Source organism: Dendrobium catenatum, unplaced genomic scaffold (genome assembly GCF_001605985.2).
Source record: "Dendrobium catenatum unplaced genomic scaffold, ASM160598v2 fragScaff_scaffold_594, whole genome shotgun sequence".
Classification (NCBI taxonomy): Eukaryota; Viridiplantae; Streptophyta; class Magnoliopsida; order Asparagales; family Orchidaceae; genus Dendrobium; species Dendrobium catenatum.
The window spans coordinates 743,771-815,859 of record NW_021319056.1 but is presented as its reverse complement, the minus strand read 5'-3'; the positions used below and the strand labels follow the sequence as shown (position 1 = coordinate 815,859).

Below are 72,089 nucleotides of genomic sequence, written 5' to 3'. Positions count from 1 at the left end.
ATTAAATTTCAATTAAAATATAAATTTAAATTAAAATATAAAATTAAATATATAAAATGTAAATTTAAATTAAAATATAAATTTAATTAAAATTTAAGTTAAATATTTAAAATATAAAAGTTAATTAAAAATTTTATTAAATATTTAAAATATAAATTAAAATTATTTAACTTTAAATAAATTTCACTCTCGTATCTCTCTCTAGCTCTCTCTCTTGAGTTTCTCTTTGTCCGTCTGTATCAATCTCTCTCTCTTATCTGCTTCTTATATTTTTATTTATTTATCTCTCTCTAACTAGGGAACAATTATTACCTCCTCTGACAGCAAAAAAATTAAGTTATAAAGAAAAACAAGAAATTGCTTTGCATTTTCTTATTTTTACCATGAACGCAAAGAAGATTTGCCCAAAATTTGCCCACGAAAGTCCTACTAGTTAGGTAAGGCAATTGGAATGTCGTCGTCCACCTCCAGCTAATTTTCTGCTCTTTAATACCGCATAAAAAGTATTAATATTAAGTTTTTTTTTTTGTTAGCCTTTATCCGGCCTGTGCCCGCCTGCCTTCTTTCACGTATGCACAGAGCACCGTGCACACGAGTAGGGAGCAGAGGCAAAGCGGCCAGAGGCTTCGCGGCGTACAATCCCATTTTTCCTTCTCCTTTCTCGTTTGATCGTCCAGCGTCAGACGACGGGCCGACGGCAGTAGGCAGGTATTTCTGATTTTTTTTTTTTCAGTGATTCAGTAAGGAGTTGATGATTTTCCTAGTCTCTCTTACACTTTTCTCTAATCGAGTTCAAGCATCATTTATTTTCTAATTTCTAGGGTTAGGGAGTTCGCTGCTTCCCTTTGTTTATTGCTTCTTCTTCCACCTTTCTTCCTGATATAAACAAAATAATTATTAAATAAAACGAAAGAGATATTACTCCTTTCCGATTATTTAGTTTGCCACCAGGACCATATGGATTGGCAACAGATTGGACTTTCCATGCTTTAATAGAATTCTGAGGAGATAAGGACAAAGCTGTAAAAATGACATCTTTGGTGTCAAAGAACTTGTTGTATCAATCTAATGGATTGATAGTAAGAGAATAATTTTGCAAATTTTAATATAAATTAAATGAGTTATAACGAAAAGGTCAACTAGAGCTGGAATAAAACTATCATTATAACTCAAATAAAATCATGTAAACTGAATATAAAATCATTATTATAAGTCAAATAACAAGAATGGTGAAATTCGCATCTCAATATTTCAATTCAATGATTAGATTAACATCAGGTAAATCTCAATTTTTCTTCATGATCATTTCAGGGAACCTTACAATCAAGAAATGTATAACACAGATCTTTTAGCCACCAACCAAGCAAACCTAAACAAAGTAATAAAAGTTTCACCAATTCCCTCATATGATCACGATTATGCCAAAACATTGCCAAAGGAATCTCATGAGCCTACACGTACAATATTAAACAATTGAATAGAATAACAGAAGACCAACTAGCCAAATTCCAATAACATCAAAAATAATGCCAGAAGGAAGAACCTAGCTAACAGTTGAAGTAATAAACAACTAAAGAAGCGAAAAAAAAAATAAAGCTGAAGAAGGGAGGGGAGGCCTCCTTGATATTGGGCACGAGTAAGACAGGACATGGTAATGCAATGCAGGTGTATTGATTCTTAATAATAGAAAGAATAGCATTTGTTAAAAAATAAGATGATAAAAAAATCAACTTGGGTGATCTGAATCAGTAAAATGGAGGGTAGAAGACAATGAGATGGAATAAATATCGTAGTAACTTGGAAGAAAAAGTAATGACAATCTAAAAGTTTGTATTTGTTGGGAAAGCAATGCAGGTGTATTGATTCTTAATTTTTATTTCATAGTTCATTTCAAATATAAAGTATGCATATGATGTTGATCCAATTGAGAATAAGTTATGTTCTCCCATATTTAGTGTTCCTCCATAAATTTGATTAACTATTAAATGGGCTCAATTCAATCAGCATTATAGCCAATGCAAGTGTTGACCTGTAATGACTCACCCATGACCCTAACCACCCATGGTTTACAGTTAAAGATGTTGTGCAAATAGTTGTAGGAGAGCACAAAATATGAGCTAATATAATTCAAAGTTGGTAGGCCAGAAAATTCCAAGACCTAAAACTTGAAGTTAGAGAGTTTAAAAGTAGTGGGAAATCTCTTTTAATTTTTTTTTTTATTAACTAGGTAACAATAGGGCTACCGAAATTTTTGTAACTCTAGTCAATCAATTTCTCCCATAAGAATGAACATTATTTCTTGCAATATTAGAAATTTTAAAAGGCTATATTATTGTTCGATTGATTTTGTGCTAATACAAATATGCCTATATAAAGGCAAGAGAATAAAATAATAATGGAAATACAATAAAATAGAATATCCTCAATAAAGAGGATATATTACATGAATAAATATGATAAATTTTTACTATAAATATTAAGTAAATATTTATTGCACTCGTGTGTAAAATTTTCTCTTGATCAAATATAAATGAGAATATTTTAACATAATCGAATTTACTTGAAAAAATATTTTCTCAAGATCATAAGCAACGATGCTGTCAAAAGCTTTACAAAGACAAATAAATATTGAATCATTAATTATAGATAGAAAAGATCGAAATATAATTTAATTAACTTTATTAAGCAGATGATCAACAACTCTAAGCTCAAGATCCAACTCTCCAACATATATAGGACTTAGACCTATTACCTCATACTCAAATTGTCGTAATTCTAATTCTCCACTCATATTAAACGACTTAACAAAACAGCTGCTTTGTTTCATGAAACAATTTTGTCTCACAACTCAACATTTTATCAAAGAATGAACTTCCTAAATGTTATGCATGAGAGAAATAAATTCAACTAAACAAACTTTCTTAGCTTTTAGCTTGATTGTGTTGTAATTCGGAAATCTTAACTTATGTTTTGATGATAACAAATATTATTGGACTTTGTATAGTTTCTCCTACTTGTTATTATTACATATGTTTTTTCTGTGTATTAATTAATATTTCAAATATAACATACACCAAGCAATGCTAAAGGATCAAGGCTCAAGGTTGATTAGTATATGATTGATTTTTGTAAGAGTTCGTATTTTTATTTTTCTCGAGTCAATATATTGTAAAAGGTGTATGTTAGCTTAACAACCGGGCACAGACATGTGGAGCAAGTGAAACACAAGGTTTTAATTTTTCCTGAAGCTCGTATTGGACGGTCTTTATCATACTGTATAATATGTTCTTTCAAAATTTAATTAAAATATTTAAATTAAGAAAATGAAAATTGAAATTAAGATGAACTAATCGTACTATATGATTTGTATCGTATAGGACTATCAGTTTATAATTAGAAATTATGCATTTATGCTGCCATTTAATATTAGGCAATATTTTGAAAGAGAAGTCAAGGCATCAGAACATGACTTATAAGTTATAAGCATAAGAACATGCCTTAAAAGCATCAAAATATTCCCTGGCACATAGAATTTAAAAAGATTTTAGTCCCTTATCTCTCCAAGCAGATATAATTTTATCATACATGCTCATTTTTCCTTATATAATATCAGTTAAATTGTAATTGAGCATGTGTTAAAATTACTTAAATTTCTATAATAGTAGGCAACAAAAATTTCTACTAAGCAAAAATATACATTTCTAAGAAATAAATAAATTACCAGAGATCATGTAGAACATTATTTAAAGACTTTAATGGAACTCTAATATAATTTTTTGGAATCCATTTAATTTTTTGTTCAATAATAACCTTACAAATTTCAAAATCCCCATTGTAAAAATTTCAAAAAAAATATTTAAAATGCTCATAATCTTAATCTCTATAATATATAAAAAATTATGGGGTGAAAGTTTTACCAGTGCAAAGTTATACCTATTTCTTAGTAATGAAAATAAAATTTTTAAAAAAAATTTTGATAAAAATTGCGAATTTTTTAAAATTGAGATAAGTATATACATATCTTTAGACGAACAAATTTCTCAAATTTCGGAGTTGTCAAATATAAAGATTGTTTACCTTTCCTGAACTCTTCAGATATAAATCTACTCTTCTTTTCAAAAAAGAAACCACTAGAAGTCTCGCTACTGAATTTCTTCCTACTAACATTCCACCGCTGCTATGTAGCCGTCAGATCATTCTCTATCAAGCGAGCTATCTCCACAAGCTCAGAGAAATAAAAAAAATGAAATGACACCTGAGGCTGTCTCAAACTATCTCGAAGTTTGACCAGCCAGTTTTTTATCCGACCCGATTTTGAATTTAGGTCACTTTTTCCAACCCGAACCTGACCTGGTTCGAGTAAGTTAAGCCGATTCAACTCGAAATATAATACATTAATTAAATTGCAAAAAAAAAATACATATATGATACATTAATATTGCATCGACATATATTGGCATTTGGCAAGTGGCAATAAGTAAATTTCATTATAAACTTTACAATTTTTACATGTTTACATAATACATTATAATTAAACTCAAATTACATAATAACTTACGAGCACAAATTATAACTTACAAGCTTATATTACAAACTAAATAATCTAAAACTACAAACTCAAATATAAAAATTATAACTTATAACTTACAAACTCATATTACAACTTACAAGCTCAAACTCTTACTCCTCAAGTTGAATTCATTGCAAAAGGAAGATTGTTAAACACTTAAAAAGTATTAAACATATAATTCTAAATTATGATTTATGAGATAGTACAACTAGAAAGCTTTAATGAATAACTCCTCCAACTCATTCAACAATTAATGAAAAGTGAGTAAGCAATGAATATTTGATATTTCTAATTCTCTATTACCATCCGGGGCGGCAATTTGCATTAAGCTTAATTTAGTATATGTTAGATAATACAGTATATGCTCTTGATCTAAGCTAACATGTATTTTTACATTTTTCATGTTTAGTATTTATCCCCACCATTGACCACAAATACAGAGACACAAAGAGGTAATAAAGCGGTAAGCCCTAAAAATCCGTGATGACTGATGTCAGCTAAATGCACTGGCACCGGCACTGTGTACCCAAGTGGTTTGCACTTGAATTTTTTTTCGTACAATTCATCGGCACTATGTACCCAAGTGCCCAACCGCTATGTTCCCAAGTGTTACAATGATGATCAATAGAGAGTGGACCATCAAAGTGCTCTATATTCTACACCACAACACTATGTGATGCCACAACACTGTGTGTTTGAGCACCACGACATCATTAGACTGAGGCTTGGGCTCCGCATTACTTAAAACTAGCTTCATAATGCTTTGATCCGTACCATACAATTTTTTTTCTCATTTTTCTCAAGGATTGCATCCCTTGGAGTTATTAACTTGACGTTCTCGTGTATTGTGAGTGGTTATAATAGTAGAGAGTGATAACGGTGCATGTAAGAAGAGAAACAAGGAAAGAAAGAGAGAGAAGAGATATATGTACTTATTTCTTTAAACTTTTATTGTAAATTTCTTCGTGTGGTGTGACCCTGTTGTTTTTTCCTTGTTTGAATTTTTTCACATTAAATACTGGTGTCATTTACTTTCTATTGCTTTTAATTTATTTTTTGTTTCATCGAGGTGTTTTGCTTTCATCCCCAACATATATAAATATTAATGAAATTAAAATAATGCAAAAAACCCTTGAATAGATGAAATTAACATATTTCTTAAATCAATTGAACCCATTAGGCCAAGTTATTATAATGTTGAATTAAATGTTGGCCTGGTGGTGTCACAAGAGCAGCCTAAATTATCAACTTTATAATAACAAGAAAAAAAATGTTATAACCAACAGTCATTAACAAGAGCTCTATCTAGTTTAATATTAAAGGGATTGCTACTTTGTTGATTAAACAAAATATAAAAATGACCAGTAGAGATAAGATCATGAACGCTAATATTGAAAGATGAGATTACTAAAATCACAAAGCTTGCTATTATGAATAATATGTATCCTAACATTCTTATTACTAATTTGCATCAATTGAAATCTCCAAAAAGGACTGAGGGTAAGTTAACATTAGCAAACAACAAAAAATGTCATTCCAAAGAAATAACCTGTTAGAATGAGAATTAGATGCATAACCATAGAAACTTAGCAAATATGGCAGCCAAATAATAAAAAAAGCATCATGGAAAAGTTGACTAGAATTGAAATAAATATAAAATGAGATAATAGAAGAGTTTTATTTAAGTTAGAATCTACATGGACTAGAAACATCAAAGTTGTTAAAGGAACCTTCATTATCAAATACCTTATGGTAAGTTATAAAATACAAGTCTGCAGTTGAGTTAGGATAAATTTTAGCTTCTAGAATGCACAACATATTTAAGTTATGGCAATTAATAATATTTTTTGCAACTCATACTATTTTCAAGACGATTAAACCCTCTCACATTCCAAGATGCAATATTGGAGAATTGCATTAAGATTTACTGTTTGAAGGAATAGCCTTTTTGATATTTTTGGACTTGGCAGGTTTAAGAGTTTGTTAAGTAGTGGAATCTCCAATAACTTTAACATCTTTATTCATATGATCTATTTCCGACTGCAAAGCTAAGAACTTGTTGTTAGTAGCCACCCCACTAATTGCTAAAGAGAAATTGATAGGTGAAAGTATCTGAGATAGAAGGATATCATCAGATGGATAATTAAGATTAGTAAGATGTAGTTTATCTAATCCAATCAGAGCCTTAGAGGTCTAAATATGATCATAATATAGGGTAGCAGGTCTAGGTGAATGAGCAACCGGGGGGGGTGGTCTACAGGTGGGTTAGAAATCATAGGTTGTGGCTTTTGATGGAGAGAGGTTGGGGAGGGGAGGTTGTTTTGGGATTATAATTTGAGGGAGCTGTTTACAAGGTTTTCTATTAGTGCTCTTCCTTTAGGCCTATAAATAGAAAATTCTTTCACATGATGAATATAACAAAGATTTTGGGGATGAGCCAAAGAACCACAACTAGAGCACAATATATGTTTCTAGTCATATTGAACCCTCAAGATAATATTTTTCTCCCTAATGAAGATGTGAATCTTATCAGGCAAGGTAGCATTATTTTGAACCTGAATGCACTCTGGCAAATGTTAAACGAGTTTTCATGGTAGTTAAAGCGTCGACAACAAGGGGAGTACATATAACACTAGCAAATTTTGAGATACCTTCGGGGATCCAACAGGGGATGGGAATGTCGTGGATCTTAATCCAGAAAGGTACGAGTTTTAATACCTCACGCCTAGGTCTATATGGGGGGCCATTTTTACAAAATAAACAACTTGGCAAGAAAAAAAAATCAAGGACTACCAGTTTAAACCTTTTCATAATCATCATGAACAAAAAATTTAAGCAAAAAAAAAAAATCCTCGCTCAAAGAGATCAAAGTTAACATACCTTTAAAGATCGAAGTTTTTTTTATTGAAGCTAAAAGAGACTCATAATAGAGCCTTTTTCTAATTATGTAGCCTACAAGTAAAAGTTCCCACTCCTTAGATCCATCCGTGATTTCATCATTAGAGAATTGAACTATATTATCTTGAGACGGGATATATGAAAGGTGAAAGTTCTTAATAGAGAGATTGCGTTCAGTGAGAAGTCCTTTCCAGTTCAATGAAAGAGGATCAACAGAGGAAGAAGAAGATGAAGGATTTGCTTGAGAGCTAAAGTTAAGAGATATGAGAGGAGAAAAATCAACCAATGAAATTATAGCCATCTCAAAAAAAAAAAGTAAGAGACAAACAGGAGAATCTCTTGAGTAAGGAGGGTAGAGAGGGAATAAGGCGGTTATAGTTTGCAAAAAATCCTAGCATAGGGCTCTCACCAAAGGATAAACTGAAGAAACTAACATGGAAGATAGCCTAAGGAGTTGCTTTTCGCATGTGGCATGTTACTATTACTCTCAAAATCTCGACGAAAATTTTGAAAGCATGTTCTCAAACTTTTATTTTTAAGATTTTAAAGATAATGGAGAAGCGAGACCCACCATAGATGACTAGAGACTTCTCGGATCAAAATAACCTCGCAAAATGCAATATAAATTTGTCAACCAAAACCCCTAAGGGGCTGTTTGGCAACAAGTGGGATTTACTAAATCCTATAAATCCAAATTTAGTAAATCTTGAGGGTCCTAAATCCTGAAAATTGTTTGGTATGACAAATATTAAATCATGAGAAACTATTTAGTAACATATTTTAGGATTTATGATAGTTATAGATTTAAATGTGAAAAAGTTAATTAAAAATTAAAAATAAAATTTATAATTAAAATTTTAAATTGATCCGCTATGAATTTAATAACATGTTAAATACAAGTTAATTATTAATTTTAATTTTAATTATATTCAAAAATTTATAATGATAAATAATTTAATTTGAAATTAGCTTTGTTGCTGGCTAGAATATATGTGGCGACAAAGTTAGAATTTTTCATCTCACTATTGTACGGATATCCAGCACACAAACAAAAGAGAAATAAAATACAAGATTTTTTACGTGGAAATGCCTTAAAAGGGAAAAACCATAGGGCCACGCTTAGCTGGAAGAATTACACTAGTATTTGTTTAAATTACAAGAAGCTGCATCGTCCTTAAAATTTAGGACGATCATATTACAATAATTAACTTCCGAATTGAAATTCAGTTGCAAACTGATATCAGAATGTTGGTGTCAGAAAATTGGTGTATGTTGTTTATCGGACAGAGTTCTAACGTTACTTGGAAGTCGGGAGGAACTCTGGCGCACTTGGAGGTCCGACGGAACTTAGACATCACTTTGAAGTCGGACGGAACTCCCGCGTTACTTGAAAGTCAGGAGGAACTTTAGCGTCACTTGGTGGTCAGACGGAATTCCGGGTCACTTGAAAGTCGGGTGGAACTCCGGCGTCACTTGAAATTAAGTCGGGCGAAACTCTGGAACTCCAGCGTCACTTAAAAGTCAGGAGGAACTCCGATGGTGGTCGAGAAGGAGCTTCTTCCTTCTCTTCCCTCCCTACTTCTCTTTTTTTCTTCTCCTCTCTTCTTCTCTTCTCCTCTTCTCCTCTCTTCTTGCTTGGGTCCCCTTTTAAGAGAAATGAGGGGCTATTTATAGTTTTCTGAGAATGGTATGACTAGTAAATAGGAGGAAGATCGGGGGTAAATTTGGAGTTGTTTGAATGGACGGCCAATGTTGAATCCCTTGATCATGAATCGTTTATCAGGCACTTGAAGGCTCCAAAGATATCAGAATTTGACGATCTTAGGCTCGTTGGATTCGTCTCGTTTATCCGCTCGATTCGATTATAAACATGCCATATTTGAAAACTGTTTGGTAATCCAAATTATAAATTGAACATTCTAAATGTGCTTCGGGTCTTTGATTTGAACTATTTTGGGCTCGGATTGACTTGAATCTGGTGTAGTTGGGTTCGTGTTTTCGAGACACTCAGTTAGATTGTAAGTTTGCTAAAATCAAAGTTCAGATGGTCCCATATTTAATTTTTGAAGCTTCCAACCTGATTTTGCCTTGAGATTCGTGCTTGATCAAGATATTTTTTTTAAGATGTATCAAGCATAATTATTAAATTATTAATTACTGATTATAATATTATTTATTAAATTACTTGTTTATGTTACACTATCAATTATATATTTTAAGATTTATTAACTAAACTAATTATATTAATATTTATTAATTAATTATTCAATTAAGTTAAATAAGATAATTAATTTATACACTAATTATACTAAAAATTATTTAATTAATTTACTTAATTATTAATATTTTAAATTATATTAATTAAGTTAATCAATAATAACTTAGAGGCTTTTAAAGTTTGCCTCTTTTCGTCGTTGCAGTTCGGCTTCATTGCTTCGCAGGAGGTGTAGAGATAGCGCGCGTAGCTTCTTCGGCTCTTTCGTGGCTGTTCGACTACGCTCCTTCGACGACTTTCCCTTTTTGTCGGATCAGAAGTTACGAAATTTTGATTGGAAGCAACAACTGGAGCTCGCTGGCTGTGAAGGTAAAACTTTCTCCCTTTCACGCGCTTCTTCGGCCAAATCCCGTAAATCCGCCGAACCGAGGGATTTAGGGGCTGTTTGGTTGTCTGAATTAGGAGTGTAAAGTAAAACAAATACATGTATTTACTAAATTAGGTTGTTTGCTTAACTTTGAGCGCAACAAAAGAAAACTGCCCGATGTATTAGGCGTGTATTAGAGTGGCTGTTTTGCGGGAATTCGAAACCCGCTCATATTGAGTGGGTTATAAATACACTCGACGAAAATGCCTCGTCGTTGCTGTTCGGCTTCATTGCTTCGCAGGTGGTGTAAGATTTCACGAGAGGCTTCTTCGGCTCCTTCCTTCTTCTTAGACTTCGCGCGACGACGATGTTCCCTTTGCCTGCCTGTACGATCGGAAGTTGCGCCATTTTCATCGGAAGTAAGGACGGGAGCTCGCAAGTTCGCATCGTCGTTGTTGTTCGGCTTCATTGCTTCGCAGGAGGTGTAAGATTGCACGAGAGGCTTCTACGGCTCCTTCGTTCTTGTTCTACTTCGCCCCTTCGACGACGTTACGTTTGCCTGATCGGAAGTTGCAACATTTCCATCAGAAGTAAGGGCGGAAGCTCGGACTTTCTGAAGGTAAATTTATCCCTTTCGCGGTATATTTCGCTCCTTCGACGACGTTCCCTTTCATATCCTAAAAGAGAGAAACTAGCCTCTCTATTTCTCTCACTCTCTCTCTCTCTGGTTTCCTTCCTGCTCTGCTTCTTCTGAAAACGCTGAGATATACAAAGAGAAAGAGAGAGATGGAGAGCAGAAGCTTCCCAGTGATTAACATGGAGCTTCTTGGGGGTTCTAAGCGCTCGGTCGCCATGGCTGTTCTTCGAGATGCCTGTGAGAACTGGGGATTCTTCGAGGTGAAGCCCTGCTCTTACTTTTTGTCTCCCCTGATTTTTTTTTTCTGAAGATAAAATGATAGTAATTGGGAGGGCTTTTTTTCTTTTAGTTCCAGTGCTCTATATGAAGCAAATTTTATTAATATTTATATCATTTCACAAAAAAAAAAAAGCTCTAATTTTATTTTTCTTGAAATGATTTTTTAACGATGATAGAAAATTGTCAACAAGCCCATTATGGCATCTCCATGTGATTTAAAAGTTTCTACATAAGAAAGATCTTATATTATTTCTACATGTTTAAAATTACTCAATAATGTGAGCTTCCAAGAAACATGGCGCTTTTATAGACTAGTACACTAGTTATAATGACAAAAAAATATTATAAATACACTACTTTTACTTTATTTTGGATATATCTAACCAAACAAAGGAAACCGTTCTCCTGCGTTTACTTTGCAGACAACCAAACAGCCTCAAAGTATTTAGAATGCACTATATTTATTTTACACTGTATTTTTTTACACTGTTTTTACTTTACAGGCAACCAAACAGCCCCTTAGTAAATCCCGGATTTATGCCGTAAATCCTGAATTTTTTTTGGCTGAAATCCGGGATTTATCCATCGCCGGGATTTAACGCGCGCACAAAAACCTACCAGAACCCCTAACATTATCCCCTTCGCGCGCAGCATGGCAGAATCCGAGCATGGCATCCTCAAATCCGTCGAGCTACGCCTTCTTCGTTGCACCATCTCTGGCGATCTCCCTCTTCCTTCATGTTCTCCACATCCCAATCAGGAAAGCACTCTCCATCCTCTAACATATGACGTACTCGGCGCCATCGAACGTGGGGATTACGCGGCGGCACTCTCATCAGATGCTGCCCGTCTTGTTTTCAGCTTTGCGAATTCCTGGGAGTTCGACGACTCAACCACTTCCGCCGCGCTTTTCTACAGCCAAGTAGAAAGGAGCATCGACGCTTTTCTTTGCGATGGTGCCTACGAGGAGCCCTGGCTTCGAGTTCTCGACGCGAGGGTTGATGCCAACACGGAGTATAGGGTTGCGGTGGTGCTTTGTCTTGGAGTTGCAGCCCTTCTGGCTTTCCTGCAACAGAATGTGACCGGGTGAGTATCATTGGCCGGTTCCATGCCCTTCTATGGTTGCTTGATTTTAGAAAACATGTTTTGTAGAACGGTGGGTTTACTAAGTTCCGTCATTTGGCTTGAAGCATTCAGAAGTTAATATGGATTTTTATTGAGTGCTATGATATTGTATAGGGTGATTTTATTATGTAGAGTTACATGAATATTCAACAAACATGCATATCATTAAACTGAAGCTTAGAAAGTGACATTTTGTATAAAGTGCATTACATGGAAGTAGTTCTTAAGAGAGTGTTGGCATATTTATTTGATAAGTAGGGCCGTAGTCGGTGGGCGACGGTGTTTAGAAGGATCGTAGTCGGCAGGCGGCAATAGTCGGAAGGACCGTAGTCGGTTGGCGACAATGATTGGAAGGATTGTAGTCAACGGGCGATGATGATCGAAAGAACTGTAGTTGACGGGCGACGAAGATCGGTGGGATTGTAGTTAGAGGTCGACGGTGGTCGGAAGGACAGTAGTCAACGAGTGACAGCGGTTAAAAAGACTGCAGTCGGCGGGTGACATGTGATGCCCCAGAATCTAATTTGGAAGAATTATTCTTTTATATTTTAATCAACAACCATAGCTACCTATTTTTTTATCAATATCAATAGCAGTTAAAATAAAAAAAATAAATCATAACATCAATATATACATTTGTATTCAATTCTCAAAAATTATATACACTACTCAGAATCTATACAATCATGTCATAATTATTCTATAATGAGTATAAAAGAATAACTAAAACAAAAATAAGTAAAATCTGAAGAATCCTGACCTATCATGAGTATAAAAGAATAACTAAAACAAAAATAAGTAAAATCTGAAGAATCCTGACCAGTTTCACACTTCTGATCCTCTATCTTGACTTAAAATCATTTAACCATATATAATAAGCTAAAAAGTCCATCAGGTCACCAAAACTTACAACTGAATTCAAACACGGTAAATGAGCAATATGCATGTCAGGGATTCAAATCATAACAATAATATTCATATGATCATTGAATTAGTACAGAAATAGTAAAATTTACATGTAGTAGTAGTAAAATCTATAAACTGTAAGACACTGCGATACATAATCCAGTAAAGTAGTAAATCAATACGAGTGTCAAATTTATAAAATAATCGTCGTATTTATAATACCAATTAGTACATAAATCAGATAAAACATCAAATCAAAATATTAGTAAATATTGTTTAAATCAAATTAATGTAGTAAAATCATATAGGAATATACATATATTATCAAGTTATTCTATATCAATATTAAATAAATATCTTAATCACATGTTAAATATATGATCCATATCACTTGCTTAATGAATATATCATATTTTTTGTATTAATAAATCAAGAACAATGTTAATAATAAATCTGTATAATAATATAAATAATGCCTCAATAACATTCATTTCAGTAGTAATACTAAACAAGTAAGAATTCTAGCTATCACAGTATTTTTCAGTATTATATTAATGTTAGTAAACCTTTGACTTAGTAAGCTGAGTCGTCACTCTTTGCCCGTCGACATAGTAATCATCTCCTTATAACTCTCAATCAGTGTATCACATGAATTAGTAGCGGATAGCACCAAATCAAAATATTTACAAGAAAGTCCGCCGGTCCGCTATCATGTACAGGTCAATCAATATCCAACGAACGGGTCAACCAAACTTTACTTGTCTTTTACACACATTATTATCACATTATAATAGTAATAACGACCAACTATTACTTAATCACATATGCACATTCATTTTCAATGCATTGTAATAAATAAAACATAATTGAGCTTAATTCAGAAAATGTTAAAATGTTCTAACGGCAGACAAAAAAAATCATACTAAAAAAAATTCATATTTTCATAATTTAACCAAATTGCCAAATATTGCATAAAATAACATTATGAAGCTTCAGTTGAACTAAATAGCTATTTTTCTAAATTATTGAGTGAAAAATATCAAATAAATATTCAAAACATTTATAATATCATTTTTTATAACATATAAAAAGTTACACTATAAAAGTTTTACAAATACAAAATTATCGTTATTTTTCAGCAATGGGAATATAAATTTGATTAGAAAATATCAAAAACACAAAATATTTGAAATAAAAAAATAGGGTAAATGTTCCTTAAAACAAGATGAGGAAATCTCCAAATCGACAAAATTACTCCGCAATCTCCAAATCCAAGCTTTTCTTCTCTCTTTTGTTTTCTTTCTTAAAATCTCAAACCATTTCTTTGTTCGGGCCGAATGAAGAAAAACAAATGGTTTTAATAAATGTTAACAGTGGATTAGGATATTTAAATTAAAATAATATTTAATACTATATAATTAATTAAATCAATTTCTTTTAGAATAAATTATTGAAAAATATTCATAAAATAAATCATTTTATTTAAAAAATATTAGTGAAATCAGTTTGCAAAATAAACACTTGATGGTCCAAAAATCACCAATTGACTGACATGTGTCAATTTCTTAAAGATTTTCACTAATGGCCACAAATTACGAAAAAAATAGTGTAAGTAAAATACTACAATAACAATGTTATGACGAAGACGATATGTGATTTGGACTTATATTTACTCCAAAAAAATATTTGGCAGAGTTAACATACGAGTTATTACATGACATTGGTCGGAAAGACTATAGTCGATAGATGATCGGTAGATGACGGTGGTCGGAAGGACTGTAGTCAATGAGCGACATTGGTCGGAAGGATCGTAGTCGGCGGGCAAAAATGGTTGGAAGGGCAGTAGTAGGTGGGCGATGGTGGCCGGAATGATTGTAGTTGAAGTGCGACAATGGTCGAAAGGACGTAGTCGGTAAGCGATTTTGGTCTTAAGGATCGTAGTCTGCAGGCGACAGTGATCAGAATTGTTGTAGTCAACGAGTGATGTTGGTCAAAAAGACCTTTGTCGGCAGGCGACGGTGGTCAGAAGGACCTTAATCAGCTAACGACATTGGTCGGAAGGAGTGTAGTCAGCGGGTGACGGTGCTTGGAAGGACCGTAGTCAACGAGTGATAATGGTAAGAAGAATTGTAGTTGAATGCGACCGTGGTCGAAAGAACAGCAGTCGGCTGGTGATGATGGTCGGAAGAAATGTAGTCAAGGAGCGACGTTGGTTGGAAGGACAATAATCATGCCACTCCCAAGAGTTCGGTGATGGTCGGGAAGAGATTCAGCTGGTGGTGCAAGCTTGAGAGAGATCATTCATTTTTCTTCTCTTACCCCTCCTTTTTGTGAAGAATGAGGCTTTTATTTATAATTTTTTGAGAGTGACATGGTTAGTAAATATGGGGAAGATAAATGACACGTTGGGAGTGTTTCAATGGACGACAAATCATTTATCGAGCATTTGAATGTCTAATGATGTTAGAATTCGGCGATCTTGGGCTCGTTGGATTCTTCTAGACGAGCCGCTTGATTCAGTTATAAGCATGTCACATTTGAATATCATTTGATCATCCAATTAATGTTATGAAACTTCCAAATAAGCTTTGAGCTTTCGATTTGGACCCATTTTGGTTCAGATTGGGCCGATTTTGGTGTCGTTGGGTTCATCTCTTCAAGACATGCAATTTAACTATAAGTTTGCTAAAATTGTAGTTCGGATGGTACCGGATTTAATTTTGGAAGTTTTCAATTCACATTTGCATCAAGATTTGTGCATGGTCAAGATAATTTTTTTATGTGATATATATATATATATATATATATAATTTGAAAATTTGAAAAGGCATCAGAAGAGAAAAAATCATGAGTTCTAGCTAAATTGAAATAATTTCACTATATTTGTTAAGAGTTATAGTAATCCACCTTTCTTTGTAACCAGAGAAGGCGAGATTGCAATGCAAGGTGACTTGTGTTGGACGCACATGGATCTTCAATGACATTGGGTGGATGTGAAAAGGTGATAGAAGTTTATTTGGTGTCAGTAGCATCAAAGGTTGAGTGGTTGAAGGAGGGTTTTGGCGATAGCAGATATTGAGCGATTGATGCTGGTGTTAGCAGTCAAGAATGGACATCGATAGTGGTTAGTGGTGGATGATGAATGACAACAGATAGGTCTATAGAATTATTTGAGTCTCATATTTCTGTTTTCTCCATTACTCTTAAATATATAAATTTATGTATTATGTATAAGTCTTTGGATGGGACACTTTGGTTATTTCAAAAAGAAATCAAGATGCTACATTATCTCTATCAAACAATACAAGTTGATCCCTTTTTATTAATTGGATATTTTAGACATTCATTTTTTAACATGGTTTTAAATTATGTAATTAGAGGCGTGCCTCAAAACTTGCCTCAATTCAATAAAAAAAGAGAGGCAATGAGAGGTCTGTCTCATGCTTGCCAGATGAGGTTTACGCCTTAGTTGGGGTGACACGCTCCTCGAGGCATGCCTTAACGCAATTTTAATACTTTTTTGAAGAGATTTAAGACTTGAAAATTAGGATTTAAGTCATTTTAAAATTTGAATTTATAAAGTTTTTACATATAACTTAACATATTTACAATACATAAATTAAAGAAAACTTGAGAAGAACTGTACAATCTCAAACTCCCAACAACACGTTGCAAAAACCTCATACCCGCACTTGTTCCTGTTATGTTGCCATTGCTGCTTCGCCACCGCTTCTTCTCCTTTTGTTACTGGAACTCATTTTCTTACTTTTAGTATGAGGTAGGCGAGAAAATTATTAAATTAAAATGATGATATAAAAAAAGATCTTCTAACTGATGAGAGTATGAGAATTTTAAGTTCATAAATTATGATATTAGACTATTTGTTTTTGTTGAACTGGGTGTGTGCTTCGAAGGAGGTAGAAATTTATCTTAAGCTTTTGTCCTTTATTTAGACGTGTTTAGTTGTACATCTTGTAGAAATATAATCTGATAAAAGTAGACAATGACAACAATCAATGTTATTTTGTTCTCCATTATTAGTGGTGTTTAGGCTGTACCTTGGTACAAAGTAATATTTTTTCAATGATCCAGGGTTTCTTTAAAAGGCTCTTTATCGATTGGAAATATGACTTTGGCTAGGTAAAGGATGATTTATTCTTCTTTGAAGTTGAACATTTATCAAACAATGCTATATTTTGAAAGAGGTGATGTGTTTCTCTTTAGCTTCTTAGGATGTCTGAGAAGCTTGTATTGAATATTGATTTGATTGTAATATTGAGAGGGATGACACTTGAGTCATGTGCTCATGTATAATAGTGACTAGTTTCTTTGGTGTTTTTCCGTTAGAGGAGACTAAGTCATGATATCTATGAGATTGATGTGAAACCTCTAGACTTTTGGGTAGTGTTAGAATTTTAGGCTGGTAGAGTGAGACCTTTAAATTAGTAACAAGAGGCATTGCTGCCAGCTGAAATGGCGTGGACTTGATCTCTCGAATGATTTTGGTAGCTCTTACCATCTCTCTACATTATGATATGGTAGTTTTTATATTGATGTGAAACCCCTCGACTTTGGGGTGGTGTTAAAATTTCGGGTTGTTAGAGTGAGACCATTAAATTAGTAGCAAGAGGCGCTACCAACAGCTGAAATGGCGTGAACTTGGTCTCTTGAATGATTGAGTTACGTAGTCTTTATTTCCTATCTTTATGTGTTCTGATATGATAGTTTCTATAGAGAATCTTTAATAAAGATCTTGTCTAACATTAGGTGCTCTTTAAGGCGTTTGAATTAACACGCTTTCTTGATATTCCTAAAGAAGTGGAAACTCTATATCTTTTGATGCTTATACTTTGAGGTTTAAGTTGAGTTGAGATTCTATATCTTATAAGGCATATACTTTTTGTTTTTTCAGTATTTAAAAATTGAGACATAAAAAGGGATTGTATCAAATCAATATGCAAATTCACTAATAATGAAATAGTTAATATAAAAAATTAGAAAGCTAAAAATGAAATGTTAATATTTACTTTGATAAGTAATATTCATTGTTAAACAAGCTGACAATAACTCCTTAAAATGGCTGCACATTTAATCTCATAAAAGTTATAAGATGATTTACTACAATTAAGAAATTCAAAAAATAATCAAATGCTTCAAACCCATTTAAGGATGAAAAACAACTCACTTAAAAAATGTCCCTATTCATTTATAGTTTGCAATAATTGCATTGTATATTTTTTACACCATTTTTGAATTTTATCATATTGAATTTTTCCAAACTTGTTGAAGCTGCTTAACTGCGGGTAGTAATTCAACCCGCTTACGCCAATTATTAACTCCACCTCTACTTTCCTCTGTTCCACTCAACCCTCGCCGATGATTTCACCTTTTCCTCTTCTCTCTCTCAGTCATAGCTCCTAGCGTTGACTAGTACCCATCGAAGAGCCATTTTAAATCCTTGCCCGCTCCTCAAAGTGCAAGGTCCTCTCATGAACTCCTCCCAACTGTAGTTGCCTCATCCCTCTCTACTTCATTAAAACCCAAGCCCAACCAACTACACCTTCACCAACCCATCTTTTCATCCAAATCCTGCGATGTCCAATTTCTTGACACTTGTCGCTGATCCGAACTCCCAACGCCACCACTTCAACTATTTTTTTTGCATACACTGTGGCTAGCCATTCCCTTTCCCAACAACTTAAGCCAACCATCACCTCTTCTCCTTCTCTCTGTCTCTCTCAATTCTCCCTTTATCTCTTTGTTATATATATATATATATATATATATATATATATGTGTGTGTGTGTGTGTGTGTGTGTAGCCTTGCCACAAATTTCATTGATTCACTATTTCATTATCGTCTTCACGTCTAATGCATAAAGGTATAATATTCAACCCCTTAAAAACTTTTAAAATTTTGATTGCAGCTTGTTTTGCGTGAAGAGTGTGACTTGTGTGAATTTTTCTTAGCACGACAAGGAAAACTTGTATGTGATGCTTGCGATGCAACAGTACATCTTATGCACATATTTCTTAGCATGACATGAAAATTTATTGTGTTGTAAATTTTCTCGTGCAGGAAACTTGGGCACACCTTTCTTGATGCGATGGGTGTTAAAGATTTTGGTCACAATATTTCAGAACAATAACTTTACATGCTTTTCTTGTCGTGGTGGGTAAATCCAAACCCATATAGATACCTCCTATATGGGATGGATGCCTTGAGGTTTTCGGAACTTGGACTGAACAAACTTGAAAGAAGAATATGCTGGGTATTTATGGAAATGAATGCGAATAAAAAGTTAGGATGGAAGAATATGAAAAAAAATTAAAAAATGAGGACAAAAAGAAAATTTTCAAAATGAGAAAAATATTGCGAATATTGAATACCAAATGGACTTAAAGGGGATTTATAGAAAATGCAACCTACAAGTATAAATAGAGCATCCCATACTCTTAGAACACTCGAAACTTTCGTAGAATTCTATGAACGTCAACTCAAATGGTGTAGATAAGCTATTTCAACCCTTCTTTTTATAGGGGAAGACAACTGGTGAAATTTGAAGTTTTGTAAGAAATTTTGCTCGCATTTCAATAGCAAACATTCGTATAAATACTAAATAATCAAAATTTGGATATTTTCAAGTCATGCACATATCGTTCTCAAACTCGAGCGTCATTTCTCATAAAGCGTACAAGTGTATCATGTACATATACCGAGAAGTGTGCAAGCTCACTAAATATCATGCAAGCGCATCACACATGTTTCTACAAAATGTGCAAGTTCGTCATGTAAGTGCACTGATAAATATGCAAGTGTATTATGCAAATTTATAGAAAAGTGTGTAACTATGTCACACAATGTACTGAAAAACACACAAGTGTCTATGCAAATACATAAAAAATCATGCAATTACACTGTGCAAATGCGCCAAAGGCATGTAAGTACATAAAGTAAACACATTGAAGAATGAGCAAGTATATTGTATAAATGCATTAAAAAATGTGCAAGTGTATTATGTAAATATATTGAAAAGTGTGCAAGCATAGTATGAAAATGCATCAAGTAGCGTGTAGATGTTCAAACCTTTGAAAATGAATTCACCCACATGTGCTTTTAGTAATGTGTTAGTGTCCAAATTTAGATTTCAGAATATCATGTGGGCTAAAGATAAAGATAAACTCAAGTTAACCTTACTCTGAAAATATGCAATAAATTTAAAAATTCTAAAACTATTTTCAATAAAAAGAAATCAAATCCACCAACTAACGTTTATGCCCTCTTTTTAACTCAAATGCAAAAGCCTTTAGCAGTATGCAACTACTTCAGAAGCGTACAATTGCTCGAGAAACGTATAATTACTTTAAGAAGTGTGCAATTTCTTCAATAAGCATGCTAATAATAAAGAGTCGCAATAATTTTTGAAAATATCATTTATATATCCTTTGAAAGCATGCCAAATCAGTAGAAGTAAGTTGTATGCTTGTGATAAAAAATGTGTTAAATGCTTGAACAGTTGAACGTAATGTTTGAGGATGTTGCACAGACTAAAAATAAGTTAGAAATCAAATTTACTCAACTTCGATAATCGTGCAACTATTCCAAAATGCAGACAATCATTTTGAAACTTCACAAAATCTCTTTTTTATAATTAAATTTATTATCATAAATGCATTATGCACTCGAGTTAGAAGCCTTATCTATAGGTAGGGTCGTAAGTCTCACATTTTTGTTTTGATTCTTCTGCTCATAAGTATTGAAGTTGAGAAGATTTCAATCATTTGGCAAGTAGCTACGTAATTTTACAATATAAGTTATTTTCTATTTCTACACTCAAGTATTTTTTATGCATTCTAAGTACCTAATGCTCTGATGTGACTTTTATTTATCCCATCACATTAGAGCTCTCCACATCGATGACATTGTCGTATTTTTAACAAAACCTTTCTCAACTATGGTAAATGGCTTTAAAGATTCATAGCGATCATAAACTGCATTAATCTCTTGATGATCCTGGTCTAACCATCTTTTATGGTGCCTCTCTTCAGATAGTATATTTAGGTGGTCAAACCTTTTTCTACTCAAAACCTTGAGGGTTAAGCACTTGGTATTTTTATGCTGACTTAATTTTCACCAATCCGATTTGATTAAATCCAATGCTCTCATGGGATTAAACATCTTGTTTTGCTTCCATTTCAACTCAATTTGCCTATTAGTTAGGCTTTGCTTTTTGTTTTTTCAAGTTTTACTTGTATTATTATTATTATTATTATTATTATAATATGTTCATGTAAACTGGTTTTCTACTAACCTTGGATCTAACTCCCTTGATGCTCTATTTAATGTGATAGGCCTGTTGGAAAGTTTTCTCATTTCCCTCTGCCATACGGGGAATTTGGGGATGTTGGAAATGGTGCAGAATGGGATTCATGGGCTCGGAGTCAACTTACATCTGTTGGTTGTGATCTGCTGGGGAAATTTTCCTTTTTGCAGGTTTGCGCTTTTAATTATGATAGTAGAAGTGTTACCTGGAGCCGCTACAAATGCCATTGTCTAATGCTGCTATATAATATTACTTTTGTGCCTTATATCTACATTTAACCTTATATGTTTAAGGTGCATGTGCTTTTCCATGGTCATTGTTGTATGATGTAAGGCACACCTTGGACCTTTTTTTCAATGTAAATTACACAAGGCATAGGGGTAATTTATAAGAGCTTTTAAGCCATACCATCGTGTCTTACATAAAGGGTCATACCAAGCAATTTAAAGAAACGTGATGTAGTGGAGAACAATCTAACAGTGCCTTTAGTTAAAAAAAAAAAAAGCTGGAAGATGAGCATGGAGTGAAGCCTTTATGGAAAGGGTTGAGTGTGTTAAACATTATGCATTAAGACACAGAAGAAATCAGGGTAAATGTTGATACAGAAATGTTTAGAGCACAATTACGCTGATGCGCCAGAAGTAAAAAAACAATCCTATTTTTTCATCGCTTAAATATAGTTCACCTAACTGCTGCTCCAACCAAAAATACAGAGATTAGACACAAAAGAAAGCTCGAGCAGGCTTTTTTTTCTTTGCGCTCAAGTTTCAGCTGTTTGGACTTTAAAAAAATCCACTTAAGAATCTTCTTTGTTAAGTGTTTTACTTTGACTATTTATTTTCTTTATGCATTGAAGTACAAGATCAACTGTGCATCAGCGTTCTTATTGAAATTGAATGCTTTAGTCTCAAGCGAACTGAAGATGTTACATTTCATTTGAATGATGCTCTACTACTGATTGCTTGTAAGAACATTTATACAAAGCGATATTATAACTAGGAATCTAACAAAATATGCGGGAACCCACTTTTTGACTTTTTTTAGTAGTCAGACTTTAGTCATTTCCGCTTTCTTCTCAATGACAGGTGAAAAATTCCTTTAACGCTGCAGAAAACCTTTTCATGACTTGAAAGTTAGGTTTTTTATCCTTATATCCTGATAGACTTTTGTTCTTCTTGGATTACATCTACCTTTGCATGGCGCTGGTATTAATAGTTCTTAACAATCACATAGCACACACTGTTGGAAGATTTATCTTAATTGAATTAAGATGGGTGAATGAAATGCCACAGAAAGCTAACTTTCATGTTTTACATACATTGCAACATCTTCCCATGTTTTACATACATTGAAACATCTGATTAATTTCTTGCTTTCAGTACCTTGAGCATGCGAAGGTGATATTGCTGAAGATAAAAGACTTCTGTACAAATTCAGCCAAGACTACATCTTGGTGGTTGTGTAGAGTATTTCTCCTTCAGCAAAGAATTTTGGATGACCTGTCATCATCATTATACAATCTGCTGCAAGTATTTAAAAATGAAGCCTTACTTCAATTTGGTGAGGCGAAGGATGTCGTTAAATATTGGGGTGCAGTATTACATGAAAAAGAAGCCCTGGCTATAGCAACCATATTGCAAGTAGAAGCAGGGATAATAGAATATCATTATGGAAGAATTGATTCATCGAGGTATTTCCATTGGTGCTTTTTATTTATATGCTTTTTTGGACAAAAAAAATGCTGAAGAGGGCTATATTCGTTGCCTTGTTGGGACTGTAGGCTGGGTCAAGCAGCTCAAGCCTGAACCTGTGTTGATGGAGCTGAGATTAAGTTCAACAAATACTAGTTCAATTGCAATTTAATAAATTTACCTCTAAATTTTTATAATTTTATCATCACTTTGTTACTTCTCCATTTTTAACCATCAAGTTTAACTCCATGAGTTGAGGTTCATAAATTTTCCTTTTTTTTTTTTTTGGCATAATTGGTTAATGATATTCAAAGCTATCATGCACATATATATATATTGCTTTGGCTTCCAGAACTTTTCAAATTTATTATCAATTTCGTTATAACTAAAATTACACATTATATACTTAGCATTGATCTTTTAGTCCCTATTATTATTATTATTATTATTATTTTGATTTTGATTTTACCTTTTTAAAAATTATTCATGAAAAATGGATTATTTTCTTTATCATTTCAGGTAATACATACATGTCAATATATTTGGATTTTTCAAGGGAGAAGAAAAAAAAAAAGATAATTTCTGTACACCAAAATGAGAAGAATATGTAGGGTTTTATACCTTAAACTGAAATTGCATTTAGACATAATAACTATCATAACTTCGTATCAACAACAAGTGTAATGTTTATTCAGAGGTCAATACAAGCTAGACTGCCAAAATGGTGTTTGTCGGGTACTTCAATTCATGTCAATGCAAGTTGGACTATCCAAATAGTGCTTTCAAGTCCTTCAAAGCATATAGCTACCATTTAGGATATCTTGGGACTTTATGCGATTTCCTTTTTGGCTCTAAGACTTCTACACTCCTTATTAAGTTGGAGAATAGAAAATTGCGCTATTGAGTCCCTTGATAAAGACATTTTAGCGGGCTTTCTGAGGGTTCATAAGGCAAACAAATTAGCCTTTCTGTTAGCTTCTCATTGATAAAATGCTAGTCAATCTCAATATATTTTGTTCTATCATATTATACAAAATTATGATTGATATTTATTGTTGACTTGTTATCATTTCGCAACTTCATAGGGCCTTCTCACTTAATTCTTAACTTTTCCAAACTAATTTTCAATCATAATAATTCAAAATTTTCTTCGGCCGTAGCCATGAATTCAAAATTTCCATTAGACCCATCCATGATATTTAATTTTTACTCGTCACCAAATTTCTACCAGGAAATGTGTCATAACTAGAAGTTGATTTTCTATCCACTATTGAGCCTTCATAAATCTCATCTATGTAAGCTTCTAATGTGAACTCATTATTTCGCTTAAGTAAAACTCCTCATCCCGATATATCTTTCAATTAGTATAGCACATCAACTTGCAAATGTGTTTCTCTTTAACTATGCATGAATTGACTAATCACATTTACTATTTATGCAAGACTTGGTTGAGTATGGGCAAGCTAGATGAGCTTTCCTACCAATTTTTTATTCATTTCCTGTGAACTGTTGATTCTTCTTTTGCTTCTAATTTTTTATTTCACTCAGTAGGTACAGTTGCAGGTTAGTAACCTACCTTTCTATTTTCTTTCAAGAGGTTTGTTACATTTTTCTACTATGATAGAATATATATATATATATATATATATATTGAGTTTGATATTTCAATTCCAAGAAAATACTTCAGTTTCTTAAGGTTTTTAATCTTAAGTTTCTTAATCAAATGTTGTTTCAGATTTTATTTCCTGTAATAATGATATAATACACACACACACCAGGAGATCATTTACTTCCACTATGTACAAATGTTTGATGAAGAGAGCATGGTCGTCTTTACTATGTCTATTGCTTTCATTACCTGACCAATCTTCCAAACATGATCTGGATGATTGCTTTAGCCTATATAGTGCTTTCTTTAGTTTAGCATATTAATTGTTCCAGTTAATTCAAATTCAATAGGAATGTTCATGTATATTTTTTATTCTTGGTCTCCAAATAAGAAGACATTCTTCACATTATTTGTTGAATTTGCAAATTAAAGTGAGCTTCAAGGGATTTCAAAATACTCAAAATGTTCATTTTTAACACAAGGGCATAAGTTTCTTGATATTGAACTCCATATGTCTCAATGTAACCTTTAACAACTGATATTTGCCTTGTATCTTTCAATAACGCCATTATCCTTGTATTTCAAGGTAAAATCCCTTTTGTAACCTAGTATATTATTCTCTTTTAGGTTTATTAACATTCTCCAATTTGTTTTTTTACCTGCATGCATTCATTTCTTCACTCATTGCATTTTTTTATTTGTCTTGATAATACTTCAGATAAAGTTTTTGGAATAGAAATACTGTTTAGAATAAAACTTCTATGGAGTGAGAAAGGTATAATGCAGCATAACAAAGTTTATTTATAGATGCAAATATTATTTTGTGCATGTTCTAATGCTTTTTAATTTTTATAGCATTAATGCAAAGATCAAGGCCTTTTTTTGGCTGAGTTTCAATAGATCCTTTATGCAAAGGAAACTCCAAACTTAACATATATTCATTAACAGAGCTTAGGGTTGTATTTTGAACTTGTGTCAAGCATGGTGCAATTCTTCTTTTTGAGTATGCCTCCAAAAATCTTATATGGTCATAAATTTGAACATATTTTAGAGTAACATAAGTGGGTATGGTTTCTGGTACACGTTCACATTTAGAGACAAACTCAATGGGGCTAGGAACATTTTGTTTCTAAGATGGCAAAAATGGAGTAGAATGTAGTTTAGTTGGGCTAAAATATTGATTACATTTTTTACCATAAGTGAAATCTTCCTTTGAAAATAAGTTGTGTGAAGTGTGGTTTGTTATTAATAAAATTTATATCAATTGATTTGTGAACTTTTATAGAAGAAGAATGGATATTTATACCTATTTTGCGTATAAGAATAGCCAAGAACACACATTTAATATCTCTAGGGTCCAATTTACTTTCATTTTGACTATTAATAATGCACAAAAAAGGCACAATTGAATATTTTGGATATAAATTCATTGGAGTTTCTTACATGTGGAGTTAATTTGGCAAGGTAGTCAATGAGAGTTTTATATTCCTATGTTTGTGAGGGTCATTTTTTATCATGTATGTGGCATTAAGGGCTACTTTCCCCCAATAAGATTTAGAATATTTTCTTGAAATAATAGAACTCGAGTGGATTTAATTAGTTTTATTTTCTTTTAGTAACTCTATTTAGTTGTGCTGTTATTATGCAAGATGATCCATGAATAATGTCTTCTTTTTTGAAGTAGGAGGTCAAGTATTGATTGAAGTCATCTTCTGTGTCAGACTTAAAACTTTTTATTTTTGGCTCAAAACTGGTTATGAATAATGGAGTGGAAGTTAGGGATCATGCTACTACGATCATATTTTTGTTTAATAAAAATATCTATATGACTCTATTATGATCATCAATTAAGAAGACAAACCATTGAGCTCCTAAAATATTTGGGATGGTTGATGATTCTCATAAGTCTTTTTGGATTAATTGAAAAGAATGAGAACTTTTATTATTAATATGAGAGGGAACGCGAGGGTGTCTTTGTTCTTTATCCTAATTTGGTCTTACTAGAAGTTTATTTGTCATCCTGATAGTATTAACTATTAAGTAGTGATATTGATCATAAAAAGTTCAAAATTCCCTCACTCTAATTTTTGTCCAAAGAAACAAAAAGTTGACAGTATAACTAAATTGGTTCAAATTTAGTAAGTTTTGATTGATAGCTTAGGATATAAACTATGATATTCGGGTAGGAGTCGTACTAGAAATGATATAGGTGTGATTATAGATAAAATTTTGAAGGATGATATTATTAAAATTAACAAAATTGGAGATAGAATTATAGCTTTAAAGATTGTTGTTGATGCTGAGATTGTTAATTGATATTAAAATGATTATTTTAAATATAAAAGAATTGAACTAATATTAAAATAATTATTTTAAATATAATCATTTAAAATATAATTTAATTTATATTGAAATAATTATTTAAATATATATATATATATATATATATATATATATATCAGTTAAAATATTTAAAATGATTATTTAAATATATATGTAAGTTAAAATGTTTAAAATAATAGCAAAGACATTAATCCTATTCTCCCAAAATGATTCCAATTATTTTAACTAATATTAAAATAATGATTATTTAAACCTCTCTCCTCCCACCTGGTCAGCTTTCTCCCTCTTCCTGCCCTCTCTCTCTCTCTCTCTCTCTCTCTCTCTCTCTCTCTATTGTCATCCTCTCCCCTCCCTCTCTCTTTTTTCTCTCTAGGCGAATACGCCAATTTGATTGACGCATTTAGAATGCACCGAGATGTTCGACGAATTTGCTCATTTTTAAATTTTTAGCCCGTGATGCTCCTACTTATTCTCACTAATAAGCAGCTCCTTTTTAAAAATTGCCCTACCTTGATCACGAAAGCTTAATATGGTTTGAGTTTACCATTCATTGGTTCATGCAAAAAAAATTTCTTAATATCATAAAAAATAATCATGTTACTTGTATGAATCACATACAACAACATTCGTTCTTCGTGGACGATTGATATATGAGTAATCTAAACTTTTATTTACTTAAGATAGTTTATCATCTATTTTATGAAGCTAATGTTTGAATTTGTTGGTTTTTTTATTTTTAATTTTTAATTTTAGAACTATTAAATACAATGAGTACATCATGATGCAATTGTAAAGAATTGCCATATCATATAGTAAAAAAAAAGAACAATTAAAGATAACATAATGATATAGGAGAAATTTTTCATTTGATGGATGAGAAGATCCTTAAACGCTCTTTTTTTATTGTGCCTTATTTGTAGCCTGGTGAACCGTGGTGAATTGGGATACATTTTTTCAATTTTTGCCTCTCTTAGCAAATAGGATTTGAAACCTCCTATATATTTGTGTTTTGATGCTCAATAATATCATTAGAATCATAAAATTGCTCATTATCTAGGTTACCATCATCCTCAGTAATTGGCTTATCGTGAGGGGATATCATATTTGGAAGATCTGAATCAATGCTATTGCATGCAGATGAGGTATTGGTCATATCTTTATTCCTTAGGATAGCAAGGGATGACTCTAATTTGATGATAAGTTATAAAATTGGTTCCAAATTTTATATACAGTCTTGATATGAAATTAGAAGGAATTACAACCATCATGTTTGAATGTAGATTCTGATTATGTTAGCCTTGTAAGTGGGTGGAAATATCAATAACAGATGATTTACTCTGTTTTTGCCGAGCCTTGAAACAATCTGAGAAGTTGTGCTTAAAAATTTTATGAGAACAATATGAATGTATGCTTTTTAAATGCAATATTCTGCCAATAATTATACGATGTGTAACCAACTGAACCAACCCAAACCTCCTTATCCAAAGGAATTATAACGTTCATTTCAATTAAATCCCGAGTCAATGATAGCCTAAAAAGTGAGCAGTAACAGCATCCACCTGAAATACATTATTAAAACAATAGAACTCAAGTAATATATGGCAGATTAATTGAAGCAGTGTAAATGAAGTATAGAAACAATCACCAAAATTGGAGTGATAGGTGTCTTCAACATTAACGGATGAGTCAAAGTGAGGAGATCACTTTAACTTATGCATTGGGTAGTCACGTGCATTGTAAAGTAAGATCGATGTGAGAAAAGTTTATAGATAATATAATAAGAATATGATGAGGATCCAAAAGCCAAGCAAAGAGTCACTAATCAATGCAAGTTTGACATAAATTTATGTATCAGTTTAAGATTGGAATGACCCCTAGAAAATTTGCCCACAGATTAAAAAATGGAATTGCTTGCTTGTAAATCTCAGCTTCAATGAAACTAAGAGTAGGTTTATTCTGAAACGTTGAGGGTTATCTGTGTTTAGATGGGTCTAGTCCTAGTTAAAAAAAACAAAAGGAAATGGCTGTACGATGGGTGTTGAAATCCTGAAGCCTTCATCCCCCAACAACATTAATGAAGTATTACTGAACGCAGGTATTAAGAGTAACGATAACCACTAATGGTCTCAAAGTGGGAGGGGGAATCGTAGGAGAAATAAGGACCATTAGAATAGATGGTTGGGAATGAACATTAGCTCCAATAGTGAAACAACTAATCCATAGCTGGTGGATCAGGTGATGAGGGGGCTGGTTAGGATCGATTCAAGAATGGGGATTGGGAGCTCAAACACTGATTGGATCAAATCAATAAAGATGAATAGAGTAAAGATGCTAACATGAGTTATTTTGGTTGGGGAAATGCAAACGGTGAATGAAGAAGAGAAATAAGATTGATGAACAAAATTGGCAGGGAAACCACTTAGACGAATTTGACGGTACTGGAGCTAGGAGCAGTACGTTGATGCTAGAAGACATTGTCGTCAAAGGAGGAACCACCTTGGGGGACCGCTAGAACGGAGAGGGCAGTAAAAGTTGAAGAAAGGAAGCCTTCGAGAAGCAGGATGTATTAGTGCAAGCATGCTAGGATATCGTGTTGAGTTGCCACTTGAGGCTTGCGGGTGATGGAGATGGGCTTCTAGGAAAACCTAGTTGAAATTTTCTGATGTTGGATTTGAATATGAGGTCATGTTGGTTTTAGGTGAAGTGGATTGATTTGGAGCGCAGTTTTGTTTATTGGGTTTGTGGGTCATTTTCTGTATGCGATTGGATTGCAGTTTTTTTTCTTCACCGCTTAATGGACAAACAACCCTGACTGGCTATGCCAATCATAGGATCGGGTAGAACAATTTCATTTCTTTTAATTATTTTTCCCACTCCTTTTCATCAGTGTTTCTAGATTGATATTTCAGTGTTGTATTACTTGAGGATGCTCAGAATATGAATAAACTTACTCGCTGGAGCATTATTAATTTCTTTTGCTTGTTTTCTTTCCACCTTTGTTAAAGCATTAATGTTTATATGTAACTTATAGCTGAGAGTCATTTTCTGCCTCTGTTGTTTCAATATGTATGAATATATAATGCATTGCATATTCCAGCATCAACAGTTATATAAAGAGTCCTACATTAACTATATACATTTCTAGAACTATTGTTTTCTGCTTATCAAATCTGACCAGCAATTATGCTTCCATTGTTGATGAAAAAATTGTTGAAAATTTTGTCTCTCCGTTTTAGCATTTTGGAAACTCCACTAAATATTGTTGCACTACTAAACCTTGTTTTTTCATTTGATTGACATATGTTATTGGAGGCCCTTTTTCTAACATTTTTTATGGGTTTCTTTCGCTAAAATGGAATATGCTATTTTTTGTAAATAATATTGTCTTGTATGTAGGTTGCATCTTGCACGTGCTGCTGAGACGTTTGGAACCAATCTTTCTGTTACTGGAGTTCTTGGCTATCGGACAATCCACCAGGTGCTTTCTATAGTTCAACGGTAGTTCAAATTTACTGCACTTTTTAATATTTGGTATCATCAGCCTCAGCCGATATTTTTAAAGCAACTAAATTGTGTTTTCCTGTAGGTGGATGCAAAGCCTCAGTTAGTACTTATTGCTAATACAGGTCAGAAAGTTAAGGGTAATGGAAGTTTAGAATCATTCTCTCAAGAGCAAAATGTTTGTCAAGAAATACTGGATCGAAAAGAGAAGTCTGATGCACTTGATATCAACATAATTCACGGCGAAAAAGGCGTTGGAAGAACTACAGGATTATCACGGGTGCAGTCAGATAATCATTCCTGCAAAAATAGGTTAGATTTTAAATCTAATGGTCATTATGAATGTGATATTTTGATGGCACCAAGATTGATACAAGATGCAACTACTGTCGGAGCCAATGGAGAATTTGCTATCATTGGCAAGGACGTGATGTTAACATCAATCCAACAGGTCATCATATTATCACAATGCCTTCATCTTCAAAGAACCAAGCGGGATGATGAATTGTCAAGTAGGTTGCTTTCTTCTGAAATGGTTCTTATGAGTTTTTATTTTTTACAATCTTGCCATAATTTTCTTGATACCTTTTAATGAGCTTCCACCTACTAACGGATGCCCTATCCATACATGGTTAAATTCATACCTATTTGAGTGCCTTAGTTTATTGTGAAAGAGATTTTTTAGGATATGGGGGAACTTTGTTAAACAAAGTGGTCATACTGTCACACCACAATGTTTTGTGCTTGATTGTAATTGAAATTTGAATTGACCATAAAATTCAACCATCTATCTAATTTACCATTGAAGAGGGCTAGGCCTAGATACCAAATCTCTCTCAAAATTATATATATAAATCTATATGGTGGGTGATTGCTATGTATTTTGTATTTGTTTTAACATTACTGCTAAAGAATAGGATATAAGAGTACCGCATCTCTGTTGAACAACAAATTTCCTTTTTAGGAGTAGCTTCTCAAGCTTTCACTATTAAAACTAGAAAATGCCTATTCCTTGCATTTTTGGCAACCGACAATGTTCTCACATGCATCTTGCATTAACTTTCTTCCGATAATGTTTACTCATATTGAATGAAAGAATGAGAATCCTTTTGTTTTAAACAAAAAAGAAGAAGAAGAAGTTTTGTTATCCCAATTTCTTGCTGGACTTAATCTCTTCTAAATTGAATAATCTTCATTTAAACTGAGTGTCATGGAGTTATGCACGGACATTCTGAAAAAAGATGAATGCTGTCAAAGCAAGATTTCAAGTCTCCGTCTAATATTGTTTGATATGTCTAAGCTTTTGGGACATCCAATTTTAGTTTGGTCTAATTGTTTTTTCATACACATTATATTTTGTTGCTTAATTGGTTGTATTTTCAATTAATTAGTTTTATCTTTGAATGTGGTATTCATCATGCGGATGTATCATGCTTCCGATTTTCTTTTTTATTCTCCTAATAAGTTATACTGCTCGTCTTAGTTATTTACCTCTTAATGGAGATCAATGAATAGCAAAGAAAAGTGTTTCTTACTTCAATGGTTTCAACCACATTGTTTGCTTTTTAAATTCCTTGTGAATGTTTCTTTTTTGGCTTTTTGAATTTTGATACTTTTTGACATGTTTAATTTGATGTTGTTTTTAGGGTGGGAAATGGCCCCATATATAGAAGCTATCGATTCTCAAAGCCAGTCTTGTTTCATTGTAAGAATAAATGTTTCTCATCTTTTTTTTTCTCCTTTTCTAATGACTAAAGCGAGGATCATCTTTTTGCTTATCTATATCATGGCATTACTTTTAATGTTGATTTGATTTTTTTTTTATTGGGTGGTCGTATTTTAGGAGGGAGTTTGGACAAGGGGCTTCCAGATCCCGTTTTCAAGAAATAGGGATTTGAGTGTTTTCTTATTGTAATTGTTTTATGTATTGGTCAGATATTGAAGCCAATTACATAGTACTTTCTGGTGGAAGTTTTTGTTGTCTGAGCTTTGATCATAGAAGTCTTGTACTTATGGCGTGTTTGATCAGTCATAATTGAAAAGAAGTGGTACTTCTCACTACCAAAAATGATTTTTGTGCAAGTGAAATGGCATTTTCCACTTTTAACTGAGCTATGACCAAATGATAGGGTAAATAGATGGAAAACAAAATATTCGGCACTTTTGCTTCCGAACAACTCTATTCTTGCTTCTCTCATCTTCCTCTGCAACTTGGCAAATACCTGCAACCAAACAGGTGGTAATTATGGGCATCTAACTGGTGCTCGATCTGAGAGTGAGATTTAGTATAATTTAGTCTTTAGTTTTTGTGATGCAATGTAGATAAAAGTCAGATTCAATAAGACATCTACATTATTTTGTTAGGAGAATCAGGGAGTCCAGCCGTTAAACTGATTTGAGCAGTCTGATGAGGTTTGACTTCAACTCTTTTATGGCCAATGAAGAAGTGGAGTAAATGATCAAAATTATTTTTATATTTTTTAGGTATGTTCATTTTAGGCTCAAATTTTTTTAGGTGTTCAAACTAATCTCTCAACTCTTCAAGTCTAAATCAATTTGGTTCTATCATCAAGTTTGCCATTTATTTAAACTGAAACTGGTGGAGGAAAAATTTACATGAGGGTATTTTGGACTTTGTAGGGATCTTACCACTTAATATCAATTTAGACTAACAGGATTGACACTGAAAAGAATCTGAAATACCCTCTTTTAAAGCTTCCCTCCACTGAGACAGTCAAACAAAAGTCAAAGCTGTTAGTAGGGGTAAATTCATTCAAATTTTCTAAGTTGGTGGATTAAATTGAACGCTAGAAAAAGACATGAACTAAAATGAATGCACTTAAGAAGTCTAGGGACCATTTTGATTATTCATTTTGAATAAAGGTCTAGTTTGAGAATACTGTATAGACCATCCTATATGTCAACTATAATGTGTCTATATGGTAAACTAGTATTTATGTGTGGGTGGCGCTCTGGAAATTTTGTGGATATGCCATTCATATATGTACTCATATGTTTAATTGTAGTAAATTGCCGAAATTTGGAGCTGTCCATTGGGAGACTGTAGAAACATGCATGTTGCAGAAACAGACATATGGTGGCTGAGAGGATTAATTATGTTAAGTGTTATATGATTGGCCTTTATTGGTTGGCTAGAACATCTTTGGCATTAACTAAAAATGGCTGTGTACAAAAGACTTTGATATGCCTAGGTTCCAGTTTTGTTTTAGCCAGCATTATGTGTTGCATGTGATCGTTGGAATGCCTTGGGCATACACTGCGATAAATGAATATTATGAACTTTATAAAATGACTGCTATGTTATATGATTTGAATTGTTAGGTAACAACGAACACAATTATAACCAACTGAGTGTGGCAGAAATGAGTTTAGGAAATATTTATTGGCTGTGTGGTAAAATTAAGATAGTTTAAGAAATATTTATATGAAAAATGATGAGAGTAGCAACCTTTGAAGATGGAAACTAGAAAGGCGGTTTGACCATGCTCACTTTAGGGTAGAGATACATGACTGAATGTAGTAGGAAGATTAATAATGTTGACCCTTAATTGTGTAGTAAAGCCAATGATGATGATGATTTAGTTAAGCCTAAGCTATGATGGAATCATATTGATCGAGCTAAGCGAACTTAGTTAAACTGTAGTATCCCACAATTATCCCAAAATGTTCATATTACGGTTTAAACATAAGGTTTTCCTGGTTTCTGCTGTGTTTTGATTGAAATCTTTATGAAATTATAGTAAATAAAACTAGAATTTTAACTTATTGAAATCAGTAAGAATATGCCATGCTCATACAAAGACTATGGCTTTCATTTGTGGTCTTATAGGCAATATTTTAGTGACTGTTCATCTTTTTATTAATTAAACGATTCCTAATACAGAAAAGAATTATGTTCTGTAATCTGGATATGCAGTGACAGGAAGTATTTATGTTTATGTTTGATCTGTTCCTTGAATTATATAAACGATATCAGCCAAGTCTATTTTGAGTAGAGAATGAATTTTAACGACTCATTGTTCTCTACGTGATGCTAACAGTTATGGCATCAAAATAACATTAAAATAATAAATCGTTTATTTAGTTACTGTGAGCATTAAGCTTAATGATTACCAAACTCGTTAAGATTCAAATTTTTATCTAGCAATGACTTTACATGTTTGATGTAAAACCTTTCTATTATTTTATTTGTATTAGCTTATAGAAATTTTCAAGGGCTGTCCACGCATTATTTCTGGATGGCTGATCCTGATTCCTAATACCCTCTGGCTGTATATCTTGTTGCTGGTAGTTTTTCTCTCTCTAGACAAACACATGGTAGTTTTTATCTTGTGTTTATGCATTTCACTTATGTTGGTATGACTCTCCATTTGAACTCTATTGCTATATAACAAGTCTCGGTTAGATGGTTTTTAAGTTATATATGAGCATTATGGTTTTAAATTTTTTTTTTTTTTTTGTGAAGTTCCTTTCTGTTTTACTCCTTAGTATGAAAACTCATGCTACATTTTTTTTTTCTAGATTAAATACTCATGTGACATGCTACGCATTAGATGGGAGTCCACTCGCAATCGTACTAAACAACGGGCTTTATTGATGATGGAAAAACTGGTAAAGTAACATTAATAGAGCACTCATTGCTCTAGTGTTTATTTCCCATTTTATGCGGGCATTTATGTATCTTTCTGAATATCTGCATTCCTATACTTTCATCTTTCTTAAAATTTACAAAAGTATCGATCTTTTTTTTGCATTAATTTTTGCCGCTAGCGTAGAATGGACACACATAATTTATATATGTAAATTAATAACAAAAGTGTCAATCATTATCTACTACTCAGTTTATGGCTGGCATAAAATGACAGATAAATTATGACACTTATATTTGATTTAAGATTAAAAATATGATAACAACTCATGTAATTCTTTTGAAATTTAAATAGCTTTCTTCTAGAATTTTTGCGGTGACGCTTTTTATAGATATATATACATACATATATATGTGCACACAACTATATAATCACGCTCTATGTTTTTTATTTCAACGGATATAATTTAACGAGACAATGATGCAGGATATCTTAGGGTTTAAGTCTTGTAAATGTTATACACAAGCATAAAAATTATGCACCACAAAATTACTTACATCTCAAACATGTTATTTAAATAACTTTTTATTTCTTTAGATGAAAACTTAGAACACAAAAAATCCATGTATATAATAGTTTAACGATCTTCTACTAAGAATAATGTGTAGAAATCCAAAAACATAAAACTATACAATCAATTAAAAATCTTGCAATCATAGAAATATAGATTGTATCAAATTCGATGAGAAGCAATCACACATGTAAACAAATTTATTCTTGGCAAATAAAAATAGAGAAGGATAAAAGATCAATAAATGAATAGAGTCATACATCACACTTTTACAATGATATATCTTCTCCTGAAAATCTTCAGTCTCTCCCATGATCAATGAAAAGCTAGAAAGATTAATGCATCTAACTAGGGATGAGAATTTTCTCAAGTCGATTTAACCCAAAATCAGTTTGAAGTTTTATAAACCAGCACAAATTGTTTTAATTTCGAGCTTGCTTAGCTCAAATTAACCCAAATTTGAGCCAACTTGGTTTTGAATCTTTCTGGCTCAAAATCATCTATTTTTTTATTTTTAAAATTAAAAAATAACTAATGTTGTGATTATAATCATAACCCCTTGGGCACACAGAAGGCAACCTTATCATTACTTTAGGCCATTTATGTTCTTGTTGAAAGCAATACCATAGTCAGCAGGCCCTCAAGTTTTAGGAATTTTTTTAATTTGCTGGTGTGTACACTATGAACAACTTTTAGAAGAGATTTTATATCTTGAAAGGTGCTGTCATGCATCCATGAACCTGTTTCCCAATTGCTTATTTTGAAAGATGAGGATACAATATGTTTTCTTATGTCTTGAGCCAAGTTCCCTTCAAACCGTCTTTTATGCTTTGTAGATTGTTGTTTATTCTTCTGGCAGAGAGCTTCACATTTATTTTGAACTTTTTCAATCAATTAATGGTGTGATTCTTTATGCATGCCAGTTTTGCTGACTATTTCGTGTGATTAAATGAGAGATTTTGCTCCTCCGAGAATTTTTCTTTGATTTGATGTGCCTGAACATTCTTAGGTTGAAGCTGTTTATGAATCAGTTCCTGTGGTTGCTCAAAGGATCCAAGTAGCTTTTTGTGTGTATACACCGACTATATCAGCATTGAGGAAGTAATCATAGGACAAATTTTCTCATGATAGCCTTTTCTTTCAATAACACAATTTGCAATTTCTCTACTTCATTTTATACCAACTTTTCAGGGAATATGGTGAGCTATCTGTTGGGTGTGGTATGGTTGGAGAGGCACTAAAGATTTTTGAGGATCTTGAGCTATGGGACAATCTAATATATTGTTACCGGTATTAAATCTTATTCCTATTTTATTTGTAGGTCTTACATTTTGTTAAAGTAGGAGCTATAAATCTACTGTTTTACTCTTGCAGATTATTGGACAAAAAAGCAGCAGCTGTGGACCTTATTAATGCACGGCTCTGCGAAACTCCCACCGACCCAAAACTATGGTGAGCCAACTCAAAGAAAGCCTAATTTTGATTTTTTTTTTTTTTACTTTTTTTATATTGATCTTAATTATGTTTTTTGTATTGATGAACTATTCAGATAAATTGAATTTACAACTCAAATGTATTTTTACTTAGTTTAGGTGCAAAATCACAGAGCTCATCCCATTATATATGAAGTGCTATTGATAAGTTAATCAATGGGTAAAGGGTGGCAACTACTGTTATCTCTGCCAGGGATTAAGTAAGCCACTATATGCAACTCTTTCCAGGATTTAATGATAGTAATTTTTATACTTGTTTGAATCCAAGTAATTGTGGTTTGCTCAATTATGGCAAGTTAGATAACCATAGGCTTGCAGGGTTGGTGGGTTGTACGAGGCAGATAATGCTTAAGAAACTCATCATAAGTATTAAGCCATTGAAGCAATTTAGTCCTTGTTTTGTTACTGTATTAAGTATTGTATTTGGCATTCTTCCAATTTTGTAAAGTACATTTGGGAGAAAGCAAAGTTTGATCGGGTTATATGGCTAAATTGGCTATATCTAATCCAGATTTTGATTCTAGGAAGGCTTCTTTAGTTGCAATTCCTATTTAAAATTCGTTAGTATGTTGAATTAAGAGTAATTTTGTAGTTTCAGTCTGAGAAGACATCTGGAAAAGTAATTGCCATTCTGGAAACACAGAAAATGAAACATTTTATGATTTTGGTTGTGTGGGGTAAAATGTGAGTCATTTGGGCTGAAATTGATTACCTCAACTCCTACTTGATTTACAGTGGTCTTAGTATTTTAAACTCTTCCAGTTCGACAACTTTACTCTTTCAGCCATTATAAATCACTTGAACGTATTGTTTAGATTAACTTTGTAAGACCTATATTTGTAAATCTATGTTACAGTATTTTTTATTTTGTTCACTTGTGACCTCTTCTTCTGTAAAAAAATTCAGGTGTTCACTTGGTGATGTAACCACCAATGATGACTGTTACGAGAAAGCGCTTGAAGTATCAAATAATAAGTCTGCTCGAGCTATGGTGAATATTTGTTTTAAAATTTTAGATTGAATTTTTTCTTAGGGTTAAGTACCTTGTTCCAACTGCTATTTTTGCAGCGTTCTTTAGCTCGTAGTGCATACAACAAGGGTAACTACGAGATAGCTAAATCTCTATGGTATATTTCATTTTGAGGAAGGCATACTTTATTACAAAGCCTAATCTTAATTTTTATCTGCCTCTGTTAGAAACTTTTCAACCCTCAATGATTGTTTATTCTGCGATATTTTCTTCAGGGAATCTGCAATGGCAGTAAATTCTTTGTATCCGGATGGTTGGTTTGCGCTAGGTGCAGCTGCTTTAAAGGTTATCCTTCAATTTTATGCATCTTACTATACTTAAGTTGCCAGTGTTACACAATCTGGTGTTAGTGAGGATATGTTGCTCTTTTATTGATCTTGAAGAGCAGTTGATACTTGTAAAAGTTTTTACTCAAATCTCTTCAATCATTTTCTTACTTTGTCTTGCATTGTGTTTGATCTTTTTGTACTATAAGGCTCAGGCCTGTGTTGTGAATGTTATTAGATGTTTTCATTATTTGAGATAATTAACTTTATGCTGTCAGATTTTGCAAGTATAAAATGTGCTAAAGCTCAACATTTGAAACTTACAGGCTCGAGATATTGACAGAGCACTTGATGGGTTTACTCGTGCAGTGCAGCTGGATCCTGAAAATGGAGAAGCCTGGAATAACGTTGCTTGTTTGTATGCTCGTCACTTTCTACTTTTTTTAGTCTCCTTTTGTTATGTTGAATGCCTCAAGTTTTTTTTTTATTTACCAATGGTAAAATAGGTCCCAAAACAATGTATCTTGGATAGCCTGAAACCTTTATTGTCAAAATATTATGGTGTCTTTTAGTTCGAGTCATTTTCCTGTTATTTCATAGTACTGTAGTTGTTTATTTAAACTTACTAGTTATTAAGGTCTTACAAGTAAGAAAAAAGTGAAGGTGTGATGAAGTCTGATAAGGTAGAATCTTTGTTACTAGAAATGAGCAAATAATTGAAGGCATGATTGTTGTAATCAGAAATGAATGTATAAAGCAAGTTTATGATAATTTTGTTTAACAACAATGACTTCATTAACTGATTATATCCTTAATAAATGATTGATGGGTGAGTGCATGATTATCATTTCCAGTACCTTTTTTGGATTAACTTTTTAACTCAACTGAACTATTCAGGCATATGATCAATAAGAAAAGCAAAGCAGCTTTCATTGCTTTTAAGGAGGCATTGAAATTCAGGTTTCTGTCATTACTTTTCTGCTTGCTGAAGTCTGCCTCTTGATCGTAATATACATTGGATTAACTTATTAAAAACAACTTGCAGAAGGAGCAGTTGGCAGCTCTGGGAAAATTATAGCCATGTTGCTGTAGATATTGGCAACTTTCATCAAGTGAGTATTTTTTTATGGAGAACTCAATGTTGCCGGATGCCAATTTGGAAAAAAATGTTATTTTGATTAATTTACAGATATTCTATTGTAAGTTTCTAGTTTCAAGTATCTTGACTCTTTCAGTGGAAAAATATGTGCGTGTGTAACTGAGCTTCCTTTCTAGATGAAATATCTACAGCCATGTTTAGTAATATTGATTTACTTGGTACAAATTTAGTTTGTTTAATTGAACCCAACATAGAAATATGCTCTTTAGTGACGATAAACATTTTTTTCGTCAGGCACTTGAGGCAATAAAAATGGTACTCGACTTGTCATCAAATAAGAGAGTGGATATTGATTTGTTGGATAAGATTCTGGCAAAGATTGAAGAGTATACCTCTAGATCATCACCTTCTTTTCATGCTACTAAAGATCAAGATATATGTGCATCCCAAGAAGATTCAGATATGTATTATTGTGGAGATTCAGAAAATCTTGTTCCTGCGTTGGAAGGACGAGAGAAGGATTTGTTGGTGTCCATTATTGGCAATGTCCTGCAGCAGGTGCTCATGCTAGATGGTTTTTTTTTTCTCTCTATTTATTTTGTTTCAGTATTAGTTTTGTTGTTTGATCCTTCACACCATAATTCCCTAGTTCTATGTTCTGTATGCCTGTTGTGCCTACTCAGCATAATGGTTGGTCTTTTGATATGCTATGAGGTTCTTTACGGTCTCCTTGTTTTCTTCTGAAATTTTAATGTTAATTCGAATTCCAGTTGTCTAATGTCCTTTCATTTAGATCATTAAAAATGGTGGTGGTGGTGAAGAAATTTGGGGTCTATATGCAAGGTGGCACAAATTGGAAGGCAACCTCGCCATGTGTTCTGAAGCCCTTTTGAAGCAAGTTAGGGCGTATCAGGTATTTGATGATTTAAGTAATTCATCATTAGATAGTGCTATTAACTTTAACTTTTTTAGTTGTAATGGAATAAGGCCAATCAAGAATTCAGCAATAATTAACTGTCATCAGTCTTTTTTCCTCAGCATGGGGCTGATGTCCAAGCACAGCTTAAACTTATAGAAGAGTTTACAGGTTCAGTTTCTTCAATGGTTGAACCATATATCTGAAATAAATCCAACTTTAGAACGTTTTGCATTTGGAATTTGAATGAATTTAAGCTGGTTGTTGTTGTTGTTTTGGGCCAAAGTTAATGCCGTTATCATGTATTAAAAACAAATACCGTTATTCAGGTGACATGTGCTGTTGTTCATAGCCCTTCTTTAAACAAATTATTATAGGCTATTTTGTCTATGCATTTTATGTTACCCTAATAAATGAATGGGTAATGCTTCAAATGGAAGAAAATAAATAAAGTATGGTTATTTAGTGATGTGTATGTGCACTCTTGTATGTTTACATGGTAAAATGAGACCTACATGAGCCCTTGTTTCATCAACCAACAAAAACTGGCCTTCAGTTATCATCCAACCACTGCATCATCTATGGTTTGTTTTAATGAAGGCTTCACTTATTGCTGAAACACCCATGGGAAAAAAATCATCCCAAACAGTGGTCCTCTTTTGAATCCTAAACAGCAATGTTAGCTTCTTTAGATGAAGAAGTTGCTGATAGATTTTCACTTCCCTTACCCATTTTATTAGCCAATAGAGTTGATTTTGTTTGATGAGGAAAATAAAGCTGTAAATCAAAATAACATTGGATCGACTTGATTTTGATAGTAAGTGAATGACGAGCTTTGGCAATATGGGAAAGAAAAAGCTAATGGAGAGAAATTTTTAAGAGAAAATTTCGGGGATAGGAATTTTATGCAGGGTAATATGATGGTAGCCATAGAAAATTTCAATTCAGTATTAAAGATTATATATTTTGTTGACTCGCAGTCCCTATTCACGATAAAATGGATACAATTAAACGAGATCGCAACGATGATGAAACATGCAAAATTAAATGAAGATTGTGATCGCAGAAAGACATGCTCGATCCAATATAGAGCAGCCAATTCATCAACTCATTGTGCAGGTTAGAATCTACTAGGTCGAAATGGTGTAGTTTGTATGTTGAACCTAATACATGTGCTAGACTTAGTGAGCAAGTGGTCGTATGTGTGTGATTAGGGTGGGATTCTAATTAGGATGTTCACATTCGAATCATAGGGTGTGCATACTAGGGAGACTATTACAATGATCGTACCAGGGACACTCTAAGTCGATCAAGATGCGTGTGCAATGTTTAAACTTGAGTGCAACAAAAGTGAGGTCAATATTTGCATTTTTAATATGTATCAGGAAATTATAACATTGCAATGTCGAAGAACTTTTGAATAAACTCTTAAAAGGATTCACCTTTGAGAGATAACTTAGATTTTATTAGAGAGAACTCACAAGAAGCCACATTAGAGAAAATGAGAATTTGACTCTTAATAGAGAAAAATGATTCATGTAGCTTACCCCACATAGTGCGATAAAAGCTTGATGTTGTTATTGTTGTTGTTGAGTAAAATCCAGAAAATTTTAATTTTTGCATTTGTGAACTGGCAGATCTATTAACATTCATTTCGATTATTCTTTACAGGGTTCAGATCTATGGCATGACTTGGCACGGTTTAAGAAATTTGCTCAAGCCTCTTTGCGGCTTTGTGATGTTTACATGGAAATAGCTTCCTCCAATGGGGGCCGCCGGGAACTCTTCGCAGCTGAGATGCATTTAAGGAACTCTGTGAAGCAGGTGAGTAGATATTCTGTTGCACACTTGTTAGCTGTGAAACTCTTCAATTGCCCCCAAATAAGCACAAAAGAAGATGGTTTCAGACATGGGTTTTACAAATTAATACCAACTTATTGCCTCCCAAAATTTCTTCCCCAATGTGTTTTCAGCATCCATACTTAGGGGCTGTTTGGTATTGGATTGGATTTAATTTAGTAGGATTTAGTAAATCCTGTAAATCCGGATTTAGTAAATCCTCAGGCTGTTAAATCCTGAAAACTATTTAGTATGATAAATGTTAAATCCTGATATCCGGTTTGGCAACAGATTGTAGGATTTAAAACAGTTAGAGATTTAAAACAGTCAGAAGTCTCTCGTGGGAACATCACGGCACGGGAGTTGCAGGTGATATGCCGATCAACCGTAAATCTCGTTAAATCTGCGGAGGAATCGGATTAGGATTTACATGGATTTTCACGGATTTGCGGCGTAAATCCGTAAATCCAGGATTTACGTCGTCGCCGGATTTACAGTCATGCAAAATACTGTTTTGCTGGATTTAGTGTAAATCCGATACCAAACAGCCCCTTACATTCCACTTGTCGTTTGGAAGTCTTTCGGGGGTTTTAGTTCTCATTAATAGCCCAATTAAGAACTGTAGCACCTTATAAATTCGGAGAATAACCTAGTAGTAATTTGCAGGCGGTTAGCTTCTCAGATACAAAAGAATTCGCAGATCTTCAATCCTACCTTGTTGAAATAAGGAAACGGCTTGATACTCCTAACAACGTTTCTTAACTATTGAAAACTTCTGTACTGATCTCATAGTCAAAAAGGTATTATTTCACTTCCAATATTCCCATTAGCTAAAAATGATATTTTTGTAATTTCAAATTCTTTTTTGACTTATCGCAGGTATTCAAACTTACGGAAATGGTAATATTTATGAATATGAGATAGATCAGCTAAAAGAAGATCAGTATGGCCACTGATTTTTACAATTCCTGGCCGAATTCTTCAACGTAACATATTAGAGGTGGATTTCCACATTGGATTTGGACCATCTGATCCATTCTGAATGGCTAAGACTTGTTTCAAAATCAGAGTAATTCCAAACTGTACTGATTTCTTAAGTAAATCATAGCCATCCAAAGTGGACTGGATGGCTAGCAAAATGCAGTTGGCATGATAATTAGAGGTGATTAGAAATCCTGCCTCATCATCCTCTATGTTTCTAATGGGATTTGTGCTCATAAATCTCTATGATTGATAGAGCCTTATGAATTGATAGAGCCTTAAAAAAAAAAAAAAAAAAAATAGTCCCCATATAAAATAGAGGTGATTAGGTATTCTTCACATAGAATCTTATGAATTATTTATAATGAATTATTTATAAATTATGTAGAATTGATTCCAATTATGAAGCGGCTTGGTTTTTTATGCTACCTATATATATATATATATATATATATATATTAGTTATATTTATGTGAATAAGGTTTTATAAAGCAATCCGTACTTTATGTGAAACTTTTAATAGTCTTGTGCAGAAGTCATGATGCATGCGTTATACTGACTAATCCACCTGTTGCTGCTGAGTCCAACTATTTTCTTTCTTATAAATGTTGTTCTTTTCTTTCTGGTTCTGGGTGGTATAGGATTCTATACTTGTAACTATTTTGATTTGTTTGTGTAACCTTCTTCTTTAATACATGGGCTTTGGCCCCAAATTTTTCCAAAAAAAATTTGGTTTGTTAGATGTACTAAATGTTTTTCATTTCAGATGTTGGTATCAGATGAGTACTTGCAGGTGAAAATTATGTTTTTTAATAATAATTGTTTTATTTATTGTGTGAAAATAGATTATATATTTATATTTGAAGAAGTTTTGAGATGAGTTTTGGAGTAATGTTATTTGTTTATTACATGGACTGCCATTGTCACTCGTTTGGCTTCATTAAATTTGACTAAAAAAATAATTTCGAAATTAAAATATAGAGATTTATTTACCTGCCATCAAAAAATATTTCTTTATAAAACTTATATTTTTTTTAAATGAACTGTTTAATTTAGTTATTTTTATTTTTGCACGTTTTAAAATTATTACAAGATATACAATAGCGCACTACTTATATAGATAATAAAAAAGTATCTTTCTTTAAAGTTGTGGGTCCCACGCACCTGGTCGGTTCGTTTTATTCGCCGCCCGAGGACAGAAAAGCTGGCTTCTTCTTTTATAATGTTTTGTCCTCCGTGGTGGAGGCGCTGCGCGTTCGGAGGAGCGAACAGTGCGGAAAAAAAGGTACAAGGTTAATTTGACAGAAATGCCCTGCATATTTTCTTTGGATTCTGATACGCTGGTTGTGTTTCTATGAGTAGCAGATCGTATGCGACCGCCTTATAATTTGTTTCAATCGTTGTTTGTCAACTTTGTGACCTCGAGGTGGACGGCGACTGTATTCCAACTGCGTTACTTAGATTTTTTTTTTTTCCTTTCAAAAATATGATGTCATGGAGAAATTCTTGTTCGCGGAAAATATTCCTTTTGCTATCCGCTTTTTATTAGAATTATTGTGCGATCAAAAAAATTTTAAAAGTAGAATTTATTATTGTATCATTATATAAAATTTAAAATATGATTAAAAAATCATAAGATGTGCAATAATTTTAATGTTACTTACAAATAGTAAAAGTTGTTATTTGCAAGAATATATGTTTTCCTCAATTGAAGAGTATGGCTAACAAATTTTGGATACTTGTTATGATTTCAAAATATAAAAACTCCTAAATAAAAACAAATGCATAGAATTACATAGCTATGTTAAAAAATGACATGACCCGAAAGGCCGAAAACTCGAGTTGAACCTGGCCTGAATTTTTCGGGTTAGGATCAATTGTTTCAAGAATGGGTCGGATTCGGGTTCTGATTTTTGACTCGTTTTGAATTCCGGGTTGAGTTCGACATGTAACCCGATTTTGACATCTCTATAATTATATATAAAATCGAAAAGTGAAAAGCCTTACAAGTACTTGTGAAGAATATATATATAATAAAAAAAAGACTCATAATGTCAAACTTTGAAGAAGCCCATTGTGATAGTCAGGTTCCAAAAATATAAAGTAGTATTCAGATTCAATGAAAAATAGTCATAATAAACATAGATTTAAAGGGGGGGAAATATGATGCATGTAAATAGATGAGTTTAATGTGGATTTATCTGATTTATTATGATATTTCATATCGTCAAGCTTTTGCTCGTCAACTTTTGCAATCAAATGAAAAAAGAATAGGCTTCAAATGAAAAAAAAAAAAAAAAGAATAGGCGGGAGACTGAGCATCCACACAAACACAAAAAAAATAAAGAAAAATAATGAACATTTAAGGATTCTCATCGTGATGGTGTTGGAGTCAAGAGGAGAAGGATAGGCAATCGTTGTAGTAACATCACCATATATATAGTTAAAGTAGAAGTTGATGAAGCTATTAATCACATTACAAGAAAGTTAGGTTTTAGCGACGAAAAAATCTGTCGAAAAATTTGTTGTAAATTTCGGTTTGCGAGTGAAGTCCAGGGCGGAGAAGAGCGATTGAGAATAGGATTCACAAACGAAACGAATGCCCAATCAGTCGGTTAGATATGGTAGTTTGTGTCAGATTTACGATGGATTTACAGTGAAATTTTCGCCACAATTATGCCTAAAAAATAACTAATATTTTCATCACAAATCCATCACAATTAAAAAAAAAAAGGGTTGTACATAACCCAACCTTTAAACATAATTAAGAAAATGTTTACATTGCATAACAAACACCTTTTGAGCATTATAAACTTATTTTACATTACATTTAAAATACTTCTAAATTTTGGTATTTATAACCAAATAACCCTTAAATGTACCAAAAAGAGAGAAATTAAAAGGAGAAGTAAAAAAAGAGAAAAATAATCATCTTAAGCCTAAATAACTCAATCAAGATTGATGCTCATATTCACTCTAAACACTGATTAAGTAATTTTTGAAAAATGGCATAAATTAATTTTATTATTTGGGTGGAGAACATATTAAATTTTAAGGGTTTATATACATATCATCTTAATTCTTATACATTAATGTATCTCATACCTAAATTTTAATATTTTCTTATATAATAATTTAGCATCTTATTCACATCATAATATGCGTACGAAAAATTATACATTTACAAAAATTTTATGATATATATGTTAATCAATCTTAAATATTTCAGTGATGAAATTATTAAATAATACAAATTTATTATTATATTAATCCATATAAAAAATGTATTAAATTAAAATTCAACAAGTTCCAAATGCCCTCAAAACCGGCTTGACCGTCGTCATTATGACCGACCATCCGGAAATTTTAACCTGCACGTTCCACCAACCAAACCGTGGCTACAATTTCACACCTGCGGGCCCCATTTTTTTTCCATATTCTGTATCTTGGACAAGTCTATGGGGGCGTCATTACAAACGTTTTATGCGGCCTGCGCATCCAATGCTCAAATGACAAATCTACCCCCAAAACTACTTTCGTGTAGGAAGATTCCAACAAGGGTATATTTGTCAATCATTATTAAGAAAACGTGGGGGCCATTAGTCATTCGTATGTGGTGGGCTCACACCTTTCCAGCTGGTCCAATGAATCTAAAAGGTAAGCGTACCGAGATGGTGAAAACAGCAATGCCAGCGAAGACGAATCGGCTCGCGTATAAAATCAAATATTCTCTCGCCGGCGGTCATTTCCAGTTTCATTCGGCGGCGAAGAAAGCGGGAAAGGGAAGGGAAGGCGGGATTAGAAGAGAAGAGCAGGCGAGGAGGTAAGAAAGAAAATATCCAGCACAAACCATTTATTTCAGATCTTGAAGCAAAATCTTTATTCCTTTCTTCTGTTTTTGATCTGCCTGGGTGGCTTGATTCTCCCTCCTGCTTTGATATATACGCTTTCCGCAGATAGTTTTCTATTAAAAATGATATGAAGATCCCATTATCTTGCTTTGGAAGATCATCGGATTGGAATCCGAGTTCGATTTGTATGCGATGCAGGATGGAATTAGTAGTTCTCCATTTATTGGGTGATCGGGGCATTCTTTTGGCTTATATGCGTCCCTCGATCGAGTATGAGTGAAGTTTTAGGGCACCGATCGATGGGTTGCCGCGGAGCAGGGGAAATAAGTTGGGTTTTTCTTTCGTCTTGTTATAAGCGTGAGGTCTTGCTTTACGCGTACACCCAAACAAAATCGTCTGGCCAGGCATGACCGATTCACTTAAGTTGCTGGACTATAGCGAACTCGTTGGTATACTCGCTCAGGAATGAACATGAATGAAGAACAATCATAAGAAATTCGGTTACTGGTTCAAGATGGCCAAGCTGGATAAAATTGCTGGCGACTTCATGCGAGTCCACCTCATATTTGAAAATTTTTAATATGTATTGAATCTACTTAAAAATATATAATCAGATTTTTTTATTTTATTTTATCTGATATTCATTAAGTCATAATTTGTCACATATAGTTAGTTTTAATATATTTTTTATCTTGACTCCATCCCACTTATAAATACGGGTAAAAAGTAAAAAATTATGCCCCCCGTGAACTCTCCACTTTTGAATAATAAAGAAATCATGTAATTTTCATTATGTCACCTACCTCGCCATCTCACTCTGTTTCTTCATTTTTCATAGCTAATCTTATGAAATCAAGTGAAACTCAATTCCTTAAGAGCTACCTATTGATTAATTGCCCTTACTCATTTCTTCCACTGGAAGGTATCTGCGCTATTATTCTTATTAAACTGAGCTTTCTGTGGAGGAGTTGAAAGAAAAGCAAACCCTTTGAAAGACACTGCCTTTCTTATTTGAGTCTGACAGCTCCTTAGCAACAACCATCTGATTAGGTAGAATTTAAATTAACACAATGCATTTTCCATAATTGAAGTAGGCCTGCTGTAGTGGTAGAAAGAAAGGTTAAGCACGTCGTTTCATTTCTTTTGGGTAGGTTTTCCGTCAATATTCTAGCCGGCTTAGCATATCCCTCACTGAATTTGATCCGATAGTGCCTTTATGATCGTAAATTTTTTCCTTAGATGCTCTGGCAGGTTCGGTCTTGATACCGTCATCTATCGTGTTGGCGTGTTTTATGGAGACCCGGAATAGATGGCGTTCACGAATTTGCTTTCGGGGTGCAAATGAAGAATCGACTGCGGCGCGTTTCTTACGCAAGGTTCCACCGTCCGTTTTGCGGTCATGATAGGGATACTTTATATTGACGCGAGTTTCTTGAAGGGAGATCTGACCGTCCACAAGCATTCGGCAACCCAACTTGGTGCTTTTCATTTTATGGTGTTTAGGGATAGTTTTGTTAGAGCAGATAACTCCATTTGGAGCACCCAAATCGCGAAACTCTTCAAAGCAAATGGCTTCTCGGCGTATCTTGATCCAAAATCGGAAGCCGAGAATGCACATCCAAATCAAGATTCCACAAATTGGCGAATCACAGATCAAAATCTGGCCACGGCGATGTGTTCTACTATATCGCCGGAGATCTTGCCATATGTGATTCATCTTGAATCAACAAATGAAATCTGGTCGACGCTGCAAGTCCGGTTCCAATCAACAAATCGGTCCAAGGTTATTCAGCTCAAGAACGAGCTCCACAACATTTCCATGCAAAATCTGTCCATGACTCAGTATCTTACTGAGATCAAGAAGATCGTGGATCAAATTGCTTCGGCAGGCTCGACGGTCGACTCCGAAGATGTGATTCTATACATCCTAAATGGGCTCCCTCCGTCTTACCAGTCGTTCACTACAACCATTCGAACAATGCAAAATACGCTCACTCTAGATCACCTGTATGCCCTCCTTATCAGTGAGGAAATACATCTGAAATCTGCTGCTCTAAAACTTCAAAAGCAGCCAGACAACAATGCAGCTCTTTATGCCTATCGTGGAAGACCAAAGAGAGGTCGAGGCAGGCAAACAAATGACTCCTCAACGACGCAAAGACCAAATTCTACCTCAGCTGTCATTTGTCAAATTTGCAAGAAGAAAGGGCACATGGCCGACGCTTGCTGGCATCGTCTCAATATCAACTACATTCCATCTCAGCCTCTGTCCAAGAATCCAAGCGCACTTCTTGCCAACAATGATGTCAATACAGCCACGGATTGGTATATCGATTCGGGTGCGTCTTCGCACATGACCAACACCACCGATAACATGACAAGCTATCAAAACTACAATGGCAATGACATGGTCACTATTGGGGATGGAAGGTCCGTCCAAATTAGTCACACCGGGACGGGCATCCTTCCAACCCCGTCCAGTAAGATTCTCTTATCGCGTCTTTTACACATACCATCCTTATCTTATAATCTTTTGTCTATTTTCAATCTTGTAAAAGATAATTTCATTTCTATAACTTTTGATGCTAACGGTTTTGTATTTAAGGATCGAGTGACCAATCAAATCATCCTTAGTGGTCCTTGCAAAGATGGATTATACAAAGTTGCAGCTCAACCTAGCATTACGCAGCCTCAAGCACTATCGGCTACAAGCAGTTCGTCCTACGCTTGGCACCTGAGGCTCGGACATCCTCATTACAGAACTTTACAAAACATTTCTCATGTTAATCCTTCATTACATATTTCTTTGTCTAAGTTTCAATGTAATTCATGCAATTCTTGTAAAACTCATAAACTACCTTTTGAACGATCTCGTACTAGTACCAAAGCTCCACTAGATCTGGTTCACTCTGACGTTTGGGGACCATCCCCGGTTTCCTCTCAACAAGGATTCCACTATTATGTAATATTTGTAGACGATTTTTCTAGATTTACTTGGCTGTTTCCGCTCACGCATAAATCTGACGTAACTAATGTCTTTATTCAATTTGTTACGTTTATTGAACGGCAAACCTCTTGAAAGCTTAAAATAATTAGAACTGATGGCGGTGGCGAGTTTGTCAACAAGAGATTTCAAGAATTCACAAAGACAGCCGGAATCAAGCATCAAACATCTTGTCCGTATACTCCGGAGCAAAATGGAATTGCCGAACGTAAACATCGGCACATCATTACCACCACGAGAACTTTTCTTCAAACAGCCGGTCTACTGATGGCTCATTGGCTCGATGCTGCGTCCACTGCCACGTATATCATCAATCGTCTACCATCCACAAACACCAGAAATTTGTCACCGCTACAACGAATGTTTAACATTACACCTTCCTATGAACACCTTCGAACATTTGGTTGCGAGTGTTATCCACTACTGCCTCCGACAAACCGAACAAAACTTACACCTCAATCAGTGGCGTGTATTTTCTTGGGTTATTCCGATAGCATGAAAGGCTACAAATGCTATAATCCGGCCACAGGTAATACCATAGTCTCTCGACACGTCAAATTTAATGAATATGTTTTTCCCTGCTTCAACAGGTCTTCAAATATTCCTATGGGCACAACCAACATACCCCCTCCGCTGCTTATTCCTGCGTCCACAATTCTGCAACCTACTCAAGCTCATAAACAACAAACTATACAGTCACCACAATGTGTTCCACCTACTGTTCAATCTAACAATATTCTTAACAACAGTCAAGACACGCCTGAAGCACCTACTACTCATCATCCTCATCCCATGACTATGCGTACTAAAACTGGGACACTTAAACCAGTTCAAAGAATTAATCTGCTTCATCAGGAACAAACTTTAAGCGATCCTACAAACTACAATGAAGCCTGCATGAAAATTGAATGGCGAAATGCCATGGCAGAAGAATTTCTTGCACTCCATAAACAAGGCACTTGGGAGTTGGTACCGCCACCATCAAACGGCTCCATAATCGGTTCCAAATGGACATGCCGAACGAAATTTAATTCCGATGGATCAATAGCTCGATTCAAGGCACGTTTGGTGGCTCAAGGTACCCAACAGGAACTTGGAATCGACTACAATGATACCTTTAGCCCGGTGGCTAAATTACCGACTATACGCATATTATTCACGATAGCGCTATTTCACAAATGGAAAGTTCACCAACTCGATGTTGCAAATGCATTTCTACATGGTGACATCAACGAGACAGTTTATATGCGTCAACCGAAGGGATTCGAAGACACCTCCAAACCGAATCACGTGTGTCTTCTATGGAAGGCGATATACGGTATACGTCAAGCTCCACGGCAATGGTACACTACGTTCACCTCATATCTCCTTCAAATCGGTTTTCAGCAAAGTCAATCGGACCCGTCCCTCCTTCTGTTGCACCGAGATAAACTTCAAATCTACCTCCTCGTCTATGTGGATGACATAAATAATCGGTAACAGCAGCCAAGCCATGATTGATCTTATTGATCAATTAAAATCTAAATTTACTATGAAGGATTTAGGTGCAGCACATCAATTCTTAGGCATCAAAATTGAATCCAATCAAGATAAGTATTTTCTTTCCCAATCTCTTTATGCTAAATCAATCGTTCAAATGGCCGGATTGCAGAATTGCAATTTGGTCGCTAACCCCTGCTTTTCTAAACCCATTGTTACAGAAACCGACGCTCAACCGTGTTTTGACGCACCATTGTACAGGCGTATCATTGGCTCCCTACAATATTTAACATTGACGCGGCCAGACATTGCTTACGCCGTCAATGTTCTATCGCAACACATGCACGATCCGGCTCCGCAACACACTCTAATGCTCAAGAAGTTGATCCGATACATCAAAGGTTCTACAGAACTTGGTATACCCATAACCAGATCAAACCTTCAGCTCCGCACATTTTCGGACGCCGACTGGGCGTCAGATCCAGTCACCTGGAAGTCGACGTCTGGCTATTGCACTTTTATGGGCAACACATTAGTTTCATGGACAGTTAAAAAGCAATCTACCGTCTCTCGATCGTCAACAGAATCAGAATACCGGGCTTTGGCAGCAGCCACGGCGGACACGATTTGGATCAGACGATTACTTTTGGACTTCCGCATCACCTTGTCCAACCCGGTAGACATATTTTGTGATAACATGTCTACTATAGCTTTGGCAAACAACTCGATTTTCCACGCTCGAACAAAGCATATAGAAATCGATCAACGATTTGTTCGTGACCATATACAGCAAAAGCATATCAAGCTGCTTCCAGTCAGCACAATAGACCAACTTGCGGATATACTCACAAAACCGCTATCCACTAATCGGTTCAAAGTTCTCCGCTCCAAACTGACTGTTAGCACTTACTCGTCAGTTTGCGGGGGAATGTTAGAGCAGATAACTTAAATAACTATTCTTACTTCCAATCATAGCTTTACACGTGTACTTATTATCCTACTTAAACTCTATATATATCGGTCATTGATGTAACTGGACAGATAAGCAATATACAAATTATATCTTGTTTTGTTCCTTATCTCTGTTCTCGCTGTCTTCAACTTCTTCAAGTTTTCTATACATATTTCAAATCTCAATTACATTAAGCTTTTTTGGGACTGCTTTTTAAAGCCGTTTTTTAGTAAAAAAAATTAATTTTTTACAAAAAATTACTTTAAGCAGTAAGAAAACCGTCACTAACGAAGCCTTAGTGTTTGTGTAGCAACTGTTTTTGTTATAAATTTCTTTGTTTTTTTAGAGTTGATTCATATGTTCATACTCATCACAAGTGTACGGTATAATCCAGTCTGTGATTTCTCGAACGAGCTACAGGCATCTATATACAACATCCCCAGGTTGAGCATTTAACGCTGCCCAAAGTTGCCTACTTATAGAAAATTGTCCTCTGCAGTTTTAAAAAAACGTTCAGCTCCAATAGTCTGACCTGTCATTATTGCTATGCCCACTGAGCATTAAACTGGATTCTCCTTCAGAGTCCGAAAGTTTGCTCACGTAAATCTTTTTCTCTTTGAGTTTGATGAGGGGAAAGCCCATTTTATTGTTAGAGAACAGTTACAAAGGCCAAAGCCTGTTTACAACTCAGAAATGAAGAGGGAATTACATGAGCTGGAGCAATGCTCTACAAAATAAGGGGGAATGAAACAAAAAGAAGAAACATGAAACTTAGAAAGAGGGAAGAAGAATTGGACTCAAGCGGAAGGGAGAAATCATATGATATCATACCCCTAAGACAGGAACCCAAAAATAGTCCTCTGGATGCCTAAGATGAACAAAGACCATCCAAAACGGGACGCTAAAACCTATCAAGATGGCTTTACATCATCGTCCAGTTAGGAAACCCGAAGCCATAATAAACAAAGCTTTTCCTAATAGCATGCGCATTTTTCCTGCTAGAAATCTTTAGATTGACAACTTTTAGAAAGAGTGCAAGAACAGTGAGGATGCTTTTAATAGAGTCAAATTTCCTGTCATTCCTTTTCCTTAAAATGTAATAAATAGTGCTATTAATTCAAAGAAAATAGGCATTTTCAACATCACTAGAGTCTAGAAATATAACATTGCATTCAATGTAGTCAAGAATTTGCTTAATGTTAGGCTTCAAAAAAAGTTTTTAATAAAATTAATCATAATTTTTTTCTTTGCAAATAAAGTTTCGTGTATATATATATATAATTCATTCCTTTTAAGTGTTTGTAAAATTATATACAAATGATTGGTATGATTATTTTCTTTTCTTGAATAGACAATAATGTCATTGATGAATACTATCATAAATAAATTTTTTGCTTATTATTAATATATACTGTTGGAGCATTGGTCAATATGAAATGAATCACCATAAATTTCTCAAATTATGTTCATTACATTCCTAGCAACGGCAATTAGACAAGCTGGTCACATTTGTGTATTAGTAAAAACGATGCCGCTAGAGACCCTTAGGAATGATTGTTGGTCCAAGGGAGCAAAGGACTGCCTTCTGAATCTGCCTTGCGTGCTGAGAGTTGAGACACACGATTTATAAATCTAACCTCATCTGGAATAAGGGGAAGAGAATGAGAAGTCCAGCCAAGCAGTTGGGGATGATAGGGATAACGATGATGATGATACTACTTTTATTATAAAAAGAGCATGATAACCTGGCATTAAATTAAGAACTTATTCAGTTGACCATACTATAACGCTCGGTACTATAATCTTGTGAAGCCATACACTTGCAGGGTTTAGCGTATTGGTTCAAATCGGGCTAAAATACATTACGTTAAATTTGTGCACTTTCCTGCCAAATTTTATTACTAAATTAATCTAAACTTAATTTTTTGCAATAATCATTTATTTATTTTTTAAGTTTACAGGATTTAAAGGAAGAGGAGACAGGTGACAACAATTATGGATGAAGAAGCGCATCCAGGTTCTGGAGTTGGAGAGGAGAGGCTTTCAGAAATTAAGGTTAGTTATTTCCTTGTCTAAATAGTTCGTATTTCCTGTTCTGATGACTACATTTACTTACTATTTTTATGATTTAGAAGTCCACTTGAAGCACCATTTTTTGTTGATTCCTATCATTCCTGAGACTTGAAATAAATAGCTTTCAATTCTCTTTCCATTTATTGAGGTTTTTTATACTAAGAAAAGATGACGAGGTTTGTAAATAATGTAACTATTCATAAGATTTTCTACATTTTAGATTGCTGTCTAAGGCGAAGTTGTGAGTAGTATATGCAATTGTGTGTGGAAGCTTCTTTTTCATGTGCTTCATATCAAACCTCTCCCAGTGTCTGTTATTGTGGGTGAATTCTTGAGGTATTTTAAAAACCTATTTCATGTGCTTCAAATAAAAGCTCTCGTGCATTTTAGAAGCTGGATCTTGAAGCATTCAACATATAGCATACATTTTTATATTTGATGCTTATGTTCTAATTCAATTGGAAGTATTTGAATCATATGCTTTTTTGGATCCTGAGCCTTATGAACCACTTACATTCCCTCTATTGAGTTTATTACAATCTATTGGATTTCACTTTTATTAGTTTTCTTTGGATGATTTTTTCTTTTTCTTTTTGGGATGGGCTTTATACCTATTGAATTTCCCGTTTGTAGTCTAACCTATTTTAATCATTTATATAACAGAAAGTGAGATAATTTTTTATGACCTGGCCTGAGAGCTTAAAATATCAAGGCTGGAACAAACAATTAGCCCAAAATTTAGATACTACTACTAATATTAAATAATAGCAAAATTATTATTCATAACCTTTCTAGTAACATTAATTTCAATACATCAAAAGGGCCTCTAATTCATGAAGTTCATAACAATCTGGTAATAATCACATTATCAAATGCATAAAATAGAACATTATAATCAATGCATTGGATTTAAGGAACGAGCATTATTTCCATTACATAGAAATATAATTACCCACCTTATTTTTAGAAAACTTGCTTTGGTCCTTTAATTTTTAAACTCCGTCTCATTTAGTTTAATGCCCATAATCATACATAATTTCTTATAAGATTTTAATGTTAATTAATTTTATTTAAGTTAGACATATTTTTGTTTACTAAAATTGATCTTATCGTTTAATTATAATTCTTTTATTAAAGTACATTTTCTTATTATTATCAATTTATCTATTTATTCAATTCAAAATTGGGTGGATTTCCTTACTCTTATGCGCCATGGAATATCATATCTTTTTAGTTCACATATACAATTAAAATATTATTTCTATATATGTACATATACATTATTAAATCTTAGTATTTATAAAATCTTTAATTATAGTCCTAGATGTAATTAAAAAATTTAGATTTCACCATGGCTTTTAAAACCGGACCAGACCGGCCGGTTCAACCGGTTGAACCGCGAACCGGCTCACCGGTCGGTCACGTGTCAAACTAAAACCTGTTTTGCTAAAAACCGGAGTCGAACCACTCGAACCTGCGGTTCGACCGCTGAACCGGTTCCGGTTTCCTGTAACCGGTCTGTTCGCTAAAAAAAAGGATGGTTGGGATGCGTTATGAGCGGACAACGGAGCCTTTGTATTCGTTCGTGTGGCATTGCAAGGCGCGAAAAAAAACCCATATTCTTCTCGCATGGCTGGCATTCTCCGCCTCCTTTGTCTTCTCCGCCTCCGGCGTCTCATCTAGTTCGAGAAGCAAAATCGCTTGCGGTGAGTATGCATTATCGATTTTTGTGAGATAGTGGTGGCATTTGAGCATTTCAATACCTAAAAACAACTTTTGATTTATGAATTTTGGATTTGTTTTTATAAACGCTGTAATACAGTATTACTTCTCCTTGGATTGTGTTTCCTTAACCTGATTTACAATATTGTTTAGATTTTCTCAAAGTTTGAAATCACAAGGCTATAAATCTTTACACACGATCACTTGCTGCTCCCATCCTTCTCTGTTACTCACGCCATTTGCTTCACACTCAAGCAGAAACCAAAATTCCAACCTCCCCTACTCTTATTCTGTTCGAATGTTGGCGTCAAAACTGTTTGAATGGTTGCAAATGTATTGTACTGTAAAGAATATAAATCTGTTCAAATTTTTAGTGCAAGTGGAGTTTAGCATTTTGGCATCTTGTATTTGTCTGATAAAAATTTATATGGTTGAATCCAAAAAATTATAATTACCTAAAATTATATATAATAAATATTTAGTTAAAGATGATCAAAATACCCTTACATTTAACACTATTAATTCCAATATTGGTTGTTATGATAAAAAAGGACCATTTTAAAGAGTTTGATGGATCAAATTGGTCCATCAAAAGAGTTTGAGATTATTTTGATCTCTCTCAAAGAGTTGATGGACCATTTTGATCTTTTTTCTCAAATTTAATGCTTAGCCTTCATTTTCACAATTAGGATTGGATGCAGTGTGGGAGCCCTGGTGGCACGGGCCCCCACGGAAAACTTAATTAATGTTTAATTATGTGTATTAATTACTCTTTAATTAGCCTTAAATAAAATAATTTATATTAGTTTTTTTTTTTTTTGCTTTTTTCATGAGGCTCTTCTGATTACCAATTCACGCTCCACTCTTTCCTTCTTCCACGCACGCATGGAGCATGTCAGAGTCTAGATTGCAAGGTAGACGCCTGAAATTAGCACTATTTCATGCCATAAATTCAAATTAAAAAAAAAAATCTTGAGATAAGTATATCTATTTTTTTATAAAACTCTTGTGTCTGCTCATTTATTTAGCCTCTGTTCGGCTTGAAGGAATTTAAAGAGAGAAAATGAAAATGTATGGGTAAAAGAATTTAATTGAATTTAGGCTTCATTTAGGACGGCTTTCTTAGCAGCTTTCTAGTAAAAATTTGAAAAAAAAAAAACCTGCTAATGCAGGTTCCAAGCCTTGATGTAAAAGGTTGTCGGTTTTTTTTTTTTTTTTACTTCAATGATTTGTGCCCCCACATTTAGAAAAAAATCTTAGCTCTGCCCCTGTTCACAATTAATTATATTTATGCATAAAACCTGAAGTTCAATTGGTGCGTTAATATTATTCAGATGTTGAATCTAATGAATTTCATATTAATCGGTTCAATGTTTAGTTATTCCTACTATTATTTATGAAGACAAGGTCTCGATCAAAACAATCTATATCATATGGAAAGCGAGAATGAAATAAAATTTTTGCATATTGAAGTATCTGTAGAGTATATGGTCATTCCTGGAATAATAATTGATTATAATATACATTGTATGCATTTATTAACAAGGATCTGTAACAGGTTGATGACAATGTGCAAGAAATTTTAATCAATGGTGATGGGAACTCACAAGGGCAAGAAGGAAATAAACAGTATGAAAAAGGTATCCCACATTCTACTAATGAAAACTTGCACAATTCAAGCAATGATCTGTTTGAAGCGCAAGATAAGATCAGAGTACTTGAGCTCCAACTTCAAGAAGTCAATGAAGAGTTAAAAAATTTTGATTCTGATAGAACGAAGTTAAAATCGGAGCTTGATCTAGCTATTGAGAAACTAAAGCTAAGTACCAGACAGCATGAAGAGCTTCAACTTGAGCATAACAGGATGAGAGAGGAGATGTCAGATGAAGACCAAAAGCATAATTTGCAGGCTGTATCACTCCAGGAAGCATTGAAAGATCTAGATGGAAAGCATAAGGAGGTTGCTGAGACGAAGGAAGCATTAGATGGCTTGACTGCTGAGCTGGAGAGCTCAAAAAAGAAGCTAGAGGAGCTTGCATTGCAGCTGGAGGAGACGGTAAGTCAGGCACGCAAATTTGAAGAACAAAGTATTCAAAACAGCTCACATGCAGAGTTGCAGTCACAAAGGGCTTTAGAGCTTGAGAAGATGATGGAAACTGCAAAGTTAGCTTCAAACGAGATGGAACATCATGTGAATAAACTGCAAGAAGAGTTGAAAGTGGTAAACCATAGGTTGGAGGAGAGTAACCAAGTGGAGGAAATACTTTCTGCCACAAAGATGGAACTTGCTGAATCTTTGGAAAAGTTGGATGTTTCAAAGTCACATGTCGGAGAACTTGAACAGGAACTTTCTTCCAAGGAGACTTACATCAGCAAACTCTCTCAGGAATTGGATCTTTATAAGAATTCTGAAGACCAGATGAAGCAAGAAAAACTAGAATTTGAAAGCATTCTTTCTTCTTTGAAAGAAGAACTCCAAGCTAAAGCTGTGGCACTTGAAGAAGTTAAATTGAAACTTGATCAGGAGATTAAGGCTAGGGAAACAGTTGAAAATAGGTTTCAGAGCCAAGAAATACAAATTCTGGGTTTACAGGAACAACTTGACAATCTAAAAGGTGACAAGGAAACTCTTCAAAGCAAGCTGGCGGACATCAGCACATCTGAAAGTGAACTCAAAGCACGGTTAATGGAAACAGAGGCTCAATTAATTTCTGCTGAGAAGCGAAACTTAGATCTTGAGCAGCAAATATCGCTTGTTGAACAAAAATTTGCAGATACAGAGAGAGAGATGAAAGAACTCAGTGAGAAAAGCAAAGAACTTACTGCTTTGTTAGGAGAAGCTGAAGAGAATCACGCTCAATCAAAATGCCATGTTCAAGCACATGAAGATAGGATTAACCAGCTAGAGTCATCTTTGAACTGCTCTTATACCAAGAAGTCCGAACTTGAAGAAGAGCTGACAAAACTGGTTGAGAAGTGTGCAGTGCTAGAAGAGCAACTTAGTGTTTCGCATCAGCATAGTCTTGATCTGCGTGATTTTCTTCATGTGTCTGAATCGAAAGTAGAGAATAATGAAAAGAAAGTAACAGAGTTGGAGTTACTCATGGAAGCTGCCAATCATGAAAAACAGGAAGTGGAGCAGCATTTGAAATTCACAGAGGGAAAATGTAAAGATGCTGAAGTGCAGTTGGAGCAGCAAGCTAGGAGAGTGCTTGAGCTTTCTACAGAATTACAGGAACTGAAGGAAAGTTCACAACGCCTTGTAGTTGATCTGCAATCTGCAAATGACAAGGAGAAGGAATTGATAGAAATGCTGAATGTTGTCACTGAAGAAAGGAAGAAGCATGAAGACTTGTCAAATAGCTCTGCTGGAAAGCTTTCACAGGCTGAAAAGTTAATTGAGGATTTACAAACTGACCTGAAATACACTCAAGAGAAATTGGGAGCTGTAGAAAGGGACCTCGAGATTTCTGTCTTGAGAGAGAATGAATTGGCGGAGAAGCTAAAGTCTACTGAAGAACAGCTGGAACATGAAAGAAAGTCGGTTGAGCAATCTATTACAAGGTACTCGGAGCTTGAATCATTACATGATTCTTTAGTCAAGGATTCTGAACGAAAACTTGAAGTAGCAGCAGCAAGTTTTTCTGAAAAAGATTCAGAAGCTAAACAGCTATATCTTAAATTAAACTCTCTTGAGGAGCAGTCAGCTTTCTATCAAGAGCAAGTCATGGAAACAACTGAGAAACTTGCATCCTTAATGATAGACCTGGAGGAAAGTGCTGCAAGATTGACCACCCATGAGACAATGGTTGAGGAACTCACTGGAAAATTATCTGGCAGTGAAACAAAGGCTGAACAGTCATTTGCTGAGAGTGAAAGGTTCAAAAAAGAGCTGGAAGAAAGCCAATCAAAAATAAAGGAGCTGTATGATTCATTGAGCTCCATTCATGCTGAAAAGGAGGCAATGGATAGCCAACTGCTTAGCTATTTGCAAAATATAACAGACTTGACCAATGATCGTTCGAAAAGTTCAGAATACCAGTCTCAAATGGAAGCCTCAATTAAAGAAACTGAAGTAAAGTTGTGTGAAGCTCTTGAGAGATGTGCAAAAAAAGATTCTGAAGCTAAAGAACTAAATGAGAGATTGCTTGCATTTGAAACCCAGCTTAAAACTCATGAAGAACATGCAAATGAAGCGGCTTCTTTTGCTGAAAATTCTAAGGCTGAACTGGAGGACGCCATTTTGAAAATACAGAACCTGGAAAGATCCGTTGAGGAAACGAAAAGTAAAGCTAGTCATTTTGAGAACGAGCATGAACTTTTAGGTCAAACAAACTTAAGTTTGTCCCAAAAGATAGCAGAATATGAAACTAAAGTGCACGAGTTAGAAGGTATGTTGAAAACCATTACTGCAGAGAGAGAAGATGCATCCGTGCAACTTCAGTCTTCAAATAAAGAAATTGAGGATCTTTCTCAACAGCTGTTCTCCGAGAGAGAGAAACTCCAATCTCAGGTAATGGCATTTAATTCATTCATATTTTATTCATCAAATGATTGATATCAATTACAATTCAGATGTTGATATCTCACGTGCTCTTGAACTGTAAACACTTAATGAATCTGATTCTTTGTATGTTGAACGGTCTGTAGATTTCTTCTGTTTTGGACGAGAATAATAGAACTAATAAAATGTATCAAGATGCAAAGGAGGAGATCGAACAACTAAAAGTCCAGCTTCAAGAAATGCAAAACGTTCATAAGATAACTGAATCCTCCCTCAATGCTGACCTGGAAAGTCTAAAAGCAGAGTTATCTCAGAAATCTCAGCTACAAACTATAATTTCTAAACTTGAGCAGCAATTGTCAGTGGTTGATACCAAACACAAGGAAGAGGTACTGCTAGTTGTTTCCCTATAATATTTTAAACTTTATTAGTTGCATTGGAGAGGTACATTCAATGAAAAAGATGATTCTTATGTGCACTTGAATTGTAAATACTTCATGAAGCTTATTCCGCATAATCTGCATTGTCTACAGATTTCTTTTATTTTGGATGAGAGTAATAGGAATAATAAAATGTATCAAGATGCAAAGGATGAGGTTGAAGCAGTAAAAGTTAAATTTCAAGAAATGCACAATGTTTATAAGACAACAGAATCCTCCCTCAATGCTGAACTGGAAAATCTAAAAGAGCAGTTATCTCAGAAATCTCAGCTACAAGCAGTAATTTCTGATCTGGAGCAGCAAATATCAGCAGCTGATACAAAGCATACGGAAGAGGTACTCCTATTCATTGCACAATATATCAAACTTTTTTAATAACAATGGAAAGATGTTCAACGAAGAAGATTATTATTAAGATTTTCTATTTTTCAGATTAAAAATATGAGGCAAGCAGCTGCTGAGAAGGATGCATTACTGGCTTCTAAAGCACAAGAGCATGCAAGTTTAGCACAAAAAGGAGATGTTTTGACCCAGCAGTTGGATAATCTCCGAAAGGACTATGATAGCCTCATACAGGAGCAGGTTTATTTAATGCTTTTGTCCTTGCTGACCTTGATTTCTGAATCTTATATATAATGGCATATTATGAAATCATACATTGATTCATTGAAAGCACCATTACGTTGAGAATAATATGAGAAACACTATAGTTGGTGTGGAAAAGGGAAAAAAAATAAAAAATTGGAAGGGCTAAGTTAACATTGCAAAGTGCACGCTGTAGAATTTAAGACAAGACATAAGAGATAGTTGAAATGTACACTGCTTTGGCTTTGAAACTGCTAAGGCAGTTTTAATGAAGTGCGATGCAGTTAGTATAAGAAAGATAAACTAGACATCAGTGAGACAATATAGTCATGTAAACATGATTGCTAACATCACAAATAGTATGGGATTAAATTCAGGGTTATAATCTCGCGGTTATTTTAATATTAAATGTTGGAATTATGTAAGCATTGGAAGAATTGATAGCCTTGGGATTACTAAATAAGGAATAAAAGGAACCACAAATTTGTATGTTAAATAAGGGAAAATATGTGTGACGGATTCATGTACTCAACATGAAAAGGGGATCCCACGGATCCACGAATTAAAGTGCTAAATAGATGAAAATGTTTGCCAAGAATTCCTATGCTTAATATGGTAAGGAGAATGCCACATACAAAGAAGTTTTGTACAGAAGTTTTATTTTTCGAAAATTTTGTAATTACTATTTCTTCTTAAGATGGTATAATTTTTATTTATGTTCTAAATAGCTTTGTGTATGAATATCCATTGGAGGAATAAATTATCCAAGCTTTCTATTAACTTCTTTTCTATATAGTAAACATGAGTGCATACATTCACAATACCAACGAAACCTGTGCTTCAAAAGTTTCTTAATGGCATTTTAAATGTATAACACTTTAATGAAACAAAGCGAAACTGGATTGATGGTGAACTATGTCTTCATGCTCATGCGTAAAGGGTAAAGAATTTGCTCCTGTAGCGGAAATATCCCCATTCCATAAGGGAAACTTTGACACTAAATTAATCATTTTCAAGATGGACGCCTTCACATATGATCGATGTGTCAAAACTCAAAAGTATTGTTAATAAATAATTAGCTACCATGATAAGCTATAAACATTTTGAAAAGTATAATGTTTTGTTGAATTTGCTTCTTACAATTCTTCAAAAATTAAAAGATTACTAACTAATAGCTGGTCAGCATAATTATCAAAATTTTCTTTTAAAGCAGAAAGAAACCGTCTTGAGGATGCAGCAGGACAGAGAGTATGTCGTTGTAAGCTCCCATGATGAGTTGGAAACTGAGCAACAGCGTGCGTCACTGCTCGAAAAGCAAATTGACGAACTTAAACAGAAATTGGAAACGGCTCAGACACAGAACAAGAAGGTATGCCTTTAAATACCACTGGTATTACATGATGATTAATCTAGTCCTATGTTTGATGTTGGGTTTTCTTTCTTGAGAAGTACAATGATAGTAGTTATTTTTTTGTTGAAAGAAGTTAATTAAACTTTTTTCCTTGGCGGTGAATTTTTTTTATTAGATGGTGCTTTTCTAATGCAATATCCTGGTGTTTCTGAAAATGCCAGGATAGATGTTTAATCCTGTACCACTTCACCGAGTAAGGAAAATATAGGGTATCAGGAATGCTTATTCCAACTTTAGTAAAGATCTTCACGATGTTATCCAAGCAAAATCAGTAGCAACTAGTGGTTTGATCCATCAGCTAAATTTCTTTCTGGTAGAATATGATATTTCATTTTCACAGGCAGTGTATATTCTTGAAAATTCGTGTAGTTAACAAGCGAAATGACATTCGTTTGCCATTTGGTTGCATAGTGGAAACTGTCTTTTCCTTGAAGCTTTTATGACTTGGATTTTATTTGGGACGGCTTTCTTACTGCTTCTTAAAGTAGTTTTTCAGTAATAAATTAAAATTTTTGTACTAAAAAAGTTATTTTAAGAAGCAGTAAAAAAGCCGTCCCACACGAAGCTTTAATCTCTTGTCAATTAAGAGCTAGAGAAGAATATTTAGATCTAAGTACTGAGTTTCTGGTAATTCACACCAAAATCTGAAGAGCAGGCTTATCGCTCATATTTCTCCACATATAAATAGAACTCTTAACATTCTAAACTTCCTCCTATAAACCTTCATTGTTTCTCAATAACAACAATTCCACCAATGTACTTGCAGGTTGATGATGGGATTACTGAAGATAACTTAGAAGGAGTAGAATCAAAATCCCGAGATTTTGAATTAACGACAAAATTGCCATCAAAAAGGAAGAACAGAAAGAAAAGTGGGGAGCTGACTGGTGAGAAATCTTCTCCAAGTTCTAGTGGGGCTTCTATCATGGAGAATTCTGGGATAAATTCCTTGAAGTTCTTCTCAGGAGTTGTTGTTGTGTCTCTCTTCATTGGTGTCTATCTTGGGAAGAGATACTAGTAGAATTTTGGCTTGTTCTCTCTTTTCTCTTCTTCCTTTTAAGAATGAATCATCATTGTGGAATAATGATGATGATGCCTGTGCTGGTTCCTGCTTAGAGTTAGGTCTGGGAATATGTTTTATTCTTCCCAATTCTTAATGCATGCAGAGGCTACCGCATGCTTTAAGGGTGCTTGTTCTTTCGTCCAAGTTTCATTACGATTTGTGTCAATAGTGAGCAGCAAGCAGTGTTATTAAAGAATAAGTCTTTTGAGAGTTCTTTGCAGTCTGTAGTAAGATTCATGTATTAATTTTGTTCTGTGATATTGTGTATGGTTTCATGATTTGTTGATCACTCTGTTGATTATGTTGATGTCATAAAAATTTGATTTGGATCCTCACCAATTACCAATGTAACTGCACGCAATGTAAGCCTAATATGGATTTAAGTCTAAAAATGGAGAAATTATTCTGTGCAGAGTCCAGAAGTAACAACCGCTCGAACATGTGAGTGTACATATTATGTATAACAATTTAATACAGAGTATGTATAAATTTGTATAGTGTGTATACTTATATATCCGAACGATTGTTCCAGTCCGGATTCCACAAGGAATAATTTTTTCTAAAAATAAGCATGATCCCAAAATTTTGTTATCTGAAAGTAAAGGTTGATTAGTACTCCATAAAACTTGTATTAATTTATATAAGGATGGTTTATATTTTGTTATTTAGATAATTGAATTGAATCATGTTTTGTGCTTCTCTTCTTTATCATCAGATAGTTTTTTCTTAATTTGAAATTTTCCTTAAAATGGGAATTAACAAACTTAGATTTTTTTTTTTTGAAATCCCAAGTTTTAAATTTTCCTAAAACAGTATGTTTTTTAATCTCCTGACTCTATAAGGATTTTTTTATTTATTTTTAATGCTTTAGGATATTATAATTTTTCTTCTCATTCTTTGAGGTTCCTCTAAGAAGAAAGCTAGAAATTATCTTATAATGAGTGAAATCATGAGTGGGCGTCGAGGTTCAATTCTTAAATGGGGAGTTTTGTCTTGCTTTTCACGAGAGAATTGAGGCGATGAGATTTGTTGTCCTAATATGCTGCTACCTTCAGCAGGGGAGCTAGTTATCACAGATGTGAAATCCTTATTTGTTTCTCTACATATGTTACTTTATTGATTGAAATTTTTATTCTAGTCTTTTCCTCATGTTATTCTTCTTCCTCAGGATTAACGGTGAGGTACACACTATGTAGTTGTTGACCTCGCCCCTCTCAAAAGCAGACGAAACTCCCAAATCCATCCCATTCGAAGTTTCACTCTCTCAGAACTGAAGCCATCGGAACTCCCTCTCGTCCCCTCTTTGGCTTCCCTCCGCACACAAATTAACGGCATCGACCTCACAATCTCGTCTCCGACTTCTTCTCCCGGTTCGGGTTTGACCCCTACTCAATAGCCCATATTTTGTACTATGTAAATAAATTTTTCTAAAGTTATTATAAGTTCAAATTTAAAATCATATTCGACATAGCATTGATATTTTCGTATTTTAATTACAAGAATTTTTTCGTAATTTTTTGACACTGATTGAAATCCTTAAGAAATTAACAAACACAGTAGAGATTTTGGGACCATCAAATTCCCATTTTGCAAACCTCTTTTGTCAATATTTTTTAAAGAAAATAATTCATTTTATGAATTTTTTTCTATATTTTTTAAAGTCCCAAAAAATTTTTAATGAAATTTTATTCTAAAAAAATTGATTAAATTAATTATATAATATTAAATTATTATTTTTAATTAAAATATCCTAATCAACTGTTAATATTTATTAAAACCATTTGTTTCTTCAATCGGCCCAAACATAGAAGGTTTTAGAGAAAATAAGAGAGAAAGAGAAGAGAGAGAAATGAAAAGCTCAGATTTGGAGGTCACAGAGTAATTTTTATCAGTCTGAGTCAATTAATAATTTTACTCATCTCGCTATAAAGAATCATTAACCTTTTTCTGATTTCTATGATTTTTTATTTTTGATATTTTTCTGATCAAATTTATATTTCTGTTATCGAAAAATAATGATAATTTTGTACTGATAAAACTTTTACCGTATAACTTTTTATATGTTATAAAGATTAAGATTATGAACATTTTGAGTATTTATTTGATATTTTTCACCAGGTGATTTTTAAAATATAGCAATTTTTTTCCTAAAAAAAATTCATTTTAACGTCTAAAAATAGTGATTTAGTTCAATTAAAGATTCAGAATGTTATTTGATGCACAATTTGGTAATTTGGTTAAATTCTAAAAATGTGAATTTTTGTTCAGTATGATTTTTGTTATCTGTCGTAGGACATTTTGATACTTTTTGAATTAAGCTAAAAATTCACTTGGAACCTAAACCCATTGAAACTCCCCCTGCCAAATAGGAAGAGATGGCGCAGAAAGGCTGGGGCGCAAAATTTTTGGAGCCCATAGTAGCATGGGATAATTCTCATTAGGAGTTGTCCTTTTTCATGTGGTTATTGGAAACTCCAATCCATGTAATAATGATCTTATAAGAAAAATTTGAACTAACAAATTCACTTGGAACCTAAACCCATTAAAACTTCCCCTTCCAAACAGAAAGAGATGAAACAGAGAGGCTTGGGTGCAAAAATTTTGGAGCCCATAGTAGCATGGGATAATTCTCATTATGAGTTGTCCTTTGTCATGTGGTTCTTTGATACTCCAATCCATGTAATAATGATCTTATAAGAAGAATTTGAACTAACACCATTAACTTCAGTCAACATGCCTAGCTGGGTGTTGATCAAGACAAATTAAGCACCAATATGTTTCTAATGGATCACCTGGGTGACGCTCAATGACATTATAACTAGTATTATTAAGGAGGGAAATCTTTTTGTTGCTATTGTTATGCATGTATCACTTTCTTCTAAACTAGAGTTTATCTTCCCTCCATTAATACAAAAGGTTTGAAAATTTGGATTTCTCGATCTCTGAAGAGAGTAGTGTAGGAATAGAGGAAAGAGAATATACTTTAATTCGAACTCTCCACAAGTAAGATTGATGGATAGCACAAGCAAAGTGAAAACAATTGGAAGAGAAGAAATATCCAAACTATAGAGCGATTTGATCCCTGTACCAAAATCCAATTTGTAAAATTCTCTCATTGTCTCTTTTGATTTTTCTTATGTAGATTATAAGGCCAAAATTTTGGGAAGTGTCATATTAAAGGAGATAAATAGATAGATTTAAATAAGTGCATGATAATCTTAGGAGAAGAGAATGATATAGAGTTATAATAGATAATTAGTATCTAAAGGAAGCCAGCTAAATTCATTTATAGTTTGTAATGTCAACTACTATAACATCATACCCTAGTGGACTCCTTGTGAAAAGCTTAGCATGTGCACTAAGTAGTAGGCGATGAGTGTTGGCTAATGCAAATTGGTTTTCACATGCTAGAAGGGGCATGCCTTTAATGTAATCCAAATGCAAGTAACAAAACATTGGAAGTGATTATTATATGAAATGGTAGATCTAGGGTGATTGTATTCATACATGAGAGAGGCAATGCATCATAAATGATATTCAAGCATAATCCCACTCTATTAATAGCATTTGGAGGGTACTAAGAGGATGTGTGCTTCTCAAAGAGATATTGAGTGTATCAAGAGGATGTGTTAAACTGGAGCTATGTAAAGTACACGTTATCATATTGAGATCTGAGACATTATTTGATCAGTACTCTCACCAAATACCTTGTTCGACTGACACATGCAAGGCAATGATCTATCCTTGAAAGTTAGGTTTCAATCCATATATCATATGTGATTTTTTTTTTATTCTGACATATCTCATTAAAAATATTATATCTTTTTCTTGGTTTGCTTTATTTCTCCGACTGTATTTTTATGATTGTATGTGCCTTGCCATTTAAAGTTAGGATGATTGAAATCTCCTCTATCAACTAAACCTACAACTTACACCATGCAGCTAATATGATTAATAAACTCTTATTGTCATATCTTAATTTTTGGTGATTTACGAATCAATATCCTTGAGAACCATCAAACACTAGAAATTAAATCAATTAATAGTTTTATAATTTTTATTAAAAACAGAAAGTAATCTATTTTGATTTTTAATGATTATTCCTAACAATTTAATTTGCTCTTCAAATATTATACTGGATGAATCAAATTTTAATTATTGAAAAGTTATTTTTAAAATCAATTTAGGCTTACTTAGAATACAATAAATACCCACTTTAAATTAATAAGAATAATCATATTTAAAATATTGAGATATTCTAACTCATCTTTTTATTTCTTAGGGAATCCCTCACATTTCTATTCTTTTGAGAGATAATTATGCTTATTGTATAATGATTAGTTTGAGCAAACATATTAGTGGATGTGAGAGTGTATTAATTTAAAATAAATTATTTTAATTTTTAAAAAATATATATATATAAAATAAAAAGATGTGTAACATAGGCAGATTGGCTTTTAAAATTATTAATTATTTTAAACTGAGAAAATGTAGTTTTCCCGTTGGTGGTTGGCTCTTAAAAACTCCAAATTATTTACTTAGTTTTTTTTTTTTTTTTGTTTTTTTTTTTTTTTTTAGCGAGTGGTCTACTGACTCTTGTTTCTTTCCGCCATCAGCCCTTTTTTTTCACTTACAAAAGGCCCTCCCTCCTCTACTGCCTACATCTATCTCTCTGCGCTGCACCTCCTCTCTCAGTCTAGCAGGCTGGGCGCTTCCTAATATTGAGATTCCTGCTCCAGTGCTCCAAATCGACGGTTTTTCCAAAGCTCTCGACGTTCTTTGGGAGACCAAAAAAGGACTTCCTTTTACTCAGCGCTACAGTATTCCACTGATCCAGATACCCAGGTGAGCGTCGTCGTCCGCTAGATCCTTCTTTCTTCTGATGATTGTAATCCCTTATAAAATATATATTATCCATTGTCCAAGTAGTGTGGCAGTTGCTGTGATTTATGCTTTTTAAAATAATTTATGCTACAAGAAGGATTTTTTTTAAGAAATCAATTTTTATTGATCTTTACTTGAGAAAAAGTTTCTAGGTTTTTTCATTCGTCTTTCTTTTTCTTTTTTTATTCTGGAGGAAGAGAAGGGAAGATGTTATTTTGTAGCTGTGAAGCTATTCTCTTCTCTTTGTTACTTACCCCTAGCCTCTTCGTTGATTGGTATTGCCTCTAATCTCCTTGGAGAGGTTGGAGGTTCCAATCTCACCAAAAAAAGTTCTCTCCTTTTTGTTGAGTGTTAGTATTCCCCCATCAAGCTTGCATTACATTTTCTGATTTCGGTGTTTTTGGTTTTCCGAACTCAAATCTTAAGATTCAATCTTTTTCTGTATTGCTCCTTCAATGCTGTAAGAGATGATTTGTGGTCATGTTCACTTGATTCAAGATATCTTTCCGATTAATATATGACTTTATTTAGCTTATTTGCTTATCAGATAATATTTGTAATATGAAGATTCCTGGTCCTATGCAGTAAGCATCGAAGTGGAAAAGAAGAAGCTGAGCAACTTCATTGGCTTGCTTGAATCATGAATCTGCTCGTCGTTTTATGTATGTGAGTACCATTGAATATTGGAAGCTTCTCCTTTTACTTCAATCAGATCATCGCAGATAGTTTCTTATATAGAACTATTGGACTAGATATGGTTATATATGTTTTTTCATTTCTATAGTGAATGAGTTCAGTGGAACTAAATTGCTTGAAGTTAGATTCTCCTCAATTATTTCAAAATGTCAGAACTGATTTGATATAGACTTTTTTTCTTTTTTCACCTGTTCGCATGCGTGCATTCTGTAGGCATTTGATGTAAAATCTGCTATTTTTGTAGAATTTTTTTTATTTATTGCATTTCTTAAGCATTGATTTTAGGAACAATTATTTAGTCCAGTGAACGTACGCTCCTCTATGTTCGGTCACCAATGTTTTGACGCCACGTCGCATGAAGAAAAGTCGCCGACCCGACCCGCTGTATTTTGGGTTATCGCACGTGTTAAATTTTAAATGGAAAACATCACAAACACTTCGAATTGCGACGCTTCACCTTTTTACGGAGATTCGAATCCCTGTTACTGTTTACTTTGTTTTTTAGATTTCCACCAAATCCTTCGGAGTTCTCCAGCATCTCCTTCGTAGTTCTCCAGCATTTCAACTCGTAGTTCTTCGTATTCTCCATTCGAAAACCGTCGCTGATATAATGCCTGAGGTTCGAAACGATTTACCAAAAAAGTATCATTGTTTTGATATTGTTTATATCGTTAGCAATCTAACAGTACCGAGTTTTAGGGATATGTTAAACATTTCTGCTTGTTTTTAAAACTCGGTACGCATTCTAAAACTCGGTACTAATCGGTATTCGGTACTAGATTTTGTTCGATTTTCTCGGTATTTGATGATTAAACTCGGTAAACGTCGTTACTAGTTGATAAAACTCGGTACACATTTTGTAGACATGTTAGGTTTGCCTTAGTAAATCGAACAGAATCCTAAACGACGTGTATTTAGGGTTTAGGGTTCTGTTCTACCGTGTTACTAGGTACTCGGTACAACTTGGTACTCGGTACTCGGTACTCGGTACTAAGAAAACTCGGTACTAAGAAAACTCGGTATTTTCTTAGTATTTGTTACACTTATTTATTTCACGTAGTTTTTCACGGAATAACTCTGTAAAACTGTTATTTTCTTAGTGTTTGTTACACTTTATTATGCAGGGATATACCCCCAAGATTCATTTCAGATGTCGGACTTCAGGATTTAGAGAAGTTTGTAATGAATTGGTTGAGAAATTTGGGGATCAGTTTGTTAGTAGCCTAAGTGAGCTACAAATTAATCAGTTCCTATTACTACCTCGGTTCCCACAAAATGTTCCTATTGTTTATATGTTATTGTCAACGTGGGATAACGAATCTGAAAGTTTTGTTATTAATAGCCGGACTTTAACTTTCACTTCTGATGAAATAGCGTTGATTATTGGCTTACCAAACAGAGGTATTAAATTTGAACCTGGGACTGGTACAATTGCTGGTAAAACAGCAAATGACATAAGGCATGATATTCTGAAATTGGAATCCTCAACGCCTATCGAGATTATTAGGGAACAATTTATTGTGTACTTATTGTCCAATATTTTCTTCCCAATGGCCAAAATCAACAATATTGGACGTTGCAAAAAATGTTGACAAGTTCAGAGCATACAATTGGCCCCAATCCATTCGGGATTTTCTTGTTATTGAATTTAATACAATAGCAAAAAAACAATCAAAAGGTCAATCATTGGGATATATTAATGGATTTGTTATGATTATAATTGTGAGTAATTCTTACACATATTACATTGTTTTTATTTATTTCACTGTTGTAATTGGTTCTTTATTTCATACACTGATTTATATTGTTTAATTTTATGTTTTAGATTTGATTTTTTGAGCATACAAAGTTCCACCCAGTAGTGGATAATTTGGCTCGACCCCGTCTCCTTCGTTGGGATGGAAAATTTAATTATAGAATTAAAGATGTTGATAATTTACTAAAAAGCCTTCAGAATTCTGAGGTACAATTCATATCTTCACTCATTTAAATTTATTATGTACTTATAAGTTTTGGATATTTATAAAAGATTTGATCCAGATCTTGACAGATTTACAAGAGATAACAGATAATGAGAAAATTTTAATTCAGAGTAGTAATCCAGCAAATGGTATGGATATTACACCACTGAGAAGTATACATATGTCTAGTAGTA

The 72,089-nt window shown here is 33.8% G+C and overlaps 4 protein-coding genes and 1 long non-coding RNA gene across 15 annotated transcripts in view; all 5 read left to right on the top strand.

Annotated features, from left to right (window-relative positions):
- Window positions 1-11,553: 11,553 nt before the first annotated feature.
- On the top strand, window positions 11,554-43,537 carry LOC110115961 (tetratricopeptide repeat protein 27 homolog). 2 transcript variants are annotated; one of them, XM_028694920.1, is made up of 21 exons: window positions 11,554-12,052; window positions 21,350-21,491; window positions 22,701-23,011; window positions 30,361-30,442; window positions 30,551-30,977; window positions 32,112-32,170; window positions 35,008-35,097; window positions 36,656-36,747; window positions 36,838-36,936; window positions 37,021-37,098; window positions 38,046-38,130; window positions 38,208-38,266; window positions 38,385-38,454; window positions 38,762-38,853; window positions 39,333-39,395; window positions 39,481-39,547; window positions 39,829-40,092; window positions 40,328-40,447; window positions 42,122-42,274; window positions 42,956-43,089; window positions 43,169-43,537. In XM_028694920.1, exons 1-20 carry the CDS (start codon window positions 11,619-11,621, stop codon window positions 43,049-43,051), a joined length of 2,883 nt encoding a protein of 960 aa, XP_028550753.1. In that variant the 5' UTR covers window positions 11,554-11,618; the 3' UTR covers window positions 43,052-43,089; window positions 43,169-43,537. The 2 variants fall into 2 exon arrangements, with proteins under 2 accessions (XP_028550753.1, XP_028550754.1); XM_028694921.1 differs by lacking the exon at window positions 11,554-12,052 and adding an exon at window positions 16,125-16,153.
- Window positions 43,538-46,941: 3,404 nt separating this feature from the next.
- On the top strand, window positions 46,942-64,643 carry LOC110115980 (myosin-11). Of its 2 annotated transcripts, none has more exons than XM_020849406.2 (8): window positions 46,942-47,093; window positions 54,518-54,611; window positions 57,910-60,864; window positions 61,002-61,244; window positions 61,389-61,631; window positions 61,728-61,877; window positions 63,094-63,249; window positions 64,058-64,643. In XM_020849406.2, the coding sequence occupies exons 2-8, from the start codon at window positions 54,552-54,554 to the stop codon at window positions 64,307-64,309; spliced, it is 4,059 nt and encodes a 1,352-aa protein (XP_020705065.1). In that variant the 5' UTR covers window positions 46,942-47,093; window positions 54,518-54,551; the 3' UTR covers window positions 64,310-64,643. The 2 variants fall into 2 exon arrangements, with proteins under 2 accessions (XP_020705065.1, XP_020705066.1); XM_020849407.2 differs by having other exon boundaries at window positions 46,945-47,093; window positions 54,511-54,611.
- On the top strand, window positions 51,762-52,553 carry LOC110115978 (retrovirus-related Pol polyprotein from transposon RE2). The gene has a single exon (XM_020849403.1). It carries the CDS (start codon window positions 51,762-51,764, stop codon window positions 52,551-52,553), a length of 792 nt encoding a protein of 263 aa, XP_020705062.1.
- A 525-nt stretch (window positions 64,644-65,168) lies between the features above and the next one.
- LOC114579642 lies at window positions 65,169-65,813 on the top strand. Its single transcript, XR_003700739.1, has 2 exons — window positions 65,169-65,432; window positions 65,523-65,813. It is a non-coding gene; the product is annotated as an uncharacterized LOC114579642 (long non-coding RNA).
- Window positions 65,814-68,944: 3,131 nt separating this feature from the next.
- LOC110115964 (protein NARROW LEAF 1) overlaps window positions 68,945-72,089 on the top strand; it is a 26,909-nt gene continuing 23,764 nt past the window's right edge. For 4 of the 9 annotated variants that reach the window (XM_028694917.1, XM_028694914.1, XM_020849384.2 and 1 more), the window contains exons 1-2: window positions 68,945-69,199; window positions 69,824-69,904. The gene's annotated coding sequence lies outside the window, so the exon portion shown is untranslated. Of the gene's footprint in view, window positions 69,200-69,785; window positions 69,905-72,089 lie in introns of all 9 variants that reach the window. The other 5 variants (XM_028694918.1, XM_020849386.2, XM_028694916.1 and 2 more) reach the window with 4 other exon arrangements.

Coding starts and splice junctions, on each gene's coding strand:
- LOC110115961 (XM_028694920.1), top strand. CDS start 11,619: ATGGCAGAATCCGAGCATGGCATCCTCAAATCCGTCGAGCTACGCCTT. Junction 39,396..39,480: donor AAGGAGGCATTGAAATTCAG/GTTTCTGTCATT, acceptor AACAACTTGCAG/AAGGAGCAGTTGGCAGCTCT. Junction 40,448..42,121: donor AGCAAGTTAGGGCGTATCAG/GTATTTGATGAT, acceptor TATTCTTTACAG/GGTTCAGATCTATGGCATGA.
- LOC110115978 (XM_020849403.1), top strand. CDS start 51,762: ATGGCCGGATTGCAGAATTGCAATTTGGTCGCTAACCCCTGCTTTTCT.
- LOC110115980 (XM_020849406.2), top strand. CDS start 54,552: ATGGATGAAGAAGCGCATCCAGGTTCTGGAGTTGGAGAGGAGAGGCTT. Junction 61,245..61,388: donor ATACCAAACACAAGGAAGAG/GTACTGCTAGTT, acceptor CATTGTCTACAG/ATTTCTTTTATTTTGGATGA. Junction 63,250..64,057: donor CTCAGACACAGAACAAGAAG/GTATGCCTTTAA, acceptor ATGTACTTGCAG/GTTGATGATGGGATTACTGA.